At 46.4% G+C, this 54797-nt stretch overlaps 1 protein-coding gene across 2 annotated transcripts; it reads right to left on the bottom strand.

Annotated features, from left to right (window-relative positions):
• Window positions 1-19178: 19178 nt before the first annotated feature.
• On the bottom strand, window positions 19179-40613 carry TRAF6 (TNF receptor associated factor 6). 2 transcript variants are annotated; one of them, XM_040409967.1, is made up of 7 exons: window positions 40377-40613; window positions 33800-34124; window positions 26895-27045; window positions 26534-26692; window positions 26032-26103; window positions 24605-24682; window positions 19179-20323 (listed from the first exon to the last, which is right to left on the bottom strand). In XM_040409967.1, the coding sequence occupies exons 2-7, from the start codon at window positions 34090-34092 to the stop codon at window positions 19442-19444; spliced, it is 1635 nt and encodes a 544-aa protein (XP_040265901.1). In that variant the 5' UTR covers window positions 34093-34124; window positions 40377-40613; the 3' UTR covers window positions 19179-19441. The 2 variants fall into 2 exon arrangements, with proteins under 2 accessions (XP_040265901.1, XP_040265902.1); XM_040409968.1 differs by lacking the exon at window positions 40377-40613 and adding an exon at window positions 40179-40344.
• Window positions 40614-54797: the final 14184 nt, after the last annotated feature.

Below are 54797 nucleotides of genomic sequence, written 5' to 3'. Positions count from 1 at the left end.
AGGGCTTTCTAAATACGTTTTATGGGGATTTATAAATTTTCAAAATGGGTCTTATGTAGGACAGCATAATTGTGCCTCATGGTGATTATGTAAGGTTGGAATTGCAACATTTTGATTCTTTAGTTGACACTAGAAAGAATTTGCAACAAAGTTGCAACATACAAGTCAGACAGATTTGTTTCTTCTCTATGGAGTAATGGAAAGGGTCGCCTGATATTCGTATTGGGTGAGAGGTTACGTCCAGGTTACGGGTTGAGCCGCTCGTCTTCCTTGCTGTCATAGGACACATGTTATTAAACAGGCAGCACGTGATTATACGAGACCAGCCAGTTATGTGACGCGTGTTGTGACAACATGGTATTTTACACTTTTAATGGACGGATTTGTGTGATTGACGCATTGTTTGGGTTATTAATGCGGCCGCGTGAGTTGTGGGTGGGGACCTCCATTCATGTGTCACTGTTGGCAAAGATCTAAAGGCGAATGTGACCGAGCAGAGTCGTCTCGTGTTTAGGAAACTTGAAATTTTCTTTTCATCCCGAAAATTTAAAAAAGGAAAAGCCATTAAAAAGCCATTAAGGCTGAGACGTATGAAACAGGGCGAGTGCTGCGTCTGGGCTGTATGAGAGATAAAAGACATGATGTGTGCGCTCGCCTTTGTGAACCTCTGAAAGCTTCTCTCTTGTTTCTTCACTCGTTTGATCTTTGATCTGACATTGAGGATCCTAAAGCCGGCCGTACACAAAACATGAGTGTCAGCTGAACCCACTGTTTTTGTGACCATTGAATGCAGATTAGGGTGCCAAAGGCTGGCAACAGATCATTGCCCACACCTCTTTCCTACAGCCAGCTGGCATTTTAGAGTCTGGGGGTAAGTAAATCGGGTGTCAGAAGATTTAGCAATGTTATTTGTTATCTAAAAGTCAATATCAGATTGGTGGGGGTCTAACTCCTGACACCCTCGGCAACCAGGTGTTTGAAGGGGCTGCAGCACTTCTCTTCATTGTAAGCCAAGCACAGCGCCGCATGTCGTATAGTGGCTATACTTGGTATTGCAGCTCAATCCCATTCACGAAACTGATGGAGGAGGTCTGAGGAAGGAGCTGTAGTGTTTTCCCAAGTGCCGTGATCACTTCTAACAGCAGTGGCATCGGACCTCCACCAATCTGATATTGACGACCTACCCTGCGGTGTACGCACAGTGCAGAAGAGAGCCATTATTATAGGGGTTCTCCGGGCTCTCCTGTATTGATGACCTACCCTCAGGATAGGTCATCAATATCAGATCAGCTGTACGAGGAGATGCACACAGTGTGCACATGCCATCTCCCTTCTCTCTTCCTGCTCGCCGCTGCTTTGCATTGACAGCAGCAGTCGGAGCATGGCATTTTTCACCCCACCTCCCCTAAAAAGTGCCAAACATGCCCACAGGTTGTGTGTAGTACTGCAGATGAGTCTCATTCAGTTCAGTGGAGCTGACCTGGAGCCCACGGACAGGTGTGGGGCTATTTCCCGCAATGCCACCAGTTTGAAAAGCTGTACATGTTAAATGGAGTTGCCTCTACTTTAAATACAGCCTTAAAATGCCCTAAAAGAGGAATATTCCCAGGTCACTGAAAACCACAACTTTTCTTCTCCGTGTTTACTATAAGTTTACTGATGACGGATGCAGTTTCAGAGGCACATGGAATCACTGTCTATATGCAGCTTATTGAATGGATATAATGGATGTCCTAGATGGTGCTGTGACTTCTTGCTGGGAGAGGGGAAGAGAGAGCCACCTCGTTTGTGGGAAATACTTTCCAATTGGATACTGTTTCCAAAGCTTGTTCACTGTAAGAGCTGAGGGAATGTCATAAGAAAGCCATGTTTGGCAGGAAACGCTCCCTTTGTATTTGTTAAAAAGTATCCATAGGCCCCCATTCTTCATTCAGGGCGGCACAACTTTAGGAAAGCACAGCAGACTAGGTTTTCCAATACAGAGGGCAACTGCTAAAAAAAAAAAAGAAAAATTACAGTGGGACCCTGTCAGGGGCGAAGTGGGAACTTTAAAGGGGTTGTCCGACAAAAAAAATTCTACAGTTTTCAAACCAGCACCTGGATATGATTACTTTTGCAGTTGCATGTAATTAAACATTTTTTATAGCCACTGTTATTCAACAAAATGTATCTGTATGGCGCCACTTTTTTATTTCTTTGACCTGCTCACTGAGATGGCCGCACATGCTCAGTTTCATCTTTCAACTGCCTCCTGAGCTGTGATAGGAAGAGCATGGACACGCCCACTGATCTGCAGCAGAAAAGACACGCCCCCTGAGCTGTCAGCTCGATATAAATCTAGTAGACCAATGAATGGGGAGATCTCCTGATCCATGTGAGGTACAGGGCTGGTTCTAGCTTTGTTGGAAACGTACTATATAGTGTCGGATTTTCATTTTTTACATTATTCATGGAATAACCCCTTTAAAGTGGCCCTGAAGCACAATATTTTGCCCCAAAAGCTGTCTCTCTGTGGGGGCCATCAATAGCTGCCATTTTCTGTCCTCTTCTTCCAGTTCTCTCTGATTATGATATGGAGCAGGGGGCTTAGGAGCTGAGGTGCGGGCCACAGCAGTTTAATTTGAGAGGGCATGTGCCGTCTCTGGCCGGGCACACGAGTACTTGATTCTCACAGTGTTAATTACTGCTGAGAGTACATGGCAAGTGGAAGAGACGAGGGCTTGGGGGACATCTGCCCACGGGGAAATTTCCCTCTAGGGTCTATGGCCACTCCACCCCTTGACCCTGTGGTCAACGAATGCCACTGTACGACATATTTCCTGACAAATTCAACACAATGTGTACAGTGCTTGACATGAACTTTTATTGGCCGGATATAATTAATGTGGAGGGTGATGCTGGAATTTGCTGCTGTGAGAGGGTAAGGGCTCTTTCACACTTGCGTTGTTTTGTTCCGGCATAGATTTCCGTCGTCGGGGCTCTATGCCGGAAGAATCCTGATCAGGATTATCCCCATGCATTCTGAATGGAGAGAAATCCGTTCAGGATGCATCAGGATGTCTTCAGTTCCGGACCGGAACGTTTTTTGGCCGGAGAAAATACCGCAGCATGCTGCGCTTTTTGCTCCGGCCAAAAATCCTGAACACTTGCCGCAAGGCCGGATCCGGAATTAATGCCCATTGAAAGGCATTAATCCGGATCCGGCCTTAAGCTAAACGTCGTTTCGGCGCATTGCCGGATCCGACGTTTAGCTTTTTCTGAATGGTTACCATGGCTGCCAGGACGCTAAAGTCCTGTTTGCCATGGTAAAGTGTAGTGGGGAGCGGGGGAGCAGTATACTTACCGTCCGTGTGGCTCCCGGGGCGCTTCAGAGTGACGTCAGGGTGCCCCACGCACATGGATGACGTGATCGCATGGATCACGTCATCCATGCGCATGGGGCGCTCTGACGTCATTCTGGAGCGCCCCGGGAGCCGCACGGATGGTAAGTATACCGCTCCCCCGCTCCCCGCTCCTACTATGGCAACCAGGACTTTAATAGCGTCCTGGCTGCCATAGCAACACTGAACGCATTTTGAAGACGGATCCGTCTTCAAATGCTTTCAGTTCACTTGCGGTGTTACAGATCCGGCGGGCACCTCCGGCAAATGGAGTGCACGACGGATCCAGACAACGCAAGTGTGAAAGAGCCCTAAGAGAGAACTCCCTATTAGTTAAAACTGCAACTACCTTACCCTTCACAGAAATAATTTCTAATTGGACACATTGGCAAAGATTGTTTAATGTACGAGTTGAAACAGGTTTATTGTCCGAGAATGGTCCTAAGACTTTCTGCTGTTGGAGAGGAAGCGAGAGCCACTTCCATTTGTTGTCTTGACAAAAAGTTGCTACTTAAGAAACCACATGGCACGCAATTAAAATGATTTTTTTTTTACTGTATCTCATTCTCCACATGTGACAATAAATGTCAGGTTTCACGCGCGGCGCCCGGTGTAGGTGTGATGAGATCTTTTGCTTATGATGTGTCCATACTGGGAGAAAACTGACGAGTGCACAGTATGAAAGACTCCGGATTTCTATCATCTGTGAAATCGGGGATTAGTGATGCAAAACACTAAAGTGCTTTTTTTTTTAAAAGCTGGAATCTAACATCTGGAACAGGCAGCCATGATGGCTCATGGAATAGGGACTGCTTTGTGTAATCATTCTTCCTCCGGTATATGCACATCTGTCGCCGGTCACATCCTGACCTGATATTTTAGATTCTGACGCTGGATGAAAAACCTCTTATTTTCTGCAAAACATCCCAATGCTGCTCTGAAATACCGAGGTATTAGTCTCCCAGAGCCGAGTTCAATTTCAAGTTTTAAAGTGGTTTCCCACTTTAAAAATCAATTACCGAAGTTAATCAGCAAAGCCACGCGCGACTTCGTGAATAACTAACTTCGGCTGATCGGAGCTCCTACATTCTAGTACTTACGGAGACGGATCTCCTTACAGTATTATTCCCAAGTTTTGAACGAAGCAAAGTACTAATAATTGGCATTCCAGAAAACTTTCTGTTATTAACCCCTAGCAATAAGCAGATTGTAATATTGCATTAAGATAATAGGATGCATTAAAAATTTACAGATTTCGCTTCCTCTTTCAATTGGAATTGGGCTCCATGTTTGAGAGACCAACAGGCTTTACCGCAACATGACAGATAGGAAGATTCAACTTTATTCGAGGGTGGCAGGAAGGTCGAAAACGGCTTGTAACCGCAGTGGCGAGATGTTACCGGCTTAATAAGGTGATGATGAGGCCTCCAGTGATCATCTCTGATTAGGGATGAGCAGACCCGTGTATGTTCGGGTTCGAAAGGTTCAGCCGAACTTTAGTTCACAGTTCGGTTCGGATATCTGAACTTGACCCTGAACCCCACAGAAGTCAATGGGGACCTGAACTTTGGTGCTGTAAGCTTGTCCACGTTGGCTGTGGACGGGCGGCTGCGCTTGTCTGTGATGACGCCTCCTGCCATGCTAATTACACGTTCAGAGAGTACACTGGCCGCAGGGCAGGCAAGCACCTCCAAGGCGTAAAGGGCAAGCTCAGGCCATGTGCCCAATTTGGAGACCCAGAAGTTGAAGGGGGCAGACCCGTCAGTCAGTACGTGTAGGCGCGTGCACACATACTGCTCCACCATGTCGCTGAAATGCTGCCTCCTGCTAAGACGTTCCGTATCAGCTGGTGGTGCTGGTTGTTGTGGCGTGCTGACAAAGCTTTTCCACATTTCGGCCATGCTAACCCTGCCTTCTGAGGTGCTGGCGGTGCCCCAGCTGCGTTGGCGACCTCTTCCTCCTCCCCTGCCTTCACCTTGTGCTTCCACTGTGCCCCCGCTGTCAGGTGGGAATGCCATCAGCAGCGAGTCTACCAGTGTGCGCTTGTATTCGCGCATGTTCCGATCACGCTCCAGTGATGGAATTAAGGACGGCATGTTGTCCTTGTAACGGCGATCCAGCAGCGTGGCCACCCAGTAATCAGCACTGGTTAGAATGTGGGCAACTCGGCGGTCGTTGCGGAGACACTGCAGCATGTAATCGCCCATGTGTGCCAGGCTGCCCAGAGGCAACGAAAGGCTGTCCTCTGTGGGCGGTGTATCGTCTGTGTCCTCTGTATCCCCCCAGCCACGCTCCAGTGATGCCCGTAGCTGATTTAGGCGCCACCCTGCTGTGAACACGGGTCCTCCTTCTCAATTAAGGTATAAAGTCACCATGCCGGTCAGCGTGATGATGTCATCAATCATGATGGCCGAGGTGGTCTCTTCGCACTCAAACAGATGAGATGAGTACTATTTTTTATTTTTTTTTAACCCCTGAAAGGCCTTCATTTTCACATCAGTTGCCGCAATCAGCGATGAATGCGGCACCTGGGGGGTTCAATGACGGGGGCGGGAGGCGGCGCAATCACCATTTCCCATCATTGTGCCCGCTACTTACAAAGAAACGCGATTCATGACAAAGTAATTCGTCACAAAGCAAGTTGCTTCGTGAAATTCGGCGAAGCAGCCGAATCAAAGTTTTCATAACTTCGCTCATCTGTAATCGCCATCTACCTTCTTATGGTCGTCATGAGAGATGGCGATAGCTAGAAAATGTATAACGTTGCAACTGTACTCCAGGGAGAGATTAAAGGGGTTATCCAACATTTATATGGCCCCCCATATGCCCAGGCCTTCCAATTCTCTTATTGGTATTTTTTGAGGACCAGTACTTAAATTTACCAATACTCCAGAAAGTTATAAATGTGGATCCATTCGAAGCTTATGCTGCTGCTCCACATCACATGGCACAGTGGGAATCTGTCATCTGATTGAATGCTGACGTGTTCTACAATCCATAGGACCCAACACCTGCACTACAGGCGCAGTCAGCGCCGCCATGACATTAACCATTAGTTCTTTGGGTTTAAATGAAATTACGGAAATAATTTCATGAACAGATTATTATTTTTTATCTCTAGGTGACGTGGCGCCCTCTTGTGGCCAATAATGTGAACCACATTTTATTTCTCAAAAGGTGTGAGAAATTCTGTGCCTTGATGATTGACTTCAGCCTCCCCATTTTATCAGGATCTGCTGCCACCTGCAGGACATTTGCGAGAAAGCACGTGAAGAGGATTTCTAGAAAATGTAAAAGCTTTTCTTATTTGGGTGAAGAAAATTCCCCCTTAGATCTGATTTAACCCTTTCACCCCTGTATGCTTTTTGGACTCTTAGTGACCAAGCAACTGTTTTCCTACATTCACTTTTGTGGCATAAATAACATTCTGAATGCTAGGTAATTTCTAAATAAAGTTGTCACCACCAAAGCAATAGACAAAGGGACACTGGGTAACACTGACATAGAAAAGGACCTAGGAATTTTAGTGAACAGCAAACTAAGCTGTAGAAACCAGTGTCAGGCAGCTGCTGCCAAGGCCAATAAGATAATGGGTTGCATCAAAAGGGGCATAGATGCCGGTGATGAGAACATAGTCCTACCACTTTACAAATCACTGGTCAGACCACACATGGAGTACTGTGTACAGTTCTGGGCTCCTGTAAACAAGGCAGACATAGCAGAGCTGGAGAGGGTCCAGAGGAGGGCAACTAAAGTAATAACTGGAATGGGGGGACTACAGTACCCTGAAAGATTATAAAAATTAGGGTTATTCACTTTAGAAAAAAGACGACTGAGGGGAGATCTAATTACTATGTATAAATATATCAGGGGTCAGTACAGAGATCTCTCCCATCATCTATTTATCCCCAGGACTGTGACGAGGGGACATCCTCTGCATCTGGAGGAAACTAAAATTTAGTCTTACCGGTAAATGGTTTTCCAGGAGTCGGACATGACAGCACCCACTGGAGGATGTCCCCATTGGCCTCTGTAGGGACAGAAAGCGAGAGTCGTTAAAAAGCCCCTCCTCACCCCCGCTCTCCAGTGTTTTTCCAACTTACTACACCAGATAGGATCCAACACATTTATTAGGAAGCTCAATGTTTAACATCACATTTGTACCAAATATACTGTAGATCCAAACAAGAAGGAAATAGGGAGGGTTATACCAGGTGCTGTCATATCGGACTCCTGGAAAACCATTTACCGGTAAGACTAAATTTTAGTTTCCAGGATGTCCCTCCATGACAGCACCCACTGGAGAACTACCAGCTTACACATAACTAGGGGGGGGAAGGACCACCGCCTGGAGGACCTTCCGTCCGAATGCCAGGTCTTGGTTGGTGAGATAATCTAATCTATAATGTTTTACAAAGGTCGAGAAGCTGGACCATGTTGCGGCTCTGCAAATTTGATTGATCGATGCCTCAGCTTTCGCTGCCCATGAGGCTGCCATGGCCCTGGTTGAGTGGGCTTTTATAGATAATGGGCAGTCTAATTTCTGTAGACTGTAAGTCTCTCTGATGGTTTCTTTGATCCATCGGGCCAGAGTCTGTTTCGACGCTTTATTTCCTTTGTTCCTTCCTCCAAACGAGACAAAAAGATTAGATGACCTTCTCCATGTACATGTCCTTTGAAGATACGCCAAGATTGATCTTCTTACGTCCAGACAATGGAATCGTTCCTCCTGTATATTTTGGGGTGAGGTACAAAATGAGGGCAGCATTATTTCCTGATCTCTATGGAAGGGAGAAACAACTTTAGGTAAGAAAGACGGATCCATTTTTAGAACTATTCGATCGTCCAGGATTCTTTAATATGGCTCTGATTGAAAGGGATTGTATTTCCCCTACTCTGCGGGCTGTCGTTATGGCTACCAGGAATACGGTCTTCAGGGAAAGCATTTTATCCGAAATTTGATCGATTGGTTCAAAGGGAGGACTGTATAGACCATTTAAGGCTCCATTCACACGTCCGCAAAATGGGTCCGCAATTTTGCGGAACGGGTGCGGACCCATTCATTCTCTATGGACAGTGTGCTGTCCGCATAGGCATTTGCAGTATCTATGGGTCCGCAGCTCCGCAAAAAGATAGAGCATGTCCTATTCTTGTCCGCAGCTTGCGGACAAGAATAGGCATTTCTATGGGGGTGCCGGGCTGGTGTGTTGCGGACCCGCAATTTGCGGGTCCGCAACACACCACGGACGTGTAAATGCAGCCTAAAACTATGTTAAAATCCAAGGACGGCACTGTTTGCCTGAGAGTGGGTCTCATCCTAGACACAGCTTTTATAAATCTTTTTATCCACCTGTGATCTGCCAGAGGAGTGTCCATAAAACAGCTTAGAGCCGAGATCTGGACTCTCAGGGTACTAGGTTTCAGTCCTGAGTCGAATCCCTTCTGAAGGAAATCCAGGATACAGCCTATTGAAGGAGAGGCAACCTCTGCATGGGAAAGGGACAACCAAGACCAGAATCTCTTCCAAATTTTTTTATATATGGCCGAGGTAATTGGTTTGCGGCTCTTTTGTAATGTAGAAATTACCTTGTCTGATAGGCCCTTTCCCCTCAGTGTCTGCCTCTCAGGATCCAGGCTGTTAACTTCAGTTTCCCGAGATTCGGGTGTTCAAGAGGACCTTGAAGAAGAAGGTCTTGTCTTTTTGGAAGGGGAATCGGGTTTCCGATCGACATCTCTTTCAGCACTGGGAACCAGAATCTCTTGGGCCAGTTTGGTGCAATTAGCGTTGTTGAACTCATCCTCAATTTCCTCAAAACTGCTGGAATTAAGGGAAATGGAGGAAAGGCATATGTCAGCTCCATGTTCCACTCCTGAGTTAGAGCATCTACTCCCAATGAATGGTCTCTTGGATTGAGAGAGAAGAAACAATTCAGCTGGGAATTTTCTTTTGACGCAAAAATGTCTAGATGTGGGCGGCCCCATTGGTGACCAATCAGATGAAATACCTCTCTGTTGAGCCTCTATTCTCCTGGGTTGAGTCTGTGTCGACTTAGGAAGTCTGCTGTGGAGTGGAGTGCTCCTTTTAGATGAATGGCCGAGATGGAAAGAATGCTCTTTTGGGCACACGTAAATATCTGATCTGTCAGCTTTTGAAGAAGAGGATTCCTTGTCCCTCCTTGGCGCTTTAAGTAGCAAATCGTGGTCATATTGTCGGACAGAATTTTTATAGTATTGCCGCGGAGTAGATGTTCTGCCGTCTTCACTGCTTTCAGAACTGCCTTCAATTCTCTTAAATTCGAGGATCTCCGACTGTCCAGAAGGGACCATTCTCCTTGAAAGAAGTGACCTTCCAGGTCGGCTCCCCAGCCCCTCTGGCTCACATCTGTGGTGATAACTATGGCCGGTGACATGTTCCAGGGGGTCCCTTTCCCTAGGATTTCCGGGTTCGTCCACCAGGACAGGGAGTTTAACACTTCCTTTGGCAGGACTATTTTTGAGTTGAGGGAGTGGTGGTCTCTGTCCGAGGATGAGAGCACCGCGTCCTGTAAGGCTCTTGAGTGGTACTGAGCCCAAGGCATGATTATATGCAAGAAGTCATCAGACCTAGAATCTGCATAGTCTCTCGTAAGGAATGGTTTCCCTTCTTTTTGAAGGATTTTATTCTTTCTATTATCCTCCCCTGTTTTTCTTATGGAAGGAAAGAATGCTGATCTAATGTATCTAGAACCGTCCCCAGGAATTTCTTCTTGGTGTCCGGATACAGGTCCGATTTTTTTGTAGTTTAAATTCCAACCTAGGTCTTTGAACAAGGCTAAGGTCTGTTGAATATGATCTTCCAGACTGCGATAAACAGAAAATCATCTAGGTACGGTATTATCTTTATTTGGTACTGTCTTAGGTCGGCCATAACTTCTGAGATCACCTTCGTGAATATGCGTGGAGCTGAGGATATTCCAAACGGCAGGCACTAAAACTGGTAGTGGAAAATTTCTGTTTGGTTTTTGATTGCGAATCTTAGATATTGTTGGTGCTGAGGATGTATTGAGATGTGGTAGTACGCATCCTTCAGGTCTATGGTGCATAATGACCCTGGACTTATGAGTGGGATTGTTGATTTTATCGATTCCATCTTGAATCTGTGGTACACTACCCATTTGTTCAGAAGCTTCAGGTTGATGATTGTCCTGAAAGATCCGTCTGGTTTCTTTGCAAGAAACAGCTTTGAGTAGTGACCCGTGAACTTCTGTGAGTGAGGTACCTGGGTTATCGCACGCAGATCTACTAGTTTTTGGATATCTGTCAAGAATTGATACTGTTGGGTAGTTGATTGAAGTTCTGTAACTTGAAATTTCTGGGGAGGAGGACATCGAAACTCGATTTTGAATCCTTCTCGAATGGAGTCTAGGATCCATTGGTTCTGGGTGACTTGCTTCCAAGTTTGCCAGAAATAACGGAGTCTTCCCCCTAACGGCTTGGTGTCATTGTTTCCCCGTGTTTGGGTTGAAGAGGAAGCCTCTTCCCCTTCCTCCTTTTGGGTAGCTCCATCTACCCATCTTGCCTTTCCCTCTTGGTATTGTACCTGAGAATGGTTTGGAGGGCCTCCGAAAGGGCTGGGTCTTTTTCGGTTTGTCTTCTGGAAAGCAATTTTTTCCTATCGGCTGCACTTTCCAGGATAGAGTCCAAGACTGGACCGAACAAGTAAGAACCGGAGAAGGGAATTGCGCAGTTTATTTTTGGAAGCCATATCTCCTGTCCATGACTACAGCCAGAGTGCCCGCCTTGCCGTGTTTGTTAGTGTCATTCCTTGCTGCGAACCGGATGGATTCAGCTGAGGCGTCAGCCATGAAGGAAGCGGCCATCTTTAGTAATGGGAGGGAGTCCAAGATTTCTTCCCTAGAAGTTTTTATCCTGAGGTGGTTTTCTAATTGGTCCAGCTACAGGACCATCCCTCTGGCTACCGAGGTGGCAGCGATATTTGTATTAATGGTTATTGCTGATGACTCCCATGCTCTCTTTAATAACCAGTCTATTTTCCGATCCATCGGGTCTTTTAATTGTGATGAATCTTCAAATGGGATAGTGGTTCTTTTCACCACCTTTGCCACTTGCACGTCCACCTTCGGGATTTCTTCGAACAGTTTTATCTCTTCTGGGTCAAAGAGAAGTCTGCTTTTAAAATCTCGCGGAACATATAATTTATTTTCCGGTTCTTCCAATTCTTCTTTAATTAACTCTTTCAGGTTTGTATTTACAGGGAATAGTTTCCTCTTTTTTGCTCTCAGGCCCCCAAACATTTCGTCCTGTATGGTGCGAGCCTGTTCTTCCTCGTCTTATGGCGGTTAGGAGAAGATCTAGATCCTCGCTGGAGAATAAGTACTTCCTCGGTTCTCCTGAAAGGGAAGGGGGTTGTATTGTCCTCCATTTCTTCGGAATAGTATAACCCCTCTTCCTCCGAATCGGAGTCTAGACCGTTTAGCAGGTGGGGGGGGGGCTGGCGGAGGAATGTGGCTTAGAACCCCCCGACCAGCCTCGGCCCCGTCCATAATTTCAGCGTAGTCCCAGCAGGGACCCTCTCTGCTCCTATCGCCCGTAGGGACAGGAAGAACACACTGGAGAGGGGGGTGGGGAGGGGCCTTTTAATCTATCTCGCTTCCTGTCCCTACAGAGGCCAATGGGGACATCCTCCAGTGGGTGCTGTCATGGAGGGACGTCCTGGAAAGGTTTGTACACAAACATAGAAGAGGATTCTTTACGGTAAGAGCAGTGAGACTATGGAACTCTCTGCCTGAGGAGGTGGTGATGGCGAGTACAATAAAGGAATTCAAGAGGGGCCTGGATGTACAGGGTGGGCCATTTATATGGATACACCTTAATAAAATGGGAATGGTTGGTGATATTAACTTCCCGTTTGTGGCACATTAGTATATGTGAGGGGGGAATCTTTTCAAGATGGGTGGTGACCATGGTGGCCATTTTGAAGTCAGCCATTTTGAATCCAACTTTTGTTTTTTTCAATAGGAAGAGGGTCATGTGACACATCAAACTTATTGGGAATTTCACACTAAAAACAATGGTGTGCTTGGTTTTAACGTAACTTTATTCTTTCATGAGTTATTTACAAGTTTATCTTTGTTTACAGCCATTGACATGTCGCCGAGGTTAACACGTGAGGAGCGGATAGAAATTGTGTTAATGTCTGGTGAACGCAGTAACCGGGTCATTGCAGCAGATTTCAATGCAAGACACCCTACGAGACCACCCATCTCCAATGCTACAGTTAACAAACTGCTTGCCAAGTTTCGTGAAACTGGTTCAGTGTTGGATTTGCCAAAATGTGGACGCATGAAATCTGTCTGTAATGAAGAAACATCAGTGGCTGTCCTAGCTTCATTCAGCAAGAGCCCACAGCGTAGCACTCGCCGCATGTCACTGGAGAGTGGCATTAGTCGAACATCCCTTCGGCGGATATTACCTACTTACAAATGGCACCCTTACAAACTCCAGCTACTGCAGCATCTCAACCAGGATGACCCAGATCGGCACACTGAATTTGCAGAATGGGCAAAACAAAAACTGGAACAGGACCCTCAGTTTACGCAGAAGATTTTGTTCAGTGATGAGGCAAACTTTTATGTGAATGGTGAAGTTAACAAACAAAACCACCGCTATTGGTCTGACACTAACCCACATCGGATAGATCCCTCCAAGACTGTTGGAACAAAAAAAATTATGGTGTGGTATATGGGGTACAAAGATAGTGGGGCCATTCTTCATCAATGGAAACCTCAAGGCCACTGGATATGCGAAATTGCTACATGATGATGTGTTTCCCTCTTTATGCACTGAAGCTGGCACGTTCCCTGAGTTTTCCCAGCAAGATGGTGCACCACCACATTATGGGTGTCAGGTCCGAGCATTCCTACATGAACAGTTTCCTGGAAAGTGGATTGGTCGTCGTGGGCCAGTTGAATGGCCCCCAAGGTCTCCCGATCTGACCCCCTTAGACTTTTATCTTTGGGGTCATCTAAAGGAAATTGTCTATGCTGTGAAGATACGAGATGTGCAGCACCTGAAACTACGGATACTGGAAGCCTGTGCTAGCATTTCTCCTGCGGTGTTGCTATCAGTGTGTGAAGAGTGGGAGAAGAGGGTTGCATTGACAATCCAACACAATGGGCAGCACATTGAACACATTTTGTAAGTGGTCAGAAACTTGTAAATAACTCATGAAAGAATAAAGTTACGTTAAAACCAAGCACACCATTACTTTTCTTGTGAAATTCCCAATAAGTTTGATGTGTCACATGACCCTCTTCCTATTGAAAAAACAAAAGTTGGATTCAAAATGGCCACCATGGTCACCACCCATCTTGAAAAGTTTCCCCCTTACATATACTAATGTGCCACAAACAGGAAGTTAATATCACCAACCATTCCCATTTTATTAAGGTGTATCCATATAAATGGCCCACCCTGTATTTCTGGAGTGTAATAATATTACAGGCTATCGCTACTAGAGAGGGGTCGTTGATCCAGGGAGTTATTCTGATTGGAGTCGGGAAGGGATTTTTCCTCCCTTAAGTGGGGAAAATTGGCTTCTACCTCCCTTTTTTTTTTTGCCTTCCTCTGGATCAACTTGCAGGATGACAGGACAAACTGGATGGACAAATGTCTTTTTTCAGCCTTATGTACTGTGTTACTATATTGGGCCATAAGTACATTAAATCTGTGAATAAAATGCTGAAACGCTTAGTCGTTATTCGCCATTTTCCTTAGCTTCAAAATGTTCCTGATTTTAGGATACCAGAGAGCAGTACATTGCGGCAGCTCAGATTAGCCCAAGTTATGTCACATATCTGACAGCGGGGAAAAGTTAAGCCATTGTTTCCATAGTTACAGACTACAAACCCTGTGTAGTCTGATCCTGCAGTCATACTCCCATTTTGTTTGCCCCCTACTTTGTGCAGACACATGCTGCGTTATAAGAAGGCAAAGATGGAAGGGGATATGACCGCAGGATCAGAGTACACAGTGTAGTCTGTTGCCATGGAGACACATAGGAATGGTATACACACTAGATTTTTAAGCAAAGTTGCATCATTTTTATGGTAGATCTAGAAGGGGCAATAAAAAAAATAATAAATAAATAAATGGTTGTGTTCGTACCCTTAAAGGGGCCCGGGTCCCATTACACAGTGTTAGCACCTGGGACCAACCTGATCGTTCTGCCACTTTTAGGAAGAGACTAGAATAAGGAGGCGATGGTGAAAAATACTTTAAATGCACAGTTGTACAACAACGATACTATACAAAGAAAATATGGAGATTTTCATGCCTTTGGCACAAGTCCTTCCACCTTTACATAACTGGAAAGTCCACATTACAGGGAGGCTGGAAACTTGAGTGATGAAATAAGAATTTGGAATATTTGGCTGCAGGAGGAGGGGAACTTGCATGGTGAGGATTCCTGCTGCCAAAAGTTAATCACTGACGCCATGGATGATGGGAAAGGCGTGAACACCGGTGGTGACACTAACTAGAGATGAGCCAATTTCATATTCTGAAATTCACTTCACCCTTCGTTTGGTGGCAAGAGGTGAATTGCGTTATGGATTCCGTTACCACAGACGAGGCATTCGGTCATAATAGAAGTCTATGGCCTTCATAACAGATCCGTCCAGTTTCCGTTATGCAGGAGAGGACTCCAGCATAATGTAAACCCGACGGATCCGTTAGGCAGGCCATAGACTTCCATTATGATGGAATGAAAACCGGAATGCCTATAAAAAAGGTATTCTGGTATTCATTCCATTATGGAATTGCGTTACGGTCCGTGGTAATGGAATCCATAACGCAATTCACATTATACCACAACCCGAAAACTTATTTCAAAATATGAAATTCGCTCATCCCTAGTAGTGATCACAGAAGAAAAAAAAAAAATCCCATTGCCCGCCCTGTCTCAGGGTTCAGCCTGAACACCCTGTACTTGTATGGGGCAGTGTGACCTAACAGCCATGGCTTGCTACTATGTAGAAACCATACTGTACCAGTATATTGTCATTTAAAAAAAAAAGGTCCCTTGGGTTTTGGAGTTAATTTTTTTAAGGGGTTCTCCGGGAATTAAGAAAATTAAAATACTTAAATATTAATTTATGATAAATATATTTCCAAATACCTCTCATTAGTTATAATGGCTTGTTTAGTGTAGGGAGCAATCATTAGGAGAAATAAAATGGCCGCCGTCCTATTAGTACACACATAACCAGTCCTAATCACACAGGGAGGACAAGTTACTTTACAACACTGACGTAAAGAGCTGCCTCATCCTCCTCTCTGCTTGTCAGGGATTATGATCCGCAATACATCTGATAAAATCTTCAGCTGAAGATCTGTAGGAATGGAGTTCATGAGGAGACATGAAGTACAGAGAGGAGGGTGTGAATAAAAAGCAGCAGCCCACAGTCTGTACTTCATGTCTCCTCATGAACTCCATTCCCACAGAGATTAAGCTGAAGATCTTATCTGAATTCAGGATCATAACCCCTGGCAGATAGAGCATAGATGGGGCAGCTAAAGAGCTCAGCTGTGCGATTGAGAGGTTTTGTGTGTACTAACAGGACGGCAGCCATTTTGTTTCCCCTGATGACTGCTCCCTAGACAACATGAGCCATTATAAATAACTAAAAGGTATTTGGGAATAAATTTATTATAAAGTAATATTTAAGAAATTTCATTTTCTTAATTCCTGGAGAACCCCTTTAATGGTAATGAATTTCTGTGGGTGTTTCGGGATACACATTGGTGGTACATCACAGGGATACCTCACCACCATCCCCCGTCTGTGTTTAGTGACTCAGCCGAACACTAGAGTGAATTGGCCGGTGTTTGGCCTTTTCCAGGCGGTTACATGATACAGTACATTCACATGGCCGTATCAGTTTTACGGTAAGACAATATACGGACAACGGCCATGTGCATGCCGCCTTTTGTGTGGGCCCTGTTAAAGATCTGCCTATTCTTGTTCACAAAACAAACAAGAATAGGACATGTTCTAGAATTTGCGTAACAGCCCATGGATGACATAGAAATTAATGGGTCCGTGTGCAAACTGAAAAAAATTGCGAAGCAGAAAGGAGCTGAAAATACAGTCATGTAAATGTACCCTAGACCATAACAGGCGACTACAGCTACTTTCACATCAGCGTTTTCCTTCCCACTATTGAGATTCGTCATAGGATCTCAATACCGGAGGAAACGCTTCAGTTTTGTCCCCATAACACTGAACAGAATGGAGTGCACCAGAATGTATTCCATTGGGTTGTGTTCCCATCGCTGCAAGCAGTATTTTTCAGTACGTCATGGGATGTGGAGCAAAACAGATCTGGCATGAAACACAATGTTGGGGCTCATGCACACGAACATGTGCCACCCGGGGCAGTGTTGCGGACCAAAAATTGCGGCCCACAATGCATGGGCACCGACCGTGGGGCCACCTTATGCGGATCGCGGACCCATTCACTTAAATGGGGTCCGCACCGCAAAAAAGTAGTGCATGCAGTGCAGGAGGTACGGAGAGAAACCCCACAGGAGCACTCTGTAGTGCTTCCATAGGGTTCCTTGCCTCCGTTCCATACCGACCATCCGTGATGTGGTGCCAGAGCGGCCGGGGGACCGCAGTTTGCGGGCCACAATACGGGCTCAGCTGGTACACGGTCGTGTGCATGAGCCCTAAATCAATGGTAAAGGATCAGTTTTCTCAGACAGAAAAGAAAACGGATCCATCCCCCATTGGGTTACAATGGTTTTAGTGCCGGATCCATCATGGCTATTTTAGAGATAATACAACCGAAACCATTCAGAATGGATGCAGATGGTTGGATCAGCAAAAACGCTTCCATTATGATAATACGGATAATGACAGATCCAGCAAAAAACAAAGATGTGAAAGTAGCCTAAGGATTATTGCACACGAACGTGCGCGCCCCGTGGCCGTATTGCGGACCTGCAATAAACGGGCACCGTTTCGTGTGCATTCTGCATCACGGATGCGGACCCATTCACTTCAATAGGTCCGCAAATCCGGAGATGCGGAATGGAAGCACGGAACGGTACCCTACGGAGTGCTTCCGTGGGGTTTCGTCCTGTACTTCCGCTCCGCAAAAAGATAGAACATGTCCTATCTTTTTGGGGAACGGCCGGATCGCAAACCTATTAAAGTGAATGGGTCCACGATCCGCTGCGGCTGCCCCACGGTGGGTGTTCGTGCATTGCGGGCCGCACAGGTTTGTGTGCAAGAGGCCTAAAGATGCGTGTAGACAGACAATGAGTGACATAGTGGCAGAACTCTTCCCACTGCTACCACAGGAGCATACGGTACAGACCCCACTGATTGCATGTTGGTGGTGTATCCTAATGGTATCATACCCTGTGGGAACCCCTGTAGTGTACACAGGGGGACATATATGCTGCACATTTTCAGCCGCAGCGTTTTATAGTGGAAGCAGAGCGGATATCCACACTCTGCATGGAGGAAGAAAAAAAATAAAAAAAAAAATAAAATGCATGATGGGAGTTGTAGTAGTGAACAGCTGAAGAGCATGAGGTTGGAAGCCACTGATTATCATCTATAATGAAATTACTGAGCTGCTCACTCTCAGACGGTGGTTGGATTTTATTAGTAGCTGGAATTAGGGGTGGGCGATGTGGCCTAAAATTTATATTGCGATATAATTTTAAGCATGTGCGATATGCGATATATAGTTTTCTATATTGGGGGGGGGGGGGGGGTTGTTTAAACTTTTTTTTTTTTAACTTTTTATTTAATAACTATTAGCCTCCTTAAGGGCTAGAACCCTTGTCATATTCACCCTAATAGAGCTCTATTAGGGTGAATAGGACTTTACACTCTCCCTGCTGCCCTGTGCTTTGTGCACACAACAGCAGGGAGCTGACCATGGCGGCCAGCCTCTCATGTGCCCCCCCAGCCTCTCATGTGCCCCACCAGCCTCTGATCTGCTCCCCCCCAGCCTCTGATCTGCCCCCCTATGGTAACTCAAACCCACCCCCCCCCTCCCTCCCCAGTATTATTCATTGGTGGCAGTGGCCACAGGGTCCCCCTCCTCCCCCTCCCCCCATCATTGGTGGCAGTGGGCAGTTCCGATCGGAGTCCCAGCAGTGTAATGCTGGGGCTCCGATCGGTTACCATGGCAGCCAGGAGTCACGCTACTGAAGTCCTGGCTGCGATGGTATGTTAGTGAGCAGCATTATACTCACGTGCGCCGTGGCCGCGGGTCGCTCCCTCTCATAGGTCTGTGCGGCGCATTGCTAATGCTATAAGCATTAGCAATCCGCCGCACAGACAGAAGAAGGAGCGACCGGCGGCCACAGCGCACGTGAGTATAATGCTGCTCACTAACATACCATGGCAGCCAGGACTTCAGTAGCGTGACTCCTGGCTGCCATGGTAACCGATCGGAGCCCCAGCATTACACTGCTGGGACTCCGACCGGAACTGCCCACTGCCATCAATGAACTAGAGGGGAGGGGGACCCTGTGGGATATGGCCGGCCACAGTCCCTGCCCTCCTCCTCCTACTCTGTCCTCTCCTCATTGGTGTTCAGCGGCAGCCGCGCACAGTCCCTCCCTCCTTCTCCCTCCACTGTGCCGGCCGGCGGGCTCAGGAGTAAATGGTGCGCGCAGAGAGCGCAATCATATCGCGGTCCGGCGATATGGCGAAAATCCATATCGTGGCCCAAATTTATATCGCATATCGCCTATACCGCCCACCCCTAGCTGGAATCCCAATTAAGTTTTTTTTTTCAGTTTTTTTTTTCCGTTTCTTATAAACCAAAACGTATCCAGCATAAAATGTCATACTGCAAGAAGGCAGAGCCCAGGTCGAAATACATTTAATATACAATCTTCTCGCCAACAGTTCTCTAAACTCGAGTTCAGAAACTCTGCATAGTCTTAAAAGGAAGGAACATGGCTGAATGACCCTCACTGAGAACATTCATTAGAACCAAGCTTTGTACTCAAGTCCTCTCCACCACAATAGACTATGGGGTTGACCCGTCGCTGTTGCGTGGGTGGAATCCCTCCCGGCGAGGGCTGTTCAGTTCTGCTTGGGTGGTGACGATGCAGCGCACGAGCAACGTGTCGTTTTTAATGAACATCCTCTGTTTTAAGGTTTGGATTGGCATGAAGGTGACATAACCAAAGCCTTTTGGGTTGCGGGCCATGGTTGGCCTCTGGAAGGCCAACAAGTCTGGTTTAGTGTCCATAACTTCCTCCTGGTCCTGTATACCGGATCCTTCAGACTGGTCCAGAATGGAGAGCCGGATGGTTCCCTGAAAAGGCCATTGAAGGAGGTGGTCGTATTCGCCCTGCATGGTGTGCACGAAGAGGGAGATGTAGTTGGCACAACGAGGTGCGCTGGGCAACTGCAGGTGCATTCGAAGGCAAAGCTTATAGCCTGGTTTTCCTGTGTAAAATCCAGGACTGTGGATGACCACTGGTCTCTCCTCTTCCTGGTTCCTCAGGTGAGCGCTAAAATGATTGATCTTCCATATGAAGACGCCATTGTACTGCTGTGCTTCTACCTCCATGAGCTTGTCCTCCAAGGAACGGATTGTGTTTTTCAACTCTGTCACCACGGAAGTCTGGTTTTCCATTTTGGCTATGAGCTCACGGATCTGATGGTCCTGAATCACCAGACGCGCTTCCAGCTGTTCAATGGTCTCCTTCATGCTCTGGGTTTGCTGGCTGGAGTCATGAGGTAAAGACGGCACTGGAAAAGATGGCGGAGCGGCTTCAAACTGGTTAGGGTCTATAGAGGTCGGTGTGAAGGAACTGCTAACGCTTCTCAGGGTTTGCGCCATCATTCGCATGTGAGCCTGGGTGAACTCCTGCAAGTGCCGAGCAAGATCGTTCCTCTGCATCTGCCGGAAAGAGAACACATTAGGCTACATTAAACATAAAGACCCAAGAGTACTGTTCATAAGGAGTAGGACTACTGAGCGGACCATATACAGTCAGGTCCATAAATATTGGGACATCGACACAATTCTAACATTTTTGGCTCTATACACCACAACAATGGATTTGAAATGAAACGAACAAGATGTGCTTTACCTGCAGACTGTCAGCTTTAATTTGAGGGTATTTACATCCAAATCAGGTGAACGGTGCAGGAAATACAACAGTTTGCATCTGTGCCTCCCACTTGTTAAGGGACCAAAAGTAATGGGACAATTGTCTTCTCAGCTATTCCATGACCAGATGTGTGTTATTCCCTCATTATCCCAATTACAATGAGCAGATAAAAGGTCCAGAGGTCATTTCCAGTCTGCTATTTGCATTTGGAATCTGTTGCTGTCAACTCTCAAGATGAGATCCAAAGAGCTGTCACTATCAGTGAAGCAAGCCATCATTAGGCTGAAAAAACACAACAAACCTATCAGAGAGATAGCAAAAACATTAGGCCTGGCCAAAACAACTGTTTGGAACATTCTTAAAGAGAAGGAACGCAACGGTGAGCTCAGCAACACCAAAAGACCCGGAAGACCACGGAAAACAACTGTGGTGGATGACCGAAGAATTCTTTCCCTGGTGAAGAAAATGCCCTTCACAACAGTTGGCCAGATCAAGACCACTCTCCAGGAGGTAGGTGTATGTGTGTCAAAGTCAACAATCAAGAGAAGACTTCACCAGAGTGAATACAGAGGGTTCACCACAAGATGTAACCATTGGTGAGCCTCAAAAACAGGAAGGCCAGATTAGAGTTTGCCAAACGACATCTAAAAAAGCCTTCACAGTTCTGGAACAACATCCTATGGACAGATGAGACCAAGATCAACTTGTACCAGAGTGATGGGAAGAGAAGAGTATGGAGAAGGAAAGGAACTGCTCATGATCCTAAGCACACCACCTCATCAGTGAAGCATGGTGGTGGTAGTGTCATGGCGTGGGCATGTATGGCTGCCAATGGAACTGGTTCTCTTGTATTTATTGATGATGTGACTGCTGACAAAAGCAGCAGGATGAATTCTGAAGAGTTTCGGGCAATATTATCTGCTCATATTCAGCCAAATGCTTCAGAACTCATTGGACGGCGCTTCACAGTGCAGATGGACAATGACCCAAAGCATACTGCAAAAGCAACCAAAGAGTTTATTAAGGGAAAGAAGTGGAATGTTCTGCAATGGCCGAGTCAATCACCGGACCAGAATCCGATTGAGCTGCATTTCACTTGCTGAAGACAAAACTGAAGGGAAAATGCCCCAAGAACAAGCAGGAACTGAAGACAGTTGCAGTAGAGGCCTGGCAGAGCATCACCAGGGATGAAACCCAGCGTCTGGAGATGTCTATGCGTTCCAGACTTCAGGCTGTAATTGACTGCAAAGGATTTGCAACCAAGTATTAAAAAGTGAAAGTTTGATTTATGATTATTTTTCTGTCCCATTACTTTTGGCCCCTTAACAAGTGGGAGGCACATATGCAAACTGTTGTAATTCCTGCACCGTTCACCTGATTTGGATGTAAATGCCCTCAAATTACAGCTGACAGTCTGCAGGTAAAGCACATCTTGTTTGTTTCATTTCAAATCCATTGTGGTGGTGTATAGAGCCAAAAATGTTAGGATTGTGTCCATGTCCCAATATTTATGGACCTGACTGTATTTAACTAAAAAGTAGCAGTCCAGCTGCTGTACAAGTTACACTGAATAGGTTTACCACAGCAGCACTAAAAACTAAAATGTATGTACAGGAATATAACTACTATAATACTGCTCCTATGTACAAGAATATAACTACTATAATACTGCCTCCTATGTACAAGAATATAACTACTATAATACTGCTCCTATGTACAAGAATATAACTACTATAATACTGCTCCTATGTACAAGAATATAACTACTATAATACTGCCTCCTATGTACAAGAATATAACTACTAGAATACTGCCTCCTATGTACAAGAATATTACTATAATACTGCTCCTATGTACAAGAATATAACTACTATAATACTGCCTCCTATGTACAAGAATATAACTACTATAATACTGCCCCCTATGAACAAGAATATAACTACTATAATACTGCTCCCATGTACAAGAATATAACTACTATAATACTGCTCCTATGTACAAGAATATAACTACTATAATACTGCCTCCTATGTACAAGAATATAACTACTATAATACTGCCCCCTATGAACAAGAATATAACTACTATAATACTGCTCCCATGTACAAGAATATAACTACTATAATACTGCTCCTATGTACAAGAATATAACTACTATAATACTGCCTCCTATGTACAAGAATATAACTACTATAATACTGCTCCTATGTACAAGAATATAACTACTATAATACTGCTCCTATGTACAAGAATATAACTACTATAATACTGCCTCCTATGTACAAGAATATAACTACTAGAATACTGCCTCCTATGTACAAGAATATTACTATAATACTGCTCCTATGTACAAGAATATAACTACTATAATACTGCCTCCTATGTACAAGAATATAACTACTATAATACTGCCCCCTATGAACAAGAATATAACTACTAGAATACTGCTCCCATGTACAAGAATATAACTACTATAATACTGCCTCCTATGTACAAGAATATAACTACTATAATACTGCCCCCTATGAACAAGAATATAACTACTATAATACTGCTCCCATGTACAAGAATATAACTACTATAATACTGCTCCCATGTACAAGAATATAACTACTATAATACTGCTCCTATGTACAAGAATATAACTACTATAATACTGCTCCTATGTACAGGAATATAACTACTATAATACTGCCTCCTATGTACAAGAATATAACTACTATAATACTGCTCCTATGTACAAGAATATAACTACTATAATACTGCTCCTATGTACAAGAATCTAACTACTATAATACTGCTCCTATGTACAAGAATATAACTACTATAATACTGCTCCTATGTACAAGAATCTAACTACTATAATACTGCCTCCTATGTACAGGAATATAACTACTATAATACTGCTCCTATGTACAGGAATATAACTACTATAATACTGCTCCTATGTACAAGAATCTAACTACTATAATACTGCCTCCTATGTACAGGAATATAACTACTATAATACTGCCTTCTATGTACAAGAATATAACTACTATAATACTGCTCCTATGTACAAGAATATAACTACTATAATACTGCTCCTATGTACAATAATATAACTACTATAATACTGCCTCCTATGTACAAGAATATAACTACTATAATACTGCGTCTATGTACAAGAATATAACTACTATAATACTGCATCCTATGTACAAGACTATAACTACTATAATACTGCTCCTATGTACAGGAATATAACTACTATAATACTGCCTCCTATGTACAAGAATATAACTACTATAATACTGCTCCTATGTACAAGAATATAACTACTATAACACTGCTCCTATGTACAAGAATATAACTACTATAATACTATCTCCTATGTACAAGAATATAACTACTATAATACTGCTCCTATGTACAAGAATATAACTACTATAATACTGCTACTATGTACAAGAATATAACTACTATAATACTGCCTCCTATGTACAAGAATATAACTACTATAATACTATCTCCTATGTACAAGAATATAACTACTATAATACTGCTCCTATGTACAAGAATATAACTACTATAATACTGCCTCCTATGTACAAGAATATAACTACTATAATACTACTCCTATGTACAAGAATATAACTACTATAATACTGCCTCCTATGTACAAGAATATAACTACTATAATACTGCTCCTATGTACAAGAATATAAGTACTATAATACTGCCTCCTATGTACAAGAATATAACTACTATAATACTGCTCCTTTGTACAAGAATATAACTACTATAATACTGCCTCCTATGTACAAGAATATAACTACTATAATACTGCCTCCTATGTACAAGAATATAACTACTATAATACTGCCTCCTATGTACAAGAATATAACTACTATAATACTGCTCCTATGTACAAGAATATAATTACTATAATACTGCTCCTATGTGCAAGAATATAACTACTATAATACTGCTCCTATGTACAAGAATATAACTACTATAATACTGCTTCATATGTACAAGAACATATGTTTTCATGGTAATGTTAAGCAGCACATTAGTTAACCTACCTTTTCTTTGCATCCAAAGTGACTATAGGTACATGGAATTGGAGCCTTGTAGCAGTCCATGTCATAGTGATCGGCCAGCTTGAGGGAAAACATAAAAAAATTAAATAAATCGTGGATTACGTGGATTTATACTAGAGAAAACCATGTTTACAGTATAAAATCTTTGGCGGTATGAACGTTCTCCATCAGTTACTGAACAGGACCACAGGAGGCGCCACACAACACACGTTAGAAGAAACTACTTTACGATCTACATAAAATTATGACACGCAAATTGGAAACGGCCAAACTTGGCACGACCCCGTGGACGCAATGTTACAGCGCAGTGCACAGATTACCCCGGCACTGACTGACTGCTGGGAGTTTCTGCAGCTGCCGGGCACAAGGTGCTCCCATCTTTATCAACAAGATTTCTATATTTTGGTTGAAAGTTCAGCTCCAGTGCGCCAAACACTCAGCAGGCAGCCACCCTTTTTATACGTATGGCCACCTTAAAGGAATATTCCCGGTTCAGCAAATGAACTTCTATATAATAATAATAATAAATAAAAATAAATGATACCCAATATGCTCTGTATGTCAATTACTCACAGTTTTCAAGATCTCCACTTGCTGTCATACAATAAATGGTTTACATCCAGAGAAGAAAATAAAACCTGTCCTTGTCATGCCTCCCCCCCCCCCCCCCCCTGCACGCACTTGTGCCATTGATTGTTATGCACTGTAATAATTAAAGGGGTTCCCCAGGGCTGGCATATCGATGTGAGCTGCAGTCACCGGCCGACATATCGATGTGAGCTGCAGTAACCAGAGAACTGTCACTATACTGTGGAGTTCAGGAGGCTGAAGGGACAGTTGATTGTTGGGGGTGCCAGGTGTCAGACCCCCACTGATCAGATATAAAAGGGGTATTCCCATCTTAGACAAAGGGGGCATATCCTAGCGATATATCCATTGTCTGATAGGTGCAGGTCCCACCGCTGGCACCCGCACCTATATCGAGAGCGGAGCGGGGAGCGCTGTGGCTGGAGGACCCCAGATTTCCCAGGGTCTGTCCACCACCAAGCGCTAATCCCCGCCTCTCCCATAGAAGTGAATGGGAGCGTGCCGCGCATGCGCGGCCCATGCTCCCATTTATTTCTATGGGGCAGGCGGCAATAGCCGAGCCAGCGCGCTGCTATTTTTCGGCGGCCCCATAGAAATTAATGGAGGGCGGCTGCGCATGCGCAGTGCGCTCTCCTTCACTTTTGGGGCTCTGTTCTTGATATAGGTGAGGGGCCCAGTGGTGGGACCCGCACCTATAAGACAAGTCGGGGCATATCCTAGCGATATGCTCCCATTGTCTGAGATGAGAAAACCCCTTTAATGACCTAGAAAAAAATATATATATATAATAATTTTTAGTGCCTTGTGAAAGTCTTTCCTACCTGTTTCCGGGCGAGATCAGTCTGGCAGTATTCACATGTCACATAGGCCAGGGGGCAGGTCTGCTCGTGACCCTGCAGTATAAATGGCAGAAGGTTAAAGTACTAGAGACACACCTTAAAGGAATGCTCTGGGCAAAACGGATTCACTGTGTTACGTCAAGTGGTGGTCTGAGTAGGCGGAGCATGACACAGAGGTTCCTAGAAACCACAGACAATCCCTGTGTCAAGCCCCGCCTCCTTGGGATCGGGACCAGGTATAAATCAGTGCATCAGTTTAGCATTTTAGGCTTTACTACAGGTATGCTATAAAATGCCTGATTGCGGGTCTCACCTCTAGTACCACAAGAGGTCCTGTGATTCCCCGATTCACAGCTGCCTCAGTTTCCACTGAGTTCAATGCAGGCAGCGCACAGGACTTACAGTAGGAGATAAGCAACTGTTCTCACCCCCTCTGGGACCTGCACATCTCAGGCATCTCTAGCATCCTCCTTCAGTCACCTACCAGCCTCTCCTCGTAGGACATCTCCACCAGACAGTTTTCACATGACACCAGCCGCCTGGGACACTCGTCCTCCATGTGCTGCTGCAGCTGGCTCCTCTGGAAGAATTGCTGGCATAGTCCGCACTCCACGCTGGCAAACTGACAGGCCGCCAAGTGATGCTGCAAAGGAGCAAAGTCAAAAAAACTAACAAACAAAAAAAAAAAAAAACAGCCTAAGATCCACGATCTGCAAAGCGTCAAACTGCACGACAGACATCTTCCGACAACATTTCCCCGTCCGTCCGGGGCAGTGTTGTCAAGAAGAGCTTGCGTGCAGCCCTCTGGTCACGGATAGACGTGTTAAGACATAGGGTCTGCTAACCTCCAGATGTCTCAGCTCCATCTTGGCCACGCAGTCCTGGCTCGGACATTTCACAGTAAGGGAAAGAATCTCCCGTTTGGCAAAGTTGTCCGGGAAGAGCTGGTTCTCCAGGAGGAGGTCGTTATCCACAGGACACTTTGATCCCGCATCTCTGGAAGACAAAGCAAATTACACATTATAACTAGGACCATGATCTGTCTGACATGACGGCTGCAGACAGATCATGGACCAATTCAATTTTAACAGGTCTGCATCTGTCTGCAGGGACAGTGCCCGGGCATTGGGGACCGCAAACTGCATCCGTGTGCATCAGGCCTTAGAATTATAGGGTCATCCTCATCGGGACACTTACGGTAGGTCCAAAATATATAAATGTCTGATAGGTGCGCTTCCCAGGGCTAGGACCTGCACCTAGCTCTGTCTTACCTTCCTGGAAATAAAGAGGCTTGCGCATGCGCAGTTCTTTCCACTCACCTCAGTGGGAGCATGCTCAGCTATATCTGGAGGGCTGTGCGTGTGCAGTAGGAGATGAAGGACGTGCACTGGACGTCCCACAGATATGCCCTCATGTTCCGGACGGGATTAACCCTTTAATGCCGATGTAAGCTACTCCTACCTGAAAACAGTCAAGAAGGTTGACCCGAAGGGGAGAGATGCAGGACCCTCCACTTCATTATATTACAGATGAATTGATTTCAGAGGGCATCTTGTACTGGGCCACTTAAAGGGGTATTCCCATCTCAGACAATGGGGGCATATCGCTAGGATATGCCCCCATTGTCTGATAGGTGTGGGACCCACACCTACAACCAGAACGAAGCGGGGAGCGCTGTGGCTGGAGGACCCTGGATTTCCCGGGTCCGTTCACCACCAAGCGCTGCTCCCATTCATTTCTATGGGGCAGACGGCAATAGCCGAGCCAGTGCTTGGCTATTTTTGGCGGCCCCATAGAAATGAATGGCGGGTGGCTGCGCATGCGCAGGGCACCCTCCATTCATTTCCGGCTCAGTTCTCATTGTAGGTGCGGGTCCCAGCAGCGCACCTATCAGACAATGGTGGGGGCATATCGCTAGGATATGCCCCCATTGTCTGAGATGGGAAAACCCCTTTAAAGGGGTATGCCCTCAAACATTTATAGCAGGACAGCCCTCTGCGACCTTGATTTTGGAACCAGATGTCACAAGTAGTATCCAGAAGTGTAGTAGTATCCTTTGTGTCTAGGGTGGGATACCCCTTTAATCTCCCCCTGTTATGAGACGATGATTCTGCCTGGGCTTTAAAATCCCCATTTATATTATTTTTAAGGCATTTTTTTTTTCACACAAAAGAAGTGTGAAGAAAATGTCAGGGCTTTAACAGGCAACGTGGTCGTCGCAGATCGAGGTACGCCGCTCCGGATCCCCGCTGAGAGACGCTCAGAGTGGCTCCATCCTGTATTGAATGGCTGCATGTAATACCAAATGTCCCCTGCAGTGGTCGCTGTAACCTAGGTGGATGACTATGTTTTTGCAGAAGGGAAAATTCCCCCCCCCCTCAAAAAAAATAAAAAAATAATTTATATAAAAACACCCTTAAAAAGAACTAGGAATTTCATCCTACCCTCCCCCCCCCCCCCCCCCTCCATTTCCTCATCTCTGCCACCATAACAAAGGGCAGGCTTTACGACCTGCATGTGATCGGCTACAAACAGGACGCGGTGAAAGTGGACAATCGTTTTGGAGGATGTGATGGGGCAGAGGAAGGACAATCCGCTCATGGAAATGGGTGAAGGCGCTGACCTGTGGGGTTCAGTTTACTCACCTGTTTCCTCCAGCAGGTTCAGCGCAGCCGGACGCCCCATTTCCTATTCACTTCCTGCAAATCCCTGCCGATTCTAATGAAAACCGCACCCACAGCGGCGAGGGAGGGGGCCGAGCGCTACCCCCAACGCTGCGCGCCTGCTCTCACACTGGGGTCTGTGGTTTTGTGCTCTGCTAATCTGCCACAGAAATTCTAAGAAGCCTGCAAAGGGAGCAAACTACCGGATCCGAGCACCCAAAGTCAAATTCATTAAAGGGGTCCTCTCACTTCTGCAAATGGCTTTTATCATGTAGAGGAAGTTAATACAAGACACTTACTAATGTACTGGGATTGTCCATGTTGCTTCCTTCGCTGGCTGGATTCATTTTCCCATCACATTATACACGGCTTGTTTACAGGGGTTACGACCACCCTGCAATTCAGCAGCGGTGATAGCGCTTGCGCATTATGGCACAAAACACCGTCCTATGTGCGCTACCACAGTTCCTGGCCACCAGAGAGGTCGGCGCTTTTTCCTATAACCTGCAAGCACGACCACCACTAATGGATTGCAGGGTGGTTGTAACCATGGAAACGGAGCAGTGTATAATGTGATAGAAAAATGAATCTAGCCAGCGAAGGAGGCAATATGGAGACAATCACAATACATTAGGAAGTGCCTGGTATTAACTTTCTCTACATGACAAAAGAGACTTGCTGAAGAGAGACGACCCCTTTAAAAGTGTCGTCCAGGATTCTGATATTCTCAGGATAGGCCACCAATATCCGGTCAGTGGGTGCGACACCCTGCACCCCTGATGCTTGGCTGTTAGCTTGAAGCTCTGGAACGGCCTAGCTCTGTCCATCGTGTAGTCCATCTGCAGCCCTTCTTCCATTCACTTCCAGCAGCGCTGCACTTACCAAGTCCATCCACTGCACAATGGATGGCGCTGTGTAATCCCGACAGAAACTTACAGTGCCAGTGTAAGTAACTGTTGATCGGCGGGGGTGCGGGGTGTCGGACCCCCTTCGATTTCATATTGTTGGCTGGGCCATCAATATAAAAATCCTGGACAACCCTTTGTGGGGCCAGTTTGACATTTTTCCCCCCATCTTTGTGCTGACAACTTGCAACTATTGCAAGAATTTCTGCAGTTGTCGTGCGACTTTCCAAGGCACAGGGAACCGCTGAAGCCATTATAACCAAAAGTCTCAGAAAACCTGTCATACAAAGACCTCTCAGGACCTGCACTAAGCTTAAAGGGGTTATCCAACCCCTTATAATGACCGCCCCCCTAATGCCCTGGCCCCTCAGGTTATACTTACCCCGCTCCTCAGCACCAGAATAGCTTCTGATCCCCGTACAGACCCGGCTGCATCTCCCGTGACGGGGACATGCCGTGACACTAGGGAGGCTCGTGCCCCTTGTGGCCTGCTGTTCTCCTATTGGCTGACTGCCCCCCCCCCCCCTGTATGTTTTGATCCGCGTGACGGGGAGTAACAGCGGCAGCCGTGTGTGGATCAGAAGCGAAGTGTAACCTGAGGGGCCTGGGCGTTGGGGGTCATTATAGGGGTTGGATAACCCATTTAAAGGGGTTCTCTCACTTTAGAAAATGGCATTTATCATGTAGATAAGTTAATACAAGGCACTTACTAATGTATTGTAATTCTCCATATTGCCTCCTTTGCTCGATGGATTCATTTTTCTTATCGCATTATACACTGCTCGTTGCCAAGGGCTGCTACCAGCGCAGATACGAGTAGCTGCTGTGCATGTGTGCCTATGCGTACGCCCAAGGTCTTGCTCTTCAGACTCCAGCATAGACACGCTTTATCAGCGGGACGAGGAGACACGTCTGCCGTCAGGGCAGGTCCGGTAACTCCCGTGCACATTAGCTGGGTCTGGCCGACTCATCCATCGTGCAGCGGATAAGAACCACGTTTCCGGTTATGGCTTATTGACGGAGATTTCGGCTGCTGCATGTGCAGGTCTGTAACCAGCACAAATCCCCCTTTAACCCCTAAAAGACCGGGCCCGTGTTCATTTCAACTCCCCACGTTCCAATAGCCATAACTTATTTTTCCGCTCAAGTAGCCATATCAGGGCTTATTTTTGGGGGAATTTTTTATTTTTTTTATTAACTAACAAGATTTTTGGAGTTTTAACATTAGATTTTATTTTGTTTTACATTTCTACCTGTAAAATTGGGATAGGGGTGATTTAAAGGGAACCCGTCACCTCAAAAATGCATCTACACCTGCCAGCAGCCTGGTAATCGTATTGAAGTCAAGGTAACCGCGCCCCCCCCCTTGCCTGAGAATGACAGCCTGCAGCGCGGCCGTGATTCCCCAAGTCTCGCACAAGCGTCGTTACCTTGACTTGAAGCAAGGAGGCCGCTGCCCCCTTGGCTTAAAGCTGGCCGGCACTATAGCGCTGATGGAGACTAAAACTGCGTTGCTTGATCTTATGCAGCATCGGACAACAGGATGAAACATAGGATTATAAACAGGCTGCGGGCTAAAGCTGTTGCGATACCAAATTTTTGATTCGATTTCGATACCATAAAAAAAAGTATTGCAATACTTGATAGCACGCGGAAAAAAAATAAGACACCAAAAAAGCCACGTGCATTCCGCACATTTTTTTTCTGTTGAGGCTGTTTTTTTTTATATTTTAATAGCTTGGACTTTTCAGACGCGGCGATATGGTTATTTATTGTTTATATATTTTATATGTAAAATTGGGAAAGGGGGCGATTTATACTTTGTGTGTTTTTTTACAGTTTATTTAATAACTATTTCCGCCCTTAGGGGACAGAATATGGGATATTTTAATCCCTTGTCCTATTCACCCTGATAGATCTCTATCAGGGTGAATAGGACCTCACACTCTCCCTGCTGCCCTGTGCATAGTGCACACAGCAGCAGGGAGATTACTATGGCAGCCAGGGCTTCAGTAGCGTCCTGGCTGCCATGGTAACCGATCGGAACCCCAGGATTACACTGCTGGGGCTCCGATCAGAAGCTTCCACTGCCACCAATGAGGGTGGAGGGGACCCTGGGGCCACTGCTACCAATGATTTTAATACGGGGGGGGGGGGGGGGCGCACCAATGATAATTAACCTTTAATACAGGAGGCGGGTACTGGTAGCAGATCGGCGGCAGTTAACCTCTCAGGTGCGGCATCTGAGGGGTTAACTGCCAATGATCGCAGCTCCCTGTCAGAGGCAGGGTGCCGGCACCTGCCTCCTGTATTAAAAGTTAAAGAGGACCTTTCATGAGCAGGCTACATAGAGCGGCGCCCAGGGATCTCCCAGCACTTACCATTATTCCTGGGCGCCCACATTACTGTCTCCTGCTCTGTATGCTAATTACTACTATCGGAGAAATGGGGAGGAGACATCAGCTTCTCTCCTGGGCGTTCCTTCTCCCTGGCTGTAGCGCTGTCCAATCGCAGCGCAGAACGTCACAGCCAGGGAGAAGGAACGCCCAGGAGAGAAGCTGATGTCTCCTCCCCATTTCTCCAATAGTAGTAATTAGCATACAGAGCAGGAGACAGTAATGTGGGCACAGCGGGCGAACGGAGCGGCGCCCAGGAATAATAGTAAGTGCAGGGAGATCCCTGGGCGCCGCTCTGTGTAGCCTGCTAACTTATGGTCCGGACCCATTAAAAGTCCTGCCATCATTGGTGGCGCAGTGTGCCCGCCCCCCTCTCCCCATTGGTGGAAGCGGCACAAAGGGGGGGACACACACACACAGGTTTCTTCTCTCCTGTGCTGCCGAGAGAACATGAGCGCGCTGACAGCAGCGCGCTCATGTTCTGCGATACTAGACTGCGCAGCAGCGCAGCCCAGTATCGAAAAAAATTTAAATCCCGGTATCGTATCGATACCGGGACAAAAGTATCGATTGGGTATCGAAATTTCTACTATGAGGTACTGCTGGTGGGTGTAGATGCATTTTTGAAACTTTTTTTTTTTTTACTTTACCATTAGCCGCATTGGAGGCTAGAACCGTTCCCCGTCACCCAGGTGTCTGCTGTATGAGACCGCTGGCACCCGCCCTGTATGGCGCGGGCTCACTGCAGCAGCCCGTTCCTTACAATTCCCGGCACATAATGCCGTACATATACATGTATATTCTGAGGATAGGTCATCAATATCTGCTTGGTGGGGGGTCCAACAATCTAAACCCCAGCCAAACAGCTTCTCAAAGAGGTCTGTGATATCGCGCTAATCGTAGTTACAGTTCAGTCTCTTCGAAGTGAATGGGATTAAGCTGTAATACCAAGCACAGCCACTACACAACGCATGGCGCTGTGATCCCTTTCACCGGCTGATCAGCAGGGGACCTGGAGTTGGGTGCCCACCGATCTCATGACCTATCCTAAGCATAGATCATCAATATTAAACTTTTGGAGATGCCCCTTTAAAAGGGCTATACTTATCTCAACACATCCTAGCAATATGTCAGATCGGTGCGGGTCCTATCTTGAGGAACTGTGACCCCAAAAGTGAAGGAAAGCACAATGCTCATGCTCTTCATTCAATGCTATGGGGTGTTCCAAAAATATCCGAGCAAGGAAGTCTCATAGCAGTGAATGGAGAGAGCGCACAGCAAAGTTTCCATTCATCAGCAGAGCCAGCTTTAGGCTATTTTTTCCCCATAGAGTTTAGTAGAGGGTGGCTGCGCTTGCGCAGTGTGCTTTCTTTCAATCCAGGAGCACCATACTAGAGATAGGAATCCTCTCCTAGCTCACATGATAGCATATCCTAGCGATATGCCATCAAAGTCCAATATGGGACTACCCCTTTAAGGACAAGTCCTGCTAAGACAGGCACATCCTGGACTCAGGCCCAACTCTGGTGAACCCACGGGCTCGTGAGATCAGGGGGTGCTCATGTCCTAGTAGCTGATATGAGCAGAGCCCTTTTTAAGGGAAACTTTTTCCTCTCCATCGAGTCTCAAAGACGCATGGGCAGAGTGGAAATATGAAGCTGTGGCGACCGCGATGTCATCAGCGTCACACACCAAAGGCCTGGAAAATTATCTTAATCTCACGGCTTGTGGAAACAGACTGTGTAAGGTCGGTGGAGCTGAAGTCAGGCCCATGAGCAGAACTCACCTTATAGACTTCAAGATGCAAGCTTTACAGAAGCGGTGGCCGCACGGGGTCTGCAGCGGCTCCCTCAGTGCCATGAGGCAGATGGGACACTCGTACTTGCTCTCTAGAGGGGGGTCAAACTCCACATCGTACCCCTGCGTCTCCTCCATGACCAGGCTGGAGGGGTTCCCCCCGGGGGGCTCCACGGAGGGACTGGCGACATCCTCCTTGGTGTTCAATGCACAAGCGGCCATCGCCCCGCAGCAAGCGTCATCTGAATCCCACGGCTCAAAGCTGGAGTTCACGAGACTCATAGTAACGAGGCTTCTGTGGGTCTCTGCACCATCTGAAAGGGGAGACAAACAGAATATGTGAGTGATGGCAGCCGTGCGTGGCCCCCAGGAGCCACAGGGTTAACTTTGCTTTGGTTCAGCATAGCTATTCCGAAGGAAAACGCTGCTGCGCGAATACACGTCGCTTTTATTACTGACCTGGTGTGCACCTAATTATCACAGCTAACCACGCCCACACACAGACAGTATAGCGTGAACAGCGCCAGGACGGCCTACACCGATACACTGTACCAAATCCTCTGCTGTGAGAAGTATTAGGCCTGCGGCTGCTGTGGCATGCCTGGATTTGTAGTTCTGAGGCAGCTGGACAGCCCTGGGTTGCAGATAGCCTGACACAAGCCAGATAGGGCTGCCGGGAAATTCCCCCGACTGCTTTGTTTTTCCGTCAGGACGAACATTCCCAAGATTCCAGGAGGAACCGCAAGCGACAGGGGAAGGTCCGACCTCAGCCCAGGGTTGTAAATCAGTCACCGCAGCCAACAGACCGGATCGACCGCCCTTTAAGACTGAGGACGGGAGCAATGGACGGCGGGGAGACAACGGGAACCACCAGACATGACTCGTACAGAAGAAGTCCTTTCATCCGGAGCGCCTGATAATCCGCTACAAGCCCATGGGGCACACACTGGCGCCACCAAGAGGTCTGTCAGTCTGACACCTTTATCTATCAGATATAAAACCGTACAACGGCACTTTTTTTTTTCCTACGGAGATAAGAGGCGCCCACGTTTACACGGAAGAAATAAACCAAGTAGATTAAAAAAAGAGTAGCAACAGCAACCAGAGAGCAAAAATAATGTCTGGAATCTGATTGGCTGCTATGGACTACTGCTCCCATCTTCCCTTGCGTTAGTTTGGGTAAATTATCCTCAGGGCATCAGGAGCACAAGTCACTACGTACAGCGGGGGCGGGGAACCATTTTGCTGCCGAGGGCCATTTGGATATGTGTAACGGCGGTCGTGGGCCATACAAAATTCTAAACTTCAGAATGTGACTGCTATATTTGGTCAAACATATAACTGACTTAGGGATAAGGCTACTTTCACACTAGCGTTAATGTTTTCCGGTATTGAGATCCGTCATAGGGTCTCAATACCGGAAAAAAACGCTTCCGTTTTATCCCCATTAATTGTCAATGGGGACATAACTGAACAGAGCGCTCCGTTCTCATACCAGACAGGGCTCCAGATGGCGACCAAAATGGTCGCCAATTCGACTTAGAATTTACAAATGGCGACATTTGCGACTAGACCCGGGTGCTGGAATCAAATAGCCGGCACCCGACCTCTATGAAAGGGAGCTGCGATAGGTGCGGTACCTGAGGGGTTAACTGCAGCGTATCGCAGCTCCCTGTCATAGAGGTCGGGTGCCGGCTATTTGATTCCAGCACCCGCCTCCTGTATTTGTATTAACAGGTCAGTTATCTTCATTGGTGGCGCAGTGCACCCCCCCCCCCTCCCCACTGTAATAAACATTGGTGGCGCAGTGCCAATAAGGGTTAAAAAATAAAAAATATATTAACTCACCTCCTCCAATTGATCGCGTAGCTGGCGGTCTCCTGTTCTTTCTTCAGGACCTGTGGTGACGTCACTGAGCTCATCACATGGTCCATTACCGTGGTGATGAATCATGTGATGTACCATGTGATGAGCACAGTGACGTCACCACAGGTCCTGAAGAAAGAACAGGAGACCGCCAGCTACGCGATCAATTGGAGGAGGCGAGTTAAAAAAAAAATTTAACCCTCAATTGACCTTCTACGAAGCATTCTGTATTAAAGAATGCTATTATTTTCCCTTATAACCAGGTTATAAAAGGGAAAATAATATACAGTGAATAATACAGTGAATTGGCTTTCATCTTAGCAACCATGCGTGAAAGGTCACGATTTTCACGCAGCCCCATTCGCTTCTATGGGGCCTGCTTCGCGTGAAAAAACGCACAATATAGAGCATGCTGCGATTTTCACGCAACGCACAAGTGACGCGTGAAAATCACCGCTCATGTGCACAGCCCCATAGAAATGAATGGGTCGGGATTCAGTGCGGGTGCAATACGTTCACCTACCGCATTTCACCCGCGCGGAAATCTCGCCCGTGTGAAAGGGGCCTAATGGTGAATAGGACAAGGGTTCCAGCCCCTAAGGGGGCTAATCGTAAGTAGAAAAAAAAAACAACAAAAAAAAAAAAAAAAAACAAAAAAAAAAAAAAAACTAAGGTTACTTTCACACTTGCGGCAGTGTTATCCGGCAGGCAGTTCCATCGTCGGAACTGCCCGCCGGATCCGCCATCTCACAACAGCATTGCAAGAACGAATCCATCTCTCCGCTTGTCATGTGGACAGACGGATCCGTCTTGTATCTTTTTACACATTTTTACCGGTCTGCGCATGCCGGATCCAGCATTCAAGCAAGTCTTCAGTTTTTTTTCGCCGGAGATAAAACCGTAGCATGACTGAACTGAAGACGTCCTGATGCATCCTGAACGGATTGTTCTCCATTCAGAATGCATGGGGATAAAACTCATCTGTTCTTTTCCCGGTATTGAGCCCCTAGGACGGAACTGTATGCCGGAAAAGAAAACGCTAGTGTGAAAGTACCCTAAAATATTAAGTTTAAATCCCCCCTTTCCCAATTTTACATATAAAATATATAAACAATAAATAAATAAAATAAACATACTACATAGCGCTGCGTCCGAAAAGTCCAAACTATTAAATCATTAAAAAATATCTCCTATGCGGTGAGCGCCGTAACAGAAATAAATAAATAAAAACCATGCGATTCGCCATTTTTTAGTCACCTTGTCCCCCCAAAAAATATGATAGGACGTTTCATAAAATGCACATGGCTTTATTTTGGCGTTTTGTTTTTTTTTTCCCATGGTATTGAGTATCAATACTTTTTTATAGTGACGAAAGTGAATCAAAATTTTGGTATCGAAACAACCCTACGCTGATCTGATCGGCGTAGCGTTGTCATGATACCAAAATTTTGATTCGGTTTTGATTTGGCGACTAAAAATTTTCAGTTCAGGAGCCAATGGCTACTAGGTATTTTTTTTAGTCTGGAGCACTGCCGAAGAGCAAACCGCAGCATGTTGTAGTTTGCTTTCCGTCCTGGGATGCGGAGCAAGACGCATCCGGTATGACCCCCAATACAAGTCAATGGGGACGGATCCGTTTTCTCTGCCACAATAGAAAACAGATCCGTCCTCCATTGACTTTCAATGGTGTTCATGACGGATCCGTCCTGGCTATGTTAAAGATAATACAACCGGATCCGTTCATAACGGCTGGCCCAGTATTACGGCTGGCCCAGTGACGTCACGACTAGTATTAACTAGTGTGGGCGGGGCTAAGCTCCATTCAAGTAAACAGAGCTTAGCCCCGCCCACGCTAGTTAATACTAGTCGTGACGTCACTGGGCCAGCGGTAATCAGTGAGAAGTCTGCGGCCCTACTGGAGCGCTGCTGCCTTCTCAAACAGCTGATCGGCGGGGGTCCCGGGTGTCGGACCCCCGCCAGTCAGATGCAGAACCCCTTTAAAAAAAAATCCAGAGTGCTGTATTCTTGCATTACAAAATGACCAAATATAGCGGTCTAATTTTTAAGTTGAGAATGTTATATATTATCTTAATGGCAGCCAAGCTCATCCCAGAGGGGTCCAGAGAGGGGTTCACCCAGCTTCCACTCTACCTGCCTCAGATCAGACTCCCATCAGACCCCCCCAGCCGACATCAGCCTCAGATCAGACCCCCCAACCTACGTCAGACTCCCATCAGACCCCCCCAGCCTACGTCAGCCTCAGATCAGATCCCCCCAGCCGACATCAGCCTCAGATCAGACCCCCCAGCCTACGTCAGACTCCCATCAGACCCCCCCAGCCTACGTCAGCCTCAGATCAGACCCCCCCCCCCCCCCCATCAGACCCTCTCTAGCCTCCATCAGCCTAGCAGGGCCCGGAAGAAGACCAGAGAAGGTGACTACAGCCAGCACCGTTCTGCCCTCACCTTCCTGCGCCTCCCGCATGCTAATGACCACTTCCATAATGGAAGTGGTCATTAGCATTCTGACTATATGCTCTGGCAGGGGGCCACACAAAGGTTCCCCACTCCCTGACGTAAAAATTACCCCCTGTCCACAGGATCAGCGATCACTAACTGATCGCCGACACCCCCCACCGATCACGAGCACAGGAGCTGCTGAAATCAGATGGGGGGGGGGGGGAAGGGAATGGGACTAAAGTTCTTGGGATTGGTCGGACCCCTGGCGATCAGTTAGTTAACCCCCTAACCTGTGGCACAGAACTTTAAACCGAAATTAAATGGGATGTGATGATTGCTGAACAATCAAATATTGTGGATTACTGGATTCGCCCGCAGCAGATTTATTGCAGAAATTTCTGCACCTTAAAGAGTCACCGAGTTTTCATAAATCTGTCTTAGAGACGTATCAAAGATTTCGATGGGTGGGTGTCCGAGCGCTGAGACCCCCACCAAGTAATAGAAGGGGGCCGGAGAAGCACTTTCTGCTCTCTGCAGGAGAAGGACTTAATAGAAAGTCTATGGGCCCCTCTTGATGCCGTCCTCTGCAGTGAGGGGTGAGCGCGATACGTGGGCGCTTCTCTCTCCCCGTTCTAGTGATCAGTGTGGTTCTGAGACCCCCCCAAAGATCGATAGGAGGAGTGTCTACGACATATCAAAGGTTTTATGAAAACTCAGTGACCCTTTAAAGGAGTATTTCCATCTGTGACACTACGATATGCCCGATAGGCGCGGGTCCCACCTCCGAGACCTGCACCTATCACCACGTGGTACAAAGGCATTGGATGCAGTGAATTCGCCCAAGGTAAACTAGAAAAAAAAAAAAAAAAAACACAACAACATCTGCCACATTTCTACATCAGATGTCAGGTCTTTAAAGATGGCGCCCGCTCAGGAGCGGAGCCATAGCCGCCAAGCGCAAGCACCCCCCGTATTCAACTATATCCACATCCTTGGAACTCATACAGTTGAAATCAGAACATAGAGTCCCAGGAAACGCAGGACTATTCTGCAGGAACCGGGATGGTTGGGCGGAATGCACCGGACGATTCACACTCGCTTTACCTCCCCTGCCCCCCAATAAAAATAAATAAAATTATTATTATTTATATATAAAATATGAAGTGATCAAAAAAAATAGGTCACGCACCACAAAATGGTATCAATGAAAAATCCAGAACATCCTCAGACATGTTATGGGGCCAGAAGACAGCGATGCAAAGTAAATACATTTTTTATTTTATTTTTTTAAATATTAAAACATAAAAACTAAGAAAAACATACGACTGTAAATCGCAGAAGACATAATAGTGATCCCCAACCAGTGCACCCCCAGCTGTGGCAGAACTACACCTCCCAGCATGCCCGGACAGCCGAAGGCTGTGAGTTGTAGTTTTGCAACAGCTGGAGGCGCACTGGTTGGGGGGTCACTAGAATATGTGCCCATTTAAGTAAAGCAGTCGTCCATAGCAACCAAATTCCAGCTTTCATTTCAATCATTGCCGTCAGCAACTGCGCCGCTGTTATCATTGGGGTCGGTAAGTATCAGTACTCGGTCTTAAAAAAATTGTATCAGGACATTCCTAAATTTTAAGCAATTGTAGGACTTGTTTAGCGCGGTCAAAACTGCTGACGGCCTCCTTTTATATAAAGATATACCGATAAAATAATCCCCCGTCAGCAGACAGGTAATTCATGGATCAAACACGACAGACAGGAAGTTTAGGGAAATATACAAACATTTTTAAAAAATTACATATTTTTCAGAAACAAAACAGTGACCTGTTGTAAGAATTATCCCCTGTACGGTGTAATTAAAGGGGTTGTACAGAGAGCGGGCTTGTAAGTTACAGACCCTGAGACCCATAGCCCCCCCACTGAGGAAGGAATACGGGGCCCCTGCTCCCCCCACTGAGGAAGGAATACGGGGCCCCTGCTCCCCCCCATGAGAAGGTTACTGGGACCTTCCATAACATGTGTGACTACTTAGAGATCGGTCCGTACCATTGTCAGTGTGGGGGAGGGTGTCCCCGCAGTCAGAGGGTACAGCTACGGGTCATGTGGTAAAACCCCTCTCAGCAGGACTCGGTCGTGTTGTGGAGGATCTTGGAGGAGCCGCCATGACTAAACGTATCAGCAGCAGCACGGATATAACGCCCGTCAGTCCCCGGCCCCTGTGGCTGCTCTGCCCCCAGCACTCACCAGCTCTGACCTCGTCCCCGCTCCCGGTTTCACTCTCGGCAGCGACTTCCTTTTCTAAGTAGTAAATGACACCCAAGTTCGACGTGCCGCGCACCACGTGACACGGAGCACGTGACTAGTCGATCCCCCCCTCCTCTCCCCTAGGTTGGGTCATGTGACCTCTAAAGTCAGGCGAGCTAGAGCCGGTGGGACTGGAAGAAACTAAAAAGAAGGGGTGTTAAGGACGGGACACGGCGGGTAAATAGAAGGGTATAGGGAAGGGGGGGGGGGGGGGATTGGCGTAGAGAAGGCGTGGTCGTGAATGTTTTCAGTGTTCGGCTCTGACAGCTCCGCTCCACCAATCAGCGCTTACTACTCCCAGTTCTCTCGTCCAACCAGCGCTTGATCCTCATAGAATGGGCGGGGCGTTCGGCTACATGTTATTTAGGAACTGAGGGACACTAGGGACAGTGTAAGTTACCATAGCAACCAATCGGGTGGCGGCTTTTATTTTGCAAATGGCCTTTGAAAAAAAGAGAGCTGGAATCTAATTGGTTGCTATGGGCAACTGCTCCATTTCTCCCATGCGCCAGTTTTGCCACATTGGGCTCAGCCCAATGCGATAGAAATCTGCGTGGCGTACATAGAGAAGTAAGGGCCCCATAGCAAGGATCAAACCAGGCCCCCCACACAGGACAGAAGGGTTTCTGCCTAAACCCCTGTCAGTGACCCTTGGGCCATTCCTCCGCTGCTTGATTTGCTAAAAGTTGTTCCTTTAGAGCAGGGGTGCACAACCTGCGGACCGCGGTCCGGACCCCTGCAGTGGCGTGCTAAGTGGGGGCGGTCCGCCCCGGGGCCGCAGTCCAGGAGCAACGAGCGCTTCTATCAATACAGATGGAAGCGCTGATTGCTGGGAGCTGCGTTCCTGTCACTCACCGCTCTGCTCCCCGCGCTCCTCCCCTCCTTCAGGCCGGCGGCGCGCACAGAATGGTGAAGCAGGAAGACTTCTCCCCGCTCCACCATTCAGTCTGCAGGCACAGATCGCGCTGCCGGCCTGTGTGGGCGGAGCCTGCAGCCCGGAAATCTGCATGAGCTCCGCCCCCACACCGTGCTGCAGCGCGATCTGTGCCTGCAGGGGAGAGAGGACTGTGAGCTTCAGGAACGGGACAAGGTGAGTAGGTACTGCGGGGCACAATGGGCATTGCTAATGTGAAGGGGCCACAATGGGCATTTCTTCTCTGGAGGGGGCACAATGGGCATTTATTCTCTGGAGGGGGCACAATGGGCATTTCTACTCTGGAGGGGGCACAATGGGCATTAATAGCACAGAGGGCATTACTACTATTAAGGTGGCACAATGGGAATTTCTACTATGGAGGGGTACAGAGGGCATTATTACTGTGAAGGGGGCACAATGGGCATTACTACTATTAAGGGGGCACAATGGGCATTATTACCTTGAAGGGGCACAATGGGGATTATTACTATGATGGGGGCACAATGGGGATTATTACTATGATGGGGGCACAATGGGGATTATTACTGTGAAGGGGGCACAAAGAGTGCATTACTACTGTGAAAGGGTTACAGAGAGGGCATTACTACTGTGAAAGGGTTACAGAGAGGGCATTGCTACTGTGAAGGGGGATTAAGTGTATTTATACTCTGTGGAGAGGAACTAAGGAGGCATCCCAATGTGTGGGGGCACCAAGGGATCACCCTGCTGTGAGGGGGCATTTAGGGGTATCATACTCTGTGGAGCACTAAAGGGATATCATACTGTCTGAGGGGCATCATTATTGTTAGGGGGCACTGAAAGGACTTTCTTACTGTTTGGTCGGCAGAAAGGAGATTAGGTGGGCTCGGAGGTGTGGATTATTGTAAAAAAAATAAAAATAATGCAGCACTACACGCCAATGGCGTTGTCCCTCCTTATATATATTTTTGTTTTGCAGCTCGGACCTACGTCCTACAGCAGACTCAGTATGTGGACCTTTACAAAAGGTACCTGAGTACCCCTGCTTTAGAGGGTAGAGTCCTGACCAAGTTTTCATATCCAGTAGAAGAGGAGATGATCCCAACTAAGGCTACTTTCACACTCGCGTTTGGTGCGGATCCGTTCAGATAATGCAGCCGCATGCATCCGTTCAGAATGGATCCCTTTGTATTATCTGTAACATAGCCGAGACGGATCCGTCATGAACACCATTGAAAGCCAATGGGGGACGGATCCGTTTTCTATTGTGCCAGATTGTGTCAGTGGCTCAGATTGTGTCCGTTTGGCTCAGTTTCGTCAGACGGACACCAAAACGCTGCAAGCAGAATGGAGACGGAACAGAGACAAACTGATACATTCTGAGCGGATCCTTTTCCATTCAGAATGCATTAGGGCAAAACTGATCCGTTTTGGACCGCTTATGAGAGCCCTGAACGGATCTCACAAATGGAAAGCCAAAACGCCAGTGTGAAAGTAGCCTAAGACTGGGCCCCCTCTTGCCCTGGGGCCCCATAGCAGTCGCATGGTCTGCCGCTATGGTAGTTACGCCCCTGTACACCGCGGCTTTCTCTCTATGTGGAGTATCCTCAATTAGGTATTAGGGGCATTGTTTCCAGGAGAGAATACAGTGACTCATAAATGCACTATATGGCGGTGCAAATAGTGTCTATTCCTCATTAAAGCACCATGTAGCAGTGCATTTTTTGTCTACGGCTCATAAAGGCACTATATGGTGGTGCAATGATTGTCTATAGCTCATTAAAGCACCATATGGCGGTGCAGTGAATGTGGCTCATAAGGCACATTATGGCGTTTCAGTGAGTGTCTATAGCTCATAAAGGCACTATATGCCAGTGTAGTGAGTGTGGCTCATAAAGGCATCATATGGCGGTGCAGTGAGTGTCTGTGGCTCATAAAGGCACTATATTATAAGTAATATTATTAATTACTATTAAAGCGCCATTCATTCCATAGCGCTGTACATATGATAAGCGGTGGACATACATAATACAGACAATTGCACTAAGCATGAACAAGACGAGTTACAGACTGGTACAGAAGGAGAGAGTGCCCTGCCCGCGAGTGACGCATAGAATCCAAGACGAGTTACAGACTGGTACAGAAGGAGAGAGGGCCCTGCCCGCGAGGGCTTACAATCTACATGGTATGGGAGAAGGACACAGTAGGTGAGGGTAAGGCCTCTTGCACACGACCGTATGTATTTTACAGTATTTTGCGGTCCGTTTTTCACGGATCCGTTGTTCCTTTTTTTGGTTCCGTTGTGTTTCCGTTTTCGTTCCATATTTTCGCAAAAACGTTTTCCGTATGCGATCCATTTTGTGCGGATCGCAAACGGAAACATAAAATTTGTAATCATTACTGTAATGTTTGTAAACAGTAAACACATGGGCAAAGTAGGCATGGACCCGCAAAATACGGATGTGTTCCGTATGCATTCCGTATTTTTGCGGACCCATTGACTTGAATGGAGCGACGAAACGTTATTTGCGGGCAATAATAGGACAAGTTCTATCTTTTAGCGGAACGGAAATACGGAAACGGAATGCACACGGAGTATATTGTGTTTTTTTTGCAGAACCATTGAAATGAATGGTTCCGCATACGGACTGCAAACGGAATCCGCAAAAACGGAACGGAAACAGAATGAAAATACGTTTGTGTGCAAGAGGGCTAAAGCTGGTCATGGCGGTATAGCAGCAGCAGGGTCACAGTAGGTTGTAGTCTTGTCTGAGGAGGTAGTTTTTAGGTTTCTTTTGAAGGTTTCCACCGTAGGTGAGAGTCTGATATGTTGGGGTAGAGAGTTCCAGAGTCTGGGGGATGCAGAGGGATTGAAGGTTCTGTGTGGGAAGGTACCAGGAGATCCGGTCAGAGATGTATGGAGGGGACAGGGTGTGGACGGCCTTGTATGTCATAGTTACTGGTTTGTACTGGATTCTCTGGGCAATGGGGAGCCAGTGAAGAGAGCGGCAGAGAGAAAAGACAGAGGAGTAATAGGGGGGAGAGGTGGCTTAGTTGGGCAGCAGAGTTGAGGATAGATTGGAGGGGTGCAAGAGGGCTGGATGGGAGGCCACAGAAGAGGATGTCATAGTAGTCTAGGCGGGAGATGATGAGGGCATGCACAAGCATTTTTTCGCAGACTCCTGGCTGAGAATGTGTTGGTGCAGGAGATATTTTTTAGTTGGAGGCATCAGGTGGCGGAAAAGACTTGGATGTACGGTGTGAAGGATAAGTGCAGAATCAAAGGTTTCTCCAAGGCAGCAGACTCGGTTGACCGGGAAGAATTTGCCGCCATTTACTGTGATAGATCTTTTGAGGGGGTTCAGTGAGATGAGGGAAGTTTTGGAAGGCGAGAGCAAAAGAAAGAGGATATGGAAGATAGACATTGTGGAATTATGGATAGCAAGATGGTGATGTCTGGACCAGAGAGGTAGATTTGTGTGTCATCATAGTAAAAGTTATACTGAAAGCCATTCGACTCTATGAGCTGTCCCAGGCCGAGGTTGTAGACAGAGAAGAGCAGGGGACCTAGGACAGAGCCTTTAGGGACACCAACAGAGAGGGAATGAGACGAGGAGGTGGTATGAGAGTGGGAGACGGTAAATGTCTGGTTTGTGAGATATGATGTGATCGAGTGGTCGACGGACGACGTTGAAGGAAGAGGACAGGTCAAGGAGGAGGAGGACAGAGAAATGTAGAAGGCAGAGGACAGGTCAATGGGGAGAAGGACAGAGAAATGTAGAAGGCAGAGGACAGGTCAATGGGGAGAAGGCAGAGGCCAGGTCAATGGGGGGAGGACGGGGAGGACAGAGAAATGTAGAAGGCAGAGGATAGGTCGAGGAGGAGGACAGAGAAATGTAGAAGGCAGAGGACAGGTCAATGGGGAGAAGGACAGAGAAATGTAGAAGGCAGAGGCCAGGTCAATGGGGGGGGGGGGGGAGGACAGAGAAATGTAGAAGGCAGAGGATAGGTCGAGGAGGAGGACAGAGAAATGTAGAAGGCAGAGGACAGGTCAATGGGGAGAAGGACAGAGAAATGTAGAAGGCAGAGGCCAGGTCAATGGGGGGGGGGGGGGGGTGACAGAGAAATGTAGAAGGCAGAGGACAGGTCAAGGAGGAGGACAGAAAAATATAGAAGGCAGAGGACATGTCGAGGAGAGGGACAGAGAAATATAGAAGGCAGAGGACAGGTCAAGGAGGAGGAGGACAGAGAAATATAGAAGGCAGAGGACAGGTCAAAGAGGAGGAGGACAGAGAAATATAGAAGGCAGAGGACAGGTCAAGTAGAAGGAGGACAGAGAAATATAGAAGGCAGAGGACAGGTCAAAGAGGAGGACAGAGAAATATAGAAGGCAGAGGACAGGTCAAGGAGAAGGACAGAGAAATAGAGAAGGCAGAGGACAGGTCAAGGAGAAGGACAGAGAAATGTAGAAGGCAGAGGCCAGGTCAATGGGGGGGGGGGGGGGGTGACAGAGAAATGTAGAAGGCAGAGGACAGGTCAAGGAGGAGGACAGAAAAATATAGAAGGCAGAGGACATGTCGAGGAGAGGGACAGAGAAATATAGAAGGCAGAGGACAGGTCAAGGAGAAGGAGGACAGAGAAATATAGAAGGCAGAGGACAGGTCAAGAAGGAGGAGGACAGAGAAATATAGAAGGCAGAGGACAGGTCAAGTAGGAGGAGGACAGAGAAATGGCTCTGGCAGTGAGCAAGCGGTTGGTGACTTTGGTACGGACAGTTTCAGTAGAATGGTGCGGCCAGAAGCCAGATTGTAGAGAAGGAGCAGGAAGAGAGGTGAGAGGACAGTACAAGGTGGACATGTTGTTCAAGTAGCTTTGAGGTGTGTGGGAGAAGTGGTATAGGGCGATAGCTAGACAAAGAAGATGGGTCAAGGGAAGACTTTTTGAGGATTCCCCCATTTGGATGGAGCGGCGGTCACGCGCTGCTGATCTATTAAACCCTATCGCACTGCAGGAGATAGCGAAGTACAGCGCTCACCTATCTCCATGAGTTATTGTGATTTCAGTGATTGCCGCCCCCATTTTAAATGGGGGAACACAGGGCCCCAGTTCTGGTGATCGGCCCCAGCGGTTGAAACGCCACCGATCAGACATTTATCATGGGACAACCCCTTTAAATGGTTTTCCACAATTACATGTGCATGCATGTCTCTAGTATATGCCGTCACTTGCTGATTGATGATGATATGATCGCTCTATCTGTCAACAGTCCCAATTTTGGTGGGACAATACTGCGGACTGGAAAGCAGGGGCGGTTTAAAAGTGACTGTTCTGGCGGCGGGGCTTAAATGTCCTGATTCTGACCCCTCCACATTCCTCAGAATGAAGGGGCCGTGGTGCTGGTTTCAGTAATCAGTTAATTCGGGACAAGCCCTGCTCCTGGGAAAGAACCCATAGCCACTTTTACCACCGCTTATGGGCAGGCTTACAAAACCCTGCCTGCTGGGACAGCAAAAAATTTTGAAGACTGTCTCTGAAAAAATTAGGGATAATCCCTGCAAATTCAGGACTGTTGTAAACTATGTAGTTTACTGGTGCGGTTCCTACAAACTGGCGGCAGCGTCTGCGCAGGAAACTACAACTTAGCGGGTGGCCAGTAGTGCTGCTATAGAGGGAGAAACACAAAGGGGCTCCTACCTGCTTCATTATTGTGGTCAGTTGGGGTCCCTGAGGTCGTTATGTGATAGAAAGATTGAAAAAAAAAATTTTTGGACAAAATGAGTTTGATTTTACCAGATTCACATAGGGCGGTTTTTAGGCTTAATATGTCTGACGTTGGGTTTGTTGTGCGGCCGTTTTAAAATTTCAAATTTTAATACTAAAATTTTAATAAAATTTCCCCCCTGATTGTAAAAAGATTATATTTAATGTACAGTGATGATTTCAAAGCTGCTAGCGCCCTCTTGTGGTTTCAATGATGACTGCAGTCCATAATGAATAGTCCTGTTACATTGTAACCAGAGGGACCTCATGTAAAATGAAAAGTTTCAATACATTGTAACATAATTTGTGCGAGATTTATCAAAACAAAGGAAAGCAAAGAAAAACTGGCTTTTTTGCCCAGAGCAACCAAGTTGCCCAAGGAAGTCTGAATAATTAAAAGTGGAATTGTATTGGTTGCTATAGGCAACTAAGCCAGTTTTCATTTGCATCAGTCTTGATAAATCTCCCTCTTTGTGTCTCACTTCCTCCCCCCTTTGGTCTAAGTCTCTGGATGCTTTTTGTTTTCATGGCTTCATATACTCAACCCCTTAAGGACCCTGGGATTTTCCATTTTTGCGTTTTCGTTCTTCACTCCCCGACTTCCCATAGTCCTAACTTTTTTATTTTTCCACTCACATAGCCTTATGAGGGCTTATTCTTTGCGGGACAAGTTGTACTTTCTAATGGCACCATTTACGGTTGCATACCATGTAGTAGGGAGCGGGAAAAAAATTCCAAATGGGGTAGAATTGGGAAAAAAACGCAATTCTGATAAAGTTTTTTTTTTTTTTTACACTATACACTATGCGGTAAAATTGACCTGTTATCTTCATTCTCCGGGTCAGTACGGTTCCAACGATACCACGCTTGTCTAATTTTTCTTGCGTTTTAATACTGAAATTATTTTTTAAACCTTTGAGGAAATTTCTATTGTTTTTTTCATAACCATATTCTGACCCCTATAACTTTTTTGTAGCTATGTGTACGGGGCTGTGTGAGGGCTCATTTTTTGCGGGACAATTTGTTCTTTTCAGGGATACCAATTTTAAGTGTGTGCGACTTTTTAAACACTTTTTATAAAAAAATTATTGGGTAGTTGAAGTGACAAAAAATGGCAAATTGGCTGTTTTTATTTTTTTTCCCGCTACGCCATTTGCTGTATGCCATTAATATTGTTATATTTTAATAGTATGGGCACGCGGCGATGCCCATGATATTTATTCTTTTTATTAGTCAAGTATTTTTATTTTTATTTTAAGGAAAGGGGGGTGATTTTAACTTTTAGGTTTTTTATTTTTTTTATATTTGTAAAAACTTTTTTAAACTTTTTTTTTTAAGTCACCTTGGGTGACAATAACTGGCAATTATTCGATGGCTAAATAGCCATCATTGAAGACTTCAACTGCACTATATCAATGCAAGGCTGCCACCTAGTGGCCTGTATTCATATATACATCTAATTGACTCTGAAGGGGGCTTGGGGCTTCAGTCAATTAGATCGAGGTAACAGGTCCCCCGATCTCAGCCGGGGAACGCTGTTACCGGACCGAAAGCGAGCGACTTCCGGGTCCAGTCTGCGCAGATGCTGTGGTCACATTTGACCACGGCATTTGAAAGGTAAGATGTATGCGATCAGCCTTATGGCTGATCGCATACATGTGCCGCGGGTCTCTGCTATTTAAAATAGCAGAGACCCCGCGGCTAAGGCACCAGCTGCACGCGCGAGCGGCTGCCATGTTTAGGGATCGGACCCATGACGTACAGCTACGTCATGGGTCCTTAAGGGGTTAAAGGGGTTCTCCTGTCCTGTACCTAAAAAGTCTCTTTCAGTACTGCCCTTTAAACCCCTGTGGGTTCCAGAGGCAAAAATACTCATCAGATTTTTCTGCCGAGTATTTTGCTGTGTGAACATACCTTTACAGTGCACGGATGGCGCTAGAGCCTCCCTAACAGCCGCCAGGATCAGAGTTTATTTCATTCCTGGACCTTTAACCCCTTAGATGCTGTGGTCAATGTTGAGTATGGGCATTGGTCTAGCTCAAGGCAGTGTAGAAGGGGGGGGGGCAGTCTGAGACAGCAGCCATCTGACAGAGGTCCAGATTTACAGGAGGAAGAGGGAGTACAAGGTACGCAGACTGGAGGATCCCCCCCGCTGGATTGCACGGCTGTACATTCTGCTACAGATCACATCTGGTGTGAGACGTTTCTGAAACAGAATTCCTCACATTGTGCTTTTTCTACAGTCGGCCTCTTGGGGGCAGTATCGGCATGAGAATGAGGGACGGGGAACTATCTGCGAAGACGTTAACGCTTAGTTTGCAGGGTGTCATATTCTGGGGTAATGGAGTTGTCACAATTCACACACTAAAAACTGCTCGATGTTTCTTTACTCTCAATGTCAAGATTTCTACATTCAGTTAAAGGGGGTTTCCATAAATAGAGATGGCCTTGCGGTCGTTTCGCGGCAAACTTTGCTCATTCTCAGTTCGCCGAACAGGCGAACATATGGCGTTGCCCGCTGGCGCCACATTCATAGCATTGTGAAGAACTTTGACCCATGACACCAGGTGGTACAGGACAGCCAATTGAGACGTTTCAGCACATGGATGTACCCCCCACCTTATAAATAAACCTGATCCGGCCGCCATTTTACATTTAGTCTTTTGCCAGTGTAGGGAGAGGTTGCTGTGTGGAGCAGGGACAGGCTGTTAGGGACACCAAACGCTGGCTAATAGGGCCACAAAAGTCCTTTTAAGCACTAGTATAGGTGTGATACACAGAGGGGTGCGATATACAGCCAGGTCCATAAATATTGGGACATGGACACAATTCTAACATGTTTGGCTCTATACACCACCACAATGGATTTGAAATGAAACGAACAAGATGAGCTTTACCTGCAGACTGTCAGCTTTAATTTGAGGGTATTAACATCCAAATCAGGTGAACGGTGCAGGAATTACAACAGTTTGCATATGTGCCTCCCACTTGTTAAGGGACCAAAAGTAATGGGACAGAATAATAATATTAAATCAGACTTTCACTTTTTAATACTTGGTTGCAAATCCTTTGCGGTCAATTCCAGCCTGAAGTCTGGAACGCATAGACATCACCAGACGCTGGGTTTCATCCCTGGTGATGCTCTGCCAGGCCTCTCCTGCAACTGTCTTCAGTTCCTGCTTGTTCTTGGGGCATTTTCCCTTCAGTTTTGTCTTCAGCAAGTGAAATGCATGCTCAATCGGATTCAGGTCCGGTGATTGACTCGGCCATTGCAGAACATTCCACTTATTTCCCTTAAAAAACTCTTTGGTTGCTTTTGCAGTATGCTTTGGGTCATTGTCCATCTGCACTGTGAAGCGCCGTCCAATGAGTTCTGAAGCATTTGGCTGAATAGGAGCAGATAATATTGCCCGAAACACTTCAGAATTCATCCAGCTGCTTTTGTCAGCAGTCACATCATCAATAAATACAAGAGAAGCAGTTCCATTGGCAGCCATACATGCCCACGCCATGACACTACCACCACCATGCTTCACTGATGAGGTGGTATGCTTAGGATCATGAGCAGTTCCTTTCCTTCTCCATACTCTTCTCTTCCCATCTCTCTGGTACAAGTTGATCTTGGTCTCATCTGTCCATAGGATGTTGTTCCAGAACTGTGAAGGCTTTTTTAGATGTCGTTTGGCAAACTCTAATCTGGCCTTCCTGTTTTTGAGGCTCACCAATGGTTTACATCTTGTGGTGAACCCTCTGTATTCACTCTGGTGAAGTCTTCTCTTGATTGTTGACTTTGACACACATACACCTACCTCCTGGAGAGTGTTCTTGATCTGGCCAACTGTTGTGACGGGTGTTTTCTTCACCAGGGAAAGAATTCTTCGGTCATCCACCACAGTTGTTTTCCGTGGTCTTCCGGGTCTTTTGGTGTTGCTGAGGTCACCGGTGCGTTCCTTCTTTTTAAGAATGTTCCAAACAGTTGTTTTGGCCGCTCCTAATGTTTTGCTATCTCTCTAATGGGTTTGTTGTGTTTTTTCAGCCTAATGATGGCTTGCTTCACTGATAGTGACGGCTCTTTGGATCTCATCTTGAGAGTTGACAGCAACAGATTCCAAATGCAAATAGCAGACTGGAAATGACCTCTGGACCTTTTATCTGCTCATTGTAATTGGGATAATGAGGGAATAACACACACCTGGCCATGGAACAGCCGAGAAGCCAATTGTCCCATTACTTTTGGTCCCTTAACAAGTGGGAGGCACATGTGCAAACTGCTGTAATTCCTGCACCGTTCACCTGATTGGGATGTAAATGCCCTCAAATTAAAGCTGACAGTCTGCAGGTAAAGCACATCTTGTTCGTTTCATTTCAAATCCATTGTGGTGGTGTATAGAGCCAAAAATGTTAGTATTGTGTCGATGTCCCAATATTTATTGACCTGACTGTACTTATAATATACTTTCTAACATAGAAACTATATAATAGTGTATTTGTATTGTGCGGCAGTTGTGTGCGGTTCTGCTGCGATACTGCAGGTATATAGAGGGACAAACACTATTGGAATAACTAATTGCAACTGGTGTGATATACCTGTTGCCCCTAAAAAAAAACTGATAGAGGGGTGTGATATACCTATAATTTACCTTCTAACATTGAAAGTACATTATAGTGCATTTGTGTTGTGTGCGGTTCTGCTGAGATACTGCAGCTAGATAGAGGGACAAACACTGTTCGAATAACTAATTGCAACTGGTGTGATATACCTGTTGCCTCAAAAAAAAAACAGATTAAGCTGTGCGATATACCTGCTTCCACCAAATATTGATTCAGGGGTTTGATACACCAGCTTCCAGCAAATACTCATTATTGGGTTCTATAAACCTGTTTCCACCAAATATTGATTGAGGCCTGCGATATACCTGCTTCCACAAATACTGCACTTCTATAGGGACTTTGTCACAGGGTCATTTTGAAAATGACAGGCAGAGGAAGAGGCAGGCCATTCCGCAGGGGTGGTAGAGGTCGGGCAGGTGCACCAGGCCGGAGCCTTAGTGGGAAGTTGAAGAAGATTATGTAAAAAGGGAGCTCCAGAGTTGGTTGAGTGGCTCACTCAGCTTTGCGCTTCTGCACCCTACTCATCCTCTGTATCTGCACCATCCTCACTTTCTGCTGTGTGCACCCCCAAAGACACCACCACCACCATATCCCCTCCACTCAAGTCAGAGGAATTATTTTCCCATCCATTCCCAGACATTACTGATGCGCAGCCATTCTTGGCATCGGATCAGGAAGAGGAGGTAGGAACGTCCGCCACCCAGCGGTCTGACGACAGTACCCAGATCAGCCCAAGGAGGGTGGTCCCCGCTGTTACTGCCTATTCCGAGAGCTCTAATGTCAGTGGTGGGGAAGGTGACGATGATGATGTGTCGATGGACATCATGTGGGTGCCCAGAAGAGAGGAAGAGGAGGGGAGTTCAGAGGGAGAGACAGAGCAGCAGATAGGGAAGAGAAGCAGGCAGAACTTACAGTGCATAGGAGGCAAAAAGCAGACTGCTAGTGCTAATGTATCTGGAGCGAGCCATCAACCATGCACGGTCACATCTTGCGCTCCCAGGACGCCGGCACATAGTTCCGCAGTGTGGGCTTTTTTTAACTTGTCAGCTGCTGACAATAGTGTTGCCATCTGCAGCCTGAGCTGTCAACGCATAAGTTGCGGTAAGCCCAACACTCACCTAGGGACGACCGCCTTAAGAAGGCACCTGGCCTCCCATCACCGAGCCCAGTGGGAGCAACGCTCCACGTCCTGCTTCTTCTCCTTCTCTTCTCTCCTCCCATTTGTCCTCCACTCCACCTTCCACCGTGCCGTCGTTGCGTTTATCTGGCAAAAGGCAGGCTTTCATGGCTCAAATGTTCGAACGTAAAAAGCTGATGACGCTGGATAACCCTCTTGCCCAATGGCTGACCGCTGGATTGTCGGAACTGCTAGACTGCAAACTACTGCCATATAAACTGGTGGACACGGAGGCCTTTAGAAAAATTGTGGCCATTGGCACATCGCAATGGAAGGTCCCAGGAAGGAAATATTTCTCCTAGAAGGGCATCCCTGAGCTATATGGCCACGTTCAGCGGCAAGTTAATATATCTCTGGCACACAGTGTCGGTGCCAAGATACATCTGACCACAGACACATGGTCTAGCAAACACGGGCAGGGAAGGTACATAACTTTTACTGCCCACAGGGTGCAACCCGTGTGGATTTGGTGTTACCGCCACGGATTGCATGCAGGCCTGCCTCTTCTTCTCCTCCTCCTACTTCATCCTCCGTCTCCTCCTCAGCTGACTCCTCCTTTTCCACTGCTAACGCCTCTTCCGCGGCACCTCCCAAGCTCCCCAGAACCTATTCGACGTGCCAGGTGAGACGTTGCCATGCTGTGCTGCGGCTGTTGTGCCTGGAAGCCAAGAGCCACACCGGTCCTGCACTGCTTTCAGCTCTGCGGTCACAGGCCGATTAGTGGCTAACACCGCTCAATTTGACAGTTGTTAAAGTGGTGTGCGACAATGGTGCCAATCTGCTGAGCGCGCTGAAACAGGGCAAAATGACACACGTGCCTTGCATGGCACACGTCTGATTTGTGACTGCCCAACGCGCTGGAACTCCACCTTGTATATGCTTGATAGGCTGCTCCGGCAGAAACGTGACGTTAACTAATATCTGTACGAACTCTGCAGCAGGACAGGTTCTGGGGAGCTTGGTTTCTTTTCACCACGGCAGTGACGGCTCAAGCGCGACACATGCAGACTTCTGCGGCCATTTGATGAGATCACCAAACTGGTCAGTCGCAGCCAGGGCGCCATCAGTGACATCGTACCTTACACCTTCTTTCTGAAGCGTGCATTGCATCGTTTTAACCATCATTTCAGGGGAAATTGATTCGTTACCAAAAAGCCATTGCTATGTATTAAAGAGCAGCACCAGTCTAATATACCAATTATATTAACTTGTCCATAAGTAGCAGTATTATAGTAATTATATTCTTGTCCATAGGAGGCAGTATTATAGAAGTTATATTCTTGTACATAGGAGCAGTATTATAGTAGTTATATTCTTGTACATAGGAGGCAGTATTATAGTAGTTATATTCTTGTACATAGGAGGCAGTATTATAGCAGTTATATTCTTGTACATAGGAGGCAGTATTATAGTAGTTATAGTCTTGTACATAGGAGCAGTATTATAGTAATTATATTCTTGTCCATAGGAGGCAGTATTATAGAAGTTATATTCTTGTACATAGGAGCAGTATTATAGTAGTTATATTCTTGTACATAGGAGGCAGTATTATAGTAGTTATATTCTTGTACATAGGAGGCAGTATTATAGCAGTTATATTCTTGTACATAGGAGGCAGTATTATAGTAGTTATAGTCTTGTACATAGGAGCAGTATTATAGTAGTTATATTCTTGTACATAGGAGGCAGTATTATAGTAGTTATATTCTTGTACATCGGAGCAGTATTATAGTAGTTATATTCTTGTACATAGGAGCAGTATTATAGTAGTTATACTCTTGTACATAGGAGGCAGTATTATAGCAGTTATATTCTTGTACATAGGAGCAGTATTATAGTAGTTATATTCTTGTACATAGGGGCAGTATTATAGTAGTTATATTCTTGTACATAGGAGGCAGTATTATAGCAGTTATAT

This window comes from Bufo bufo, chromosome 10, assembly GCF_905171765.1.
Source record: "Bufo bufo chromosome 10, aBufBuf1.1, whole genome shotgun sequence".
NCBI classification, from domain to species: Eukaryota; Metazoa; Chordata; class Amphibia; order Anura; family Bufonidae; genus Bufo; species Bufo bufo.
This window is presented reverse-complemented; position numbering and strand designations above follow the sequence as displayed.

Bases quoted from the DNA above. Each gene is read 5' to 3' on its own strand.
- TRAF6 (XM_040409967.1), bottom strand. From the start codon at position 34,092: ATGAGTCTCGTGAACTCCAGCTTTGAGCCGTGGGATTCAGATGACGCT. The intron at 27,046-33,799 runs GTGAGTTCTGCT...TTTGTCTTCCAG, and splicing joins TGCATCTTGAAGTCTATAAG to AGATGCGGGATCAAAGTGTC. The intron at 26,104-26,533 runs GTAGGTGACTGA...TTTATACTGCAG, and splicing joins TGTCCTACGAGGAGAGGCTG to GGTCACGAGCAGACCTGCCC.